At 39.1% G+C, this 72,089-nt stretch overlaps 1 protein-coding gene across 3 annotated transcripts; it reads left to right on the forward strand.

The window, feature by feature from the left end:
• The first annotated feature begins 378 nt into the window (after nt 1–378).
• On the forward strand, nt 379–50,120 carry AKAP11 (A-kinase anchoring protein 11). 3 transcript variants are annotated; one of them, XM_016205419.2, is made up of 12 exons: nt 379–394; nt 16,286–16,395; nt 20,406–20,522; nt 23,541–23,588; nt 25,122–25,256; nt 26,430–26,697; nt 27,238–31,738; nt 33,468–33,623; nt 39,164–39,247; nt 40,018–40,064; nt 43,484–43,644; nt 46,264–50,120. In XM_016205419.2, the coding sequence occupies exons 2-12, from the start codon at nt 16,336–16,338 to the stop codon at nt 46,402–46,404; spliced, it is 5,718 nt and encodes a 1,905-aa protein (XP_016060905.2). In that variant the 5' UTR covers nt 379–394; nt 16,286–16,335; the 3' UTR covers nt 46,405–50,120. The 3 variants fall into 3 exon arrangements, with proteins under 3 accessions (XP_016060905.2, XP_016060904.2, XP_016060906.2); XM_016205418.2 differs by lacking the exon at nt 379–394 and adding an exon at nt 881–964; XM_016205420.2 differs by lacking the exons at nt 379–394; nt 39,164–39,247 and adding an exon at nt 881–964.
• The last annotated feature ends 21,969 nt before the right edge of the window (nt 50,121–72,089 follow it).

Raw genomic sequence — 72,089 nt, forward strand, 5'->3', positions numbered from 1 at the left:
ACAGACGCCCTTGAGGAGACTGCAGCTAGGCTGGACCAGCCTCTCCGGCTCTAAGTGGACACAGTCACACCGCGGCTGTTCGTGCGGGGCTCGCTTCCCTCCGTGGCCGCGCCCGTGCTTCCCGATTCCGACACGGCGGTCAGATGTCGGGGTGCGCACTAGGGCCCGGAGACCGCTCGATGCTAACTTTTGCGGGCGGACTGGGCCGCAGGCCCGGAGCGCCGTGAGTGGTCCTCCGCGCGATGCTGAGGAGAAGGGGCGGAGCCACGCCGGGAGGATGAGCCGCGCCGGAGCGGCCAGACCTGCAGGGGCTGCGGCTGCGGAGAGGGCCCCGGGCATCCGAAGAAAGCAAAGCTCGCTTGTGACGAAGGCGGAGTCCAGCTGACCCCAGGCGGTAAGACTGAAGGGTCGAAGGAAAGGAAGCAGGGCCTGAAACCAAACCTACTGAGCGAGCAAAGGCTTGGGCATTTTTGCCAGAGGAAAGGGTTAAACGGTTTCCAAGGTAACGGGTCAGGAAGCGCGCAAGACCTTCGCGGCTGGTTCGTAGGTCGGCCTCAAATTTAAAGCTCCCACGACTGAGCGGAGTCTGGCCAATGAAGAGGCCGCCTCCATGTCACGTGACTGAAGGGCGCTTGCTGCCGCGGAGCACGTGGGAAGGCTTTTCCCTTTGCTTTTTCAAAAACCCACCCACTTTTGCGCGGGCTTGGTCACGGGGTTCTTCTCGCGAGAGGTGCGGCACCCTCTCGCGAGAGTGAGTGGGAGGTGTGGGGACTAGGTGGTGGTGCTGGCTGGCGCAGCGGCGACGGAAGCCGGGGTGGGCAGGACGGGGGCGGGCCGCGGGGCGGGGAGGGGCGGGAGGGCTGGGGGCCAGTGCGGGAGGGGCGCCCGCCTGCTCTGCGGCTCGCGCGCCTGGTCGTTGCGGGCTGGTGATATGCCTGTGAGCTGCGGAGGCTGCGGTCCTCAGGTGAGCCGAGCGCGGATCCGCTTGCGGCGTTAGCTGCCGGTGGGGTGTGGGGCCGCGATGGATGGAGTGGCCCAGTTCCGGCGCCCCAGCCCTCCGCCTGTCCGCAGTCCTCGCTCTGACTTCGGGGCTGCTCCGAGCTGCGCCTTCGCCTGGCGGTGGGAGGAGGGCGAGAGGAGCGGGCGGAGGGAGGAAGCCCAGGGCCGAGGGGGTGGGTGTACCGGGACTGGAGACGAGTCTCACTGGGGTCCGGAGTGTGGCGGCGGAGCCGCAGCGCTGTGAATGCCAAGTTCAGTTTCCGTCCGCAGGGTGGTCTTCGTAGCCGTTACCTTGGTGCGTGGCGGGGCGTGCGCTTAGTTTGTGTTAGTGGTGCACCTACAGGAGAGTGTGCAGGAGGGAGAGGACGTTGCAATTTGTCCCCGAACAGCCGCAGCATCCTTTACTGTCAGAACCCTTGAGCCCTGGAACCAGGCGCTGCCCAAGTCTGACAGAAATGGAAGCCGTCAAGCAGCTCCTCAGAGTGTTGAAATTGATATTTTCTGTCACATTTTTCTCTAAGGCTGTTAGTGGCCTAAATGCTGGGCATCCATATTCCAAATGGATTGAGTATATGTCTATTATTCCAGGCGTCTAAGCTGCTTCATAGAAAAACATAGCTATTGACCAAAGTATTAAAAACGTTGGCAAAATGACTATGGGGATAGAATCTAAACCGCCACCCTGTATGACTTTGTAACAGTTCTTTGCTTCTGCTTATTCTGTTTTCTAAAGCATTATTAAACTGAAGATGATGTAGCTTAAGATGGTAAGGAAATTTCAGGATGAGAAATACTGCTGAGACATCTAATGGCCTTATTGCAAACACGAGTTAAAAATTCCAGTTCTCTTTTCAGTCCCTTGCAAAACATGTAAGTTTTCCTTAGCTTCTTCCCACCTTGTTAGGGATGTTATAGTGATTGATACTGATTTCGTTATGTGTGGAAATACTCAGAAAATAAAGGGTACTTGATAGTGCAAAGATGGTTTTAATGTCTTATTTACCATTTTAGAGTAAGTGGAAGCACAGTTCCCACCATGATTAGTGACATTTAAAATAGTGCAACTTAATGACTCTTTAAACACGGTCACTTTTTTCAAGTAGTACCCTGCCTGGTTTTCATACTTTTTATGTTCCTTCTAGTAGCACTGCTGCAAGGGTTGACAGTGAATTTCACTGTTAGTTGCAGTTGTAGCAGAGCAGTTTATGAGGCATCAGAGAATGTAGGGCAGTTGGAACAAATGGGATACCAAGCTGGTTACCAAACTGGTAACTAGTGGTTAGTGTATGTACCCACATAACTGCTGTATTGATAAGGACTAGTGATATATCCCAGTTGTTGAGGATATGGTACTTGCCAAAGACCCTGAACCACACTGAGAAATTCTCTAGCTTCTGAGCTCCTGGGGTAAGTTTAGAAACTGAAGAAGTCTTTGCCTTTTAGAGGTAAAAGAGGAAGAAGGATAATGCATTTAATATGTATTTGTGTATATACATATAGAGGAAGAAGGATAATGCATTTAATATATATGTGTGTATATATTTACATATTTTAATTCTAGGAACTTGCCATCTGAAAAGGAAATCAAACCCAATCAGGTGATACATTATTGCTCATTTTTAGGGAAGTTTTCCCTTACAAATGGTCGGTGAAGTTCTGTCAATATTTGGAAAAAATGTGAAGAACTTAGGAAGTGTCTTTTTGAGAATGGTAAAAAGAGAGCCATCTACATTAAAGAAATTCTCTCCCATTACATATTGGCAATGGAATTTCCAATTTCAAGCTTTTAGGGCGTATGTATTAGTTGTTTTGTCTTGCCTTGGAAAAGTAATTGAAGTAACTGTGCTTCACGAAGTTATTGAAAATAATTATTTAAGTGAGCTGAATTTGTTCTTTTTCTGTCAAGTCACCTGCCTTTTAGTAATAAAATTAACCACTTGGAGGGAACAAAGGATAGGGGCAGGTCAGGAAAAGATACCAGTTTAGCCTGGGCTTGGGTTAAGGGTGTATAAACTGGTGAAATGGGGAAAGGAAAGAAAAATACTTTATCAGTAAAAAGCAGACCAAACTTTTACATATAAAAGTTCATTTTATTTTAAAATATTTACTAGAAGTTGAGGCATTTGAAATACAGGATGGGGCAAAAGTTGGTTTATAGTTGTTTGCATGAAAAATATTAATAAATAATAATACAAGCATAAGCTCTGGCCCTTGCCAGTTTTTCTCAGTGGTTAGAGCGTCAGCCCTTGGACTGAAGGGTGTCGGGTTTGATTCCTGGTCAAGGGCATGTACCTCAGTTGCAAACTTGATCCCTGGCCTCAGTCAGGGCTAGTGTGGGAGGCAACCAATCATTGTGTCTCTCTCACATCGATGTTTCTTTCTCTCTCTGTCTTTCCCTTCCTTCCTTCCAATCTCTCTAAAAAGTTAATAGAAAAAAATATCCTCAGGTGAGGATTAGCAAAAAAAAACAAAGCAAAAAAAGAATAAACTTCTTTGAGTACTCATAATTGTAGACCTACTTTTGCCCCACTCTGTATATAGATTAGAAATGTGACAGGATAAAAGGAGAAAAGTTAACATTTTTGGATTAATCCGAGAATGTTTCATGGGAAGAAACAAGAAATGATGTAGTGGCCTGAAACAGAGAGGATGTTTACTTGAGTGAAAATGAGGTATATTGTAAAGAGTTTGGGTTTTGGAATCTGGCTGGTCTGTTAATATTGCTGAGCCTCTTTCCTCATCCTGAAGAGAGTTAACATACCTCAAAAAGTTATTGTGAAGCACATAGTAGCCGCTTACTCAGTGTGTTTTTTTTTTTGACCCTTTTTCATGGCTTGAGGTTTACTTGGCTAGGAGGAACAGAAACCATTTGAATTAACTTACTAAAAACGGCGATTGTATGACAGCTGGAGGGCTGCCTCTGAAGTCTATTGCATGAAGTCCACTCCAGCTCAGTGTCCTGGGAACCAGAAAATCTTCAGGGGGTTAGTCTTCCAATTTTTCTCGGGGAATACATGGTTTTATATCTCTGTTCTTCTGTTCTCTGCTACTCTATACTCTATGTCTGTTCCATTTTTTTTTTTTTTTCAGATTGTCCCTCTTTAAAGTTCTTGGTTTCTGCTTCTGCATAACTTTGGTTTGCATAAAGCTTTAATTTGTCATGGTGCCAACAGCAGACTCACTTTGATATTACTGTATGGTTCTCAACACATACCTCTGTGTCTTAATTCTGAATTTCTGAAGAGAGAATCCGATTGGTTAGGTACCCACTTCCAGTCCCTTTGGCTGAGGTTGGGGGAAGATGGGGATGGGAAAATAGAGAGGAGACTTAGGTGTGTCTCACAGTTTGTACTGTTTTAGACTGGGTACAGAAAGTTCTCTAAGAAAGGAGTGTGGACAGGGAGAAAATGAAGGGTACCTCTGGTGTATTTAACATCCTACAGTTTTGAGATTTTCCCCTAGTACTTAATAGAACTTGCTTTCAGCAGTGTTCTCTTTCAGAACAGATTCTCCTAGGTGTACAATTTAGGGCAAATTATGTAACTATTTTGTGCCTCATTTTCCTTATATGTAAAATGGGTATGATAATAGCAACTTCTGTTGTAAGAAATATGAATTTTGTTTAACACCATTTAAACAGTGCCTGACAGGCACAGTGTAAGGATGTATATATTATTACTGAGTATATACTCTGGCAGGTACTGTGATAAGGGCTTCTACAGCATGCAGAGATGAAAGCATATCATTTCTGCCCTGGCTGGTATGGCTCAGTTTGAGCATAGTCTGGTGTACCAAAAGGTCGCCAGTTCGATCCCCGGTCGGGATCCTTGGTCAGGAGTTTAGAAGTCTATTGATGACCACTTTATACTTAAAACTATTTCTTGACTTTAATGACACTAAGTTCTTCTAAATCTACCTTGCTTGCCTTTTAGATTGCTACATATTTGTGGTTCTTTGTTTAGCTGCCCAGAAACTCTTTATTATGGTTGTGCCCTTCGATTCTTTCTTGATCCTCTGTTCTTTTCCAGTCTCTAGGGTCAGTTTTTAAGCTCTATATATGCAGGTGATTCCTAGAGTAACATCTCTAGCTCTGACCACTCCAACAAAATATGTATTATTGAAGTGCCTTTTGAATATTATATTGACATCAACCACTGTCTTTTAGTTACCCTATAAATGTCAAAGGTTCCACTTTTCTTCTAGCTCCCCAAGCTTGAAATGTTAAAATTATCTTTCACACTCTTCTTTTTTTATGCCTTTTATATCTTGTAAGTTAATAGGTTCTGCATGGGCTTGCAGGATGCCTCTTACGTGCAAGCACTGGACCATCTGCAAAGCAGATCCATGCATTCATTCCTGCTACTGGCAGCTTAAGGTAGAATGTTATTACTGTTTGCAAGAGCTGCCTAAATGGCCCGGCCGGGCGTGGCTTAGTGGTTGAGCATCGACCTAGGATCCAGGAGATCGAGGTTCGATTCCCAGTTAGGGCACATGCCGGGGTTGCCAGGCTCAATCCCCAATGACTCTCTCATCATTGATGTTTCTGTCTGTCTCTCTCTCCCTCTCCTTTCCTCTCTCTGAAATAAAGATATATATATATTTAAAAAAAAAAAAAAGCTGCTTAAATGCCTTTTCAGCAATATACTCTTTAAGTCATGGAGTCACAGATGTCACTGATAAAGAGAAATGTGTTCTTCAATTAAAATTCTGAACGTATTTTTTGGTTAATAATAAGCTTGTAGATGGGGGTTCTGTATAAGCTTAAGAACATGATTTCAACTTCTAGGCAGCATATTCACATTGAAAGCACAGCCTCAGGATTTAAGTTTTTGTTTTGTTTTTAAGTTGTGTTTATTGTTGGTGTACAGGGAGTTCTGGAGTCATAGCAGTTCACATTAATACTTTGTTAATTAGGCCCATGTTATTATTCTAAATGTCAGTTACTGGCAAGGTTCAAACATGCTTTAGAAGTGGATTCCAACCTGAAATACAGTTGGGAGATCAGTAACTTTTCTCCATTGAAGGCTTGAGAAAACAAAGGTGGCAGAACAAATATCCCTGGATTAATTTTTCAGCAAGTCATTAGGTAGGTGACCCCAACTATTTTCTATTTAAAGATACCACTCTTGCTCTGGCAGGTGTGGCTCAGTTGGTTGGAGCATTGTCCCATACACTGAAAGGTTTTGGGTTCGATTCCCAGTCAGGGCACATACCTAGGTTTCGGGTTAGATCTCTGGTTGGGATGCAGACAGGAAGGTGGCTGACCCCTCTCCCTCCCTGCCTCCCTCCCTGCCTCCCTCCCTCCCTCTTCCTCCTCCTCCTCTCCCTCCCTCTCTCTCTTTGTCTCCCTCCCCCTCCCTCTCCCCCTCTCTCTCTCCCTCTCTCTCCCCCCTCTCTTCCCCTCTTCCTCTCCCTCTCTCTCTTTTCCTCTCCTTCTCCTCCTCTCTCCCTCCCCCTTCCCCTCTTTCTAAAATCAATAAGCATGTCCTCCGGTGAGGATTAAAAAGATATCACTCTTCCTACCAAATGTGCCTCTGAAATTCACCCCCTCGATTAAGTTTTCCTTTACCTTATAGCTTGTTCAGCTCAGTAAATTCATGGTTTTATATTATGGTTCAGGCCTTTGGGGAATGCAGATATGAGTAAGGCATAGCCCTAGAATGTAAGCTCCATGAGAATAGGGACATTTCATTATTGTATCCCAATCACTGTTGCTTAGACACTGAGTTGAATGTTGTTAGTACTTACAATCCAATGCACAGCATCCAGTTGTATAAATTTAACATACTTGGGCACTGTAGTCTCAAGTGTTGAAATAGAGCAGTGACACTTTGTGGATATTTGGCAATGTTTGGAGACATTTTTAGTGCTACTGGAATCTAGTGGGTAGAGGCCAAGGATGCTGCTAAATGTCCAACAATGCACAGGACAGCCCCCACAACAAAAAGTTATCTGACCTAAAAAGTCAATAATGTTGAGATTGAGAATGTATGGAAAATATAGTTTTAACATCTTTTCATTCCATCATCTCTGTTATTTCTGGGTATACACTTACTGTGTTGACTTTATTTCTCTTGGTTATGGGTCAGATTTTTCTCCTCCTCTGCACTCCTGGTAATTTTTTTATTTCATGACAGCCAGTAAGTTTTATGCTATTGCTTACTTGATTTTGCTGTATTCCTAAGAGTGTTGGATTTAGTTGGGGTGCACAGTTAGGTTATTTGGAATCTGTTGGATTGTTTTGAGGCTTCTCTTTAAGCTTTGTTAGATGAGTCCTGAACAGCCTTTAGTGTACTGCTGACTTAGTCCCCCAAGTAACACAATTCTTTCTGAGGAATCTGTCCATTGCCCAATATATCACAGTGTTTTTCCACTCTGATTGGTGGGAGTGCAAAGTATTCTAAGCCCTATCTGACTCCAAGTATTGTTTAGCTTACTGATCTTTGGTAGTTATTTTCCCAACCTCAGATACCCAGCACACAGATTGGTATTGAGCCAGGGACTCTAGGGGAACTCATCTGCACATTTCTAATGCTCTCACTCTTTCTGAGCTCTCTCTCCAGTACTCTGTCCTACAAATTCTAGACACCTTGGCCTTCCCAAACTCTGATCTCTGTCTCTGCAGCTAGGGGAGACTGCCAGATTGCTTGGCTTTCCTCTCCCTGTGTTGTGACTTGGAAGTAGGCTCATCATAGCCTTGCATTGCCCTGTTCGAAAATCAATGTTTCATATATTTTGTCTTGTTTTCTTACAGTTATATTCAACAGTATATTAATTTTTAACACTTGGCCACTTGGGATTTGTCAGATTGTATATTTGGAGCCTTTATTCTAAATATTTCCCAGATATTATAAAATCAGAAATTATTGTAAAGTCTTAATTGTATTTTCTCAAATAATTCATTAAATTTACCCATTTAAACATTTAAAGGCATACTTTGCACTTATAAAAGGATTACTTTTTATTAATTGAGCAGATGTTTGAATGCTTACTGTGTTAGAATGCAGGTACAATAAAACACTTTTGTCTTCAAAGAATTCACAAAAGGTGATTGCTACTGTTTGGGCAAGGAGATGAGCCAAGCCTTCCTGAAGGAAGGGAGGCCCTTGAACTGACGCATGAAGAGTCATTAGCAGTTCATTTGATGCAAGAAAGGGTAGATTTGAGGGACATGTAGGAGGAGGATGGGTCAGGATTTGTTGATTTACTAGATGTGCTAGTCTGTAGGGATTGAGGGAAAGGTCAGTTTCTAGCTTGGCTTACTGGCTCAATCGTTTTACTGATTCTTCCTGATACAGAGAATGCAGGAGTTGATTGTTTAGAGAGTTTCATTCAATTTTTGAACATACTAATTTTGGAGTAATTGGGATATTTAGTCGGAAGTACCTAACAGAAAATTGAATATAGGGAACTGAAACTAAAGTGCACAAAGTATACTGAAGACATATACATATTAGGGAGTTATTTGCATAGTAAAAAGTTGTAGAGATAAAGTATCCATGGAAAACGAAATAGAATGAATACCAAAGAGGACAAGGTTAGAAAATATTAGTATTTGAATAACACATTATGAAAGAATTTAGGGAAGGTGACTAATGTAATGGCTGGGGAGATAGACAAGTGTTTCTCAATTAGAAACAACACTGGGTACTTGTTAAAAATAAAGATTTCTGTTTTCCATGTAGACCTGAATCTGGACCTTCAGAGGTGAGGGAAGATGTTAGAAGTAAGCTGGTCCTTATGTGTACTGCAGTTTGAGAACCAGTGCAGTAGGAAGAGAGTCAAGATAAGACAATATTGTTGATGGAAGACTAGGAAGGCATTTCAGAGACTCCTTGGCTTGTTTAAGTCAGGCTATAAAAAGGCCAAGAAATAGATGATGTTGTCTTGAATATTTCTTAGGCCAGAGGAGAGGAGGAAAGACTTGGGAAATATATATATTTTTTCTTATGATAAAAGAATGTTTGCATATCCAGCAAAATAAAACAATATTGTATCTACCCAGATAAAAACCAATGTTTATATGCATTTAGTATATGCTCTCTTTTATATTGTACATAAAAATACACACACGTAGTAATACAGATTTTACATAAAATGAGGATAATGTGAACATTCTGGAACCTGCTTTATTTTACTTAATAATCATCTTCCCATATTATATGACATTTTATAACATTAAAAAACAATTTAGTTGTCATGAGTGACCACTATCATGAATTTAGTCTGTATCTGTCATATTTCCTAGGTGTGTGTAAACACATACATAGGTGTGTCAGAGTTGCATTTGTAATTTTTCTTTTAATCACAAGTCGAGAGCACACTGTTCACACTGTTCTGTAACTTGCTTTTTCCATTAATATTTTGTGTACATGCTATCATATCAGTATGTATTGATTTAACGCCAACAGCTGGGTAATAGTCATATGAATATGTTATAATTTATTTTAAATGATGGACTTTTAGATTATTTTTAGTGTTTTATCTTATTTTGTTTTAATGAATGTTCTTTCACATATATCTTAGTGAATTTTGTAAGTATATATGTAGAATAAGACATGAAATCGCTGGGTCAAAGGATAGGTGTAACTTATTTAGAGTGTTGTATCTTTGTTGTCTGTACCTTTTTAGTTGTTTCTTTGCTTTCATTTGTTTCCTTTTGCATTTTGTGATGTTTCATTTGTTTTTGTTTTTTGTTTTTTTGCATTTTGTGATATTTCTTAAAACTTCCTTGATGTTCCAGTGTTTTTAACTATTTATTCTGCTTTTTTGCTGCTTCTAAGGGATTTCATAGTATTGGTTTTTTTAAAAAGTGATTTTAGAGAGAAAAAGGGAGAGGGATAGAAAGAAACATCGATGGGCTCCCTCCTGCATGCCTCCTACTGGGGATCAAGTGAGCAGTAACGGGCATGTGCTCTGGCTGGGAATCGAACTGGTGACCTCTTGATTTATGGGTTGACGCTCAAATACTGAGCCACACCAGCGGGGCCACAGTATTGTTTTTCTATCCTGTGTCTTTCCTGAGCTCTGGCAGCTCACTTTTGACTTGTTTGCCTTGTCCATCTATACTTTCTTGTCTGTGATCTGCTTTAAAAAAATGATTTAGGTTCACTTTCATTTATTTGACTACAGAGAAACACATTTAGTATTTTCCTGGTTAGCACTCTTGTTTATTTATTCAGAATAGGCCACAAATCAAAAAAGCATTAAATGAAAAGTTTATTATTATCACATAGAGATGTCCTAGGGGAAAATACTATATTTTTGCTCCTCTCATGAAATCTGTCTAAAACTGCATTTTCTCCAATTATATAAGATGGTGAGAAAACCCTCCTCTACTACTCTTTCTCTCCCATCTGTCTTTGCATGATTTCCAAAGTGATTTTGTTCCTTTACTTCACCAGAAGTACAAGTCATTTAATCTCATGTTGCATTCACTTTTATGGTCTCAACTCCACCCTTTTAGGAGTCAGAGAAAGTAAAGGTTGCTTTGTGTGCCTCTCCTGTCTGCCCTTCCGCATTCTTTTTAAATGGCTGTCATTGCCATCTCAGGAATGCACACTAGGCTATTCAGTCACTCTCCTTTTTCTAGCATCTTGAGTGCTGCTTATTTTTCTCTCTTATAAAGTGTGATGAACAGCTTTTCAAACCTTTATACCTGGGTGCTAGAGTTTGAAGATTTGGATTTGGGAAATCTACTGCTTGCTGTGTGGGCTTGGACAGATTGCTTAATTTCCCCTTGCCAGCTTTTCTCATTGTAAAATTGGATTACTACTCAGTCAGTCCTAAGGATTAAATGAGATGTTAACATAATACTCTCAGCAAAGCACTTGGTGCTTTATAAACTTTAGTTAGAACCCTAAATCATTGTTTCCAGAATCATTGTTTCCTTTGGTGATTCCCAGAAGTAGAATTTTTGCATCATAGGGTAGGAATATTTTTTAGGGTTTTGACATCGGTTTCAAAATTGCCCTCCAGAAAGGTGGTGTCAGTTTACTTGGGAGTTGAGAGTTTCGCTTTTCTGGAGCTCTTGTGTTGACCTCTATATTGCATGTCTTACGTGAAGTTTGAGGCCAGTCAGTTTGTTTCTAAGGGCTTCTGGCAGTTCAAGAGAACTCTGCGTGGGGGGAGCAAGAGTGAGTTGGCTTGGGACAAATAAAAGGATTATTTTCTTGCTTTGGCCACATAAATCTTTATATTTACACTGTTTTGATAATTTTGGTCCTCTTGTTCATTTTACTCAATAAGTAAATATTTTAATTTTTCTTTTACCTATGTTTTACAGTTTCCAAAGTGCCTCATGTAAATTATTTTCCATTTGATTTTCATAATACACTTGCTGGGTAAGTTGGGTAATATATCTATTGAGGAAACAGATCCAGAAATATTGCAATTTACCTAGGGGAAATAAAGCTAATGGGAGGTAGAACAGGAACACAACTGGTACTTTTCTGAATGCTGATGTATCACTCTTTATCTTGTGCTGTTGGGACCTCTGTTTCCTTTCTTGCAGTCCTGCTTTAGTTCTAGTCATTGATCAAATTTTATTGTTAGAGAGACCACTAGGATTTATCTTAGTTCAGGATAGTATACCATCATAATTCTTTGTCTGAAAATTAGAATCTAGTAATTTCTAAAGGATGGCGTATGTGCACGTGCACGCACACACACTTAGTTTTACCTCTGTAGTATAAGAATATAAAATTAGAACACTAAAATTTTGTGGTTTTTATGCAGTTCTGATGGGACTAGGTTGAAGTTTCCATATAAGTTTCTTTATAATAAAATTTATGTTGATAACAATGTCATTAAAATTTCAACTAGGTAATTCTTTCCTTTTTTTTTTTTTTAGTTTTCACCTTAGGATATGGTCACTGATATTTTTTAGAGAGAGGAAGGGAGAGAGAGAGAAACATCTATTGGTTGCCTCCCGTATACCCCCTAACTGGGGATTGAAACTGCAACATAGGTATGTGCCCTGACTGGAACTGAACCCACAGCCTTTTGGTGTGCAGAACAACTTGCCAACTAAGTGAACCACCTGGTCAGGACAATTAGATAATTCTTTATAAGATCAGTTTGATTGAAACTAATTAACCATTTCTTAAATCTTTTTTTTTTTTTAAATATATCTTTATTGATTTCAGAGAGAGGAATGGAGAGAGAGAGGGAGAGAGATAGAAACATCAATGATGAGAGAGATCAGCTGCCTCTTGCACACCCTGCACTTGGGATCAAGCCCACAACCCGGGAATGTGCCCTGATCAGGAATTGAACCTCGATCTCCTGAATCATAGGTTGATGCTCAACTGCTGAGTCATGCTGGCCGGACCATTTTTTAAATCTTTATTGATTCAAATTTTTTAGTTATTTAGTGATTTAGAATTCAGTTCCCATTCCCACTCTTTACTATAATAAAACGTTTTCCTGCCTTGTTTTCCCCATATCCATAGCATCTAACGCAAGTAAATTTTGAATGAATGAGCAAAGTACTGTCGTCAAATGTTGGTATTGAGTGGGTAATGCTGAGTTGATTTAAGATCTCAAAGATACTTTATTAAAACATTGATAAAAAGTTAATACTTAGTTTTAGAGTTTCTCCCAAGGGGGGTGTGTGTGTGTGTGCACATGTGTGCATGCACATGTTTTAAGTACTATTTATCATTGAATTTGGATGTTTTTTGAACTTTAGTCATTGGTATGCTGTTAAGATTACTGTACAAGCAATTAGTATTTGTTTATCTGATTTTAATTTGATATGTACAGATTTCACATTTTAATTTGTATATTATCAAATCTGTCTGCCCATGAAATATGAATGTGTAGAGCATTCACAGTTGCTGTAAGGATAGAGTGACTTTGGGGAGACAAAAGGGCTGTAATCTTTTATATTTTAAAAGGTTTTTTTAAATATTATTGAGGCTTTCAAGTATTTTCTTTTTTTAAAATTTATCTTTATTGTTGAAAGTATTTCAGGTGTCCCATTTTTTCCCCCTTTGGCCCCCTACACCTCACTCCTACCCCCTCCCCAGGCCTTTACCTCATTATTGTCTGTGTCCATGGGTTATGCATATATGCATATAACTTCTTTGGTTAATCTCTTCCCACCCTCCACCCCCTTCCCTCTTTCCTCTGAAATATGATTGTCAGTTGCCTGCGTCAATATCTCTGGATCTATTTAGTTTGTCAGATTCTTTTGTTCATTAGCTTCTTCTTAAAGAAGACCCTTCAACATTTCATGTAGTACCAGTCTGATGGTGATGAACTCCTTTAGCTTTTTCTTATCTGTGAAGCTCTTTATCTGACCTTCAGTTCTAAATAATTGCTTTGCTGGGTAATCTTGGTTGTAGGTTCTTTTCATCACTTTGAATATTTCTTGCCACTACCTTCTCGCCTGCAGAGTTTCTGTTAAGTCAGCTGACAGCCGTATGGGTGCTCCCTTGCAGGTAATTAATTGCTTTTCTCTTGCTGCTTTTAAGATTCTCTCTTTGTCTTTAATCTTTGGCATTTTAATGATGATGTGTCTTGCTGTGGGCCTCTTTCGGCTCCTCTTGTTTGGGACCCTCTGTGCTTCCTGGATTTGTAAGTCGATTTCTTTCCCCAGGTGGGGGAAGTTTTCTGTTATTTTTTTCAAATAGGCTTTCAATTTCTTGCTCTCTTTCTTCTCCTTCTGGCATCACCATAATACAAATGTTGGGCTGTTTGAAGTTGTCCCAGAGACTCCTTATACTATTTTCATATTTCTGGATTCTTTTTTCTTTTTGCTCTTCTGGTTGGGTGTTTTTTGTTTCCTCATGTTCCAAATTGCTGATTTGATTCTCAGCGTCCTATACTCTGCTGTTGATTCCCTGTAAATTATTCCTCATTTCAGTTCGTGTAGCCTTCCTTTCTGATTGGTACTTTATTATGTCATTGATGATCTCACTAGTTTCCTTAATAGTCTTACTAAGATCCTTGAGCATCCTTATAACCATTATTTTGAACTCTGTATCTAGTAGCTTGCTTGGCTCTATTTCATTTAGTTCTTTTTCTGGAGATTTCTTCTGTTCTTTCCTTTGTGACATGTTTCTTTGCCTCCAGATTTTGGCTGCTTCCAGGTGTTTGTTTCTATGTATTAGGAAGAGCTGCTATGTCTCCTGGAATTTGTAGAGTGGCTTTGTGTAGTAGGCGTCCTGTAGGGTCCAGTGGCTCAGCCTCCCCAGTCACCTGAGCTGGGCCTTCTAGGTGCTCCCCTGTGTGGGCAGTGTGCACTGTCCTGTTGTAGTTGAGCCTTGGTTGCTGTTGGCATCACTGGGAGGAATTCCCCCCCAGGCCAATCGATTGTGAGGACCAGCTGCAACTACAGCCAAAGAGCTGCTGTGCTGGAGACACCCCTATGGATCAGGATTTACTTCAGTGGAGCTTTGGTGTTCACCAAGTGTGCCCCTTGAGTGTGTCACTCGTGGATGTGGTGGGGTTGTAATCCAGCGTGGTGGAGTCTGACCACCAGGTGCACTGTCTCTGGGGCCTCCAGGGAGGTGCAAAGTCATCCTGTGCCTGTGCCTTGCCCAGGGCCACCCAGCATGAGCTACACAGCAACCCTTAGTTGGCTGCTACTTGTGCTGGGCTTGGAGGTGTCCAGGAGAAGCCAAGCTATGAACCAGTGCAGGCTGCCACTAGTGCCAGGTGTTGGGCCACTGATCAAGAGGTATGGGACACACTGAGGCCAGCTGCTCTTTGAGAGATTTTAGGAAGTCCTGAGCCTGAGGCTAGAGAGACCACTTGCACAGAAAAGCCACTAGTAATGGCTTGAATGAGCTTGCAAGTAGGGAGGGCCGGGGCCTCCAGGAATCACCAGGCAGGGCTAAAGGTGTGAGTAAGGTGCTGGAGATTCAGAGAAGGTGCCTGCCTGCCGGTTATGTGGGGGGAGGGCTCACCAAAGGAGCAATGACCTCTGCCAGCTCATTTGTCTGGGAGAAAGCTGCCCCTCCACCTCTTGCCCTGATTTCAGACAAGTTAGTTCCTCCCCGAATGTCCCAGTTTCCTTTCAAGCTGCTGCCCAGAGCTGGAGCTTGGAGGGAGCGAGTCTGAGTGAGTCCATGGGCTAGCCCTTTAAGAGGAGCTGCCTGGGACTCCCGCAGCCTCTGTGTCACTCAGTGACATTCCCCACTGGTTTTCACAGCTCGAGGTTGTGGGGACTTCTCTTCCCTGCCCTGGGACCCTGAGCTGGGGGCCAGTTGTGGGGCTGGGACCCCTCGCTCTTCCTGGATACCTTCACCACCGAGATGACCCTTCCGGGCTTAATCCGTGGCACCAGGTGTGGGCTCGCGGCCGAATCTTTGTGATTCAGCCCTGATCCCCCTGCGTCTCTGCCCCTCCAACCGATCTCCTTACTTTTTCAGTTCCCTGGTTGTAGGACTTCTGTTCAGCCAGATTTCAGGAGTTTTTGAGTGATGATTGTTCTGTATTTTACTTGTAATTTTGATGTGGTTGTGGGAGGCGGCGGGTACCGTGGGTACCTGTGCGTACCTGTGCCGCCATCTTTTTGTCTCTTCACATATTTTCTTATTTGCAAAAAAAAGGGCAGTGAGATTGAATGATAAGTGTAAACTACTTTATAATAATTTTGAACCTAAAAATAAGCATTTTGTAATAATTTGGTATCTTATTAAGGAACTAATTTTAATATATTTTTCAACTATTGTTGGAATTGCTAAGTAAATTTTTTTTTTCTATCTTTATTGATTTCAGAGAGGAAGGGAGAGGGAGAGAGAGAGAAATGTCAGTGATGATAGAGTCATCGATCGTCTGCCCCCCCCCCCATACACCCCCTCACTGGGGATCGACCCCGCAACCTGAGCATGTGTCCTGACCGGGAATCAATCCATGATCTCCTGAATCATAGGTCGACGCTCAACCACTGAGCCATGCTAGCTGGGTGCTAATTAAATTTTTGTGGTTCAGCATTTTTGTTCATTTTTTTTTATTAAAAAAAAAAGACTATATTTTAGTCCAACTGGTGTGGCTCAGTGGTTGAGTGTCGACCCATGAACCAGGAGGTAATGGTTTGATTCCCAGTCAGGGCACATGCCTGGGCTGCAGGCTTGATCCTTAGTAGGGGTCGTGCAGGAGGCAGCTGATCGCTCATCATTGATTTTTCTCTCTCTCTCCCCCTCTCCCTTCCTCTCTCTGAAATCACTAAAAACATGGGGGGGAAAATGACTATTTTAGGGTTATTTTAGGGCAAAATGCTTGCCTGAGTGACTAAAGTTAATAAATTGTTTTTCTATTAATATGTATTCTTTAGGTGTTTTATGGATTAACTCTTCATTCATCACATACAACAGCAATATAGTTATGGCGACCTTCCAGACTTTCAGAAACAGTCACATGAAGACTAGAGCATCTGTCAGAAAAGTAAGTTCTCTATATTAGATTACTTTTAGTGATAGTTGTAGTAAAAATGTTGTTTTCTCAGTGCTATTTAACTTATTTCTCTTTCTTCTATATTTCATATAGACTAGAAGTTAGGTATAAAGGATTAATTAGATTCAGGTTAAACATTTTTGGCAAGAATACATTATAGGGTGATTTGAAGGTAGAATTTCAGGTTTTCTTATGATCAGTGATGCAAAAATTGATCAACTCAGTAAGGTAGTAACTGTGCCAGAACTATTTTCTATGTTTTAGTTAGCAGATAATCTATGGGATGATACTTGGTTGTGTGCAAATGTCTTATTCCCCCCTCCCCCCCCCAACAACCTTTCATCTAATATTTTTGGCATTTCTTGATCCTTTCCTGAATTTGTTATTTCCTGGAAATGGCAAAACAGTGATTTTCCTAATTTTCTCTCTTTTTTTCTTCTTTTTACATTTATTAGCTGACAGTTTTCTTAAAGAAAACATTTCTGTCATCAATCTTAGATGAGCTTCGATATCTCCTATAAAGGCAGGGTAAATGCCCTTTAATTACCAATTTTCAGGTTATTGATTTAGTAGAATAGCCACCTCCAGTGGTGGCAAGTGAGTTTATTCCTCTCACTCATTTGTTTATTTGTATTGTTCTGGACTCATGGATTTAAAAAAAATTCTGTATTTTCCAATCCTTTATTTATTTATAGTCATTTATTCATTCACTCATTTATTTGTTTGAAGTTGCTTAAGTTATCCCAAACTTGGCCCCTGGGAACCCCTGCAAGCTGGTCCCTATGTCCTTTTGTCTCAGGCTCATAATTCTTTGATTGCTTCCTTGTTTCTACTACAACACATTGACCCCAGTTTCTCCTTCTACTTTTCCTTCCTCAGACCTGGAATTGGCTATTTCTTTCTCTAAAGAACTCTGAATAATAATCAGAAACCAACATCTGGGAACTGGGAGTAGGAATGCTCATTGCTTCTTCAGTGTTATGAGTTTATATTGATAGTTGAAGTTCAGATTTCACATTTTAATTATTTTTTTTTGAGTTCATGTTCATTTCTTAGCCTGAAAACTTCCACTCATTAATGAAAACAGAATCATTTAAAATTTTGAATATTTTCAAGCCCACAGAAAAGTTGAAGAAAAATACAATGAGCACCACATATACTTTTTCACTTAGATTCACCCTGTTAGTTAACGTTTTATCATAATTATTCTCTGTGTGTTTATGCACACACGCACACATACATGCACACATACGTACATACTCACTCCACTTTTGTTCCTACATGCAGACTTAGGGAAAAGCTCAGAGACTGAAAAATCTACATCTGTAAGCAGAGGGTAGGGAAAGACTGAAGAAAGAAGTAGGTCACTCCAGTCCAATAATTAACAGAGTTTATTAAGGGAAACATAGACTCATCTTGTGCTGTGTCAAGAGGAAGTAGATAATCTCTGTGGTGCTTGGCAGGCACTGAAGAATTATGTAGAACAGGGCAGGATGGATGAGGGTACTGGACAGGCCCCAGGTAAGGGAAAATGCCTTTCATGCTTGTCGGGACAGGGCAGTGGCCTGTACCAGGAATCAGCACAACGTGGGAAATAAGAGGAGTTAGATGTTTTTGAGGAGATTTATGGGAAGCAGTCTCTCTTCTGGATTTACAGGGAGCAATCTCTGTTCTGGCCTGGATCTAATATAACTCAAGGGTCCAGTAGTGGTCATATCAGGAAACAGTCTCTCCTCCACACCTTCTGAAACCATATGAGAGTAGGCTGCAGACATTATTTTACTTCTCTTCTGAATATATGTCAACAGGCATCTCTTAACATCAGCATCATTACATTCCCTCAGAAAGTCACTAATTCATCTAACATGCAGTCCATATACAAATTTCCCTAATTGTCTCAAATATCTTTGTTACTTTTCCCTTGCCTGTCTTCAAGGATCCAATCAAGGTTCACACTGTATATTTGGGTAATGTGTCTTGTTTTGATCTCCTGCAATCTAGCCCATTTCAGTGGTCTAGAAACTTTCCTTATGACAGCAGATCTTTGGAAGTCTGGACCATCTGTCTTGTAGAACATCTCCATATTCAGAATTCATCTGCTTTGCTCTGTGATTAGGTTTAGCAGGAACCTCCCAAAGGTGATATGGCCTTTCCGCTCTCTCAGATCGAGAGACGCCAGGCTTGACCAGGTGGTTAAGGTTGTAGTAATCTCCAATATAAAGATACATAATCCCTTTGTAATTAATAAGTAACCTGTAGGGTGATTCTACGAGACAGTGTGAGTATTCTGTTCCCCAGTAGCTTGTAATCAAGTGGATTAGGATACATTGATGTTCCTTTCCTAAATCAGTTATTACATGGGGAGTTACAAATGGGATTTTCTAATTTTGTTATTCTGTCCATGCTTAGTCAGCACTCTTCCCTTACTCCACTCTTTTTTATAGCTTTTTATCTCTCTCATATGTTTAAAAAAAAATTTAGTTGTTATAGTCTGTTATAATTTTTATTCTTTCAATGCCCAAATTGTCCCAAATTAGGCCAGTGGGAATTTCTTCAAGTTGGCTTCCGTGTTCTTTTGAAATGATGTAGTCAGTCTCTGGGCACTTCCTTGCATTCTGTCATAATAAGATGTTTTAGCCACACTTCATACTTTCTCTACCTCTGATCTGTAATGAACCATTCCCCAACGAGCTCTAGTTCTTTTTATTGGCACATGGTATTTAGAAACCAAAACCTGGGTGCTGGGAATGCTCATTGTTACTGAGGGTCATTGCTTCTATGATCTTTCAGTGGAAAAATATAGTACATATACTTAAAGAACCTTGAGTTCATATTGATAGTTCATATTAAAATATAACTACATTTTTTTCTTAACTGCTTTAATTTCATACTTGTATCTCTTAGATGGAAGATTTTCACTAATTTTCAGTTTATCAAAATTAACACACATTTATTGAGTTTATATACAGGGTGGGGCAAAAGGTTCACAGTTCATGTGGAAATAATACAGTAATTAATAAATAATAATACAAGAATAAACCTCTGTTTAGTATACTCACATCTGTGGTATGTAAGGTATTGAAGTGTAGGGAAACAAACTGAGTTAAATACAATTTTACAGTCTTTGGCCTCAGTAATTTGGTTTAATGGGTAGGAAAGACAAATACATAATGAAAACAGTAATTATAATATATTGTGATATAGATTAAGTGACCTTAATGTGGAATGAATACTGTAAGAACTTTGAGAGAGATTTATTATGACCAAGGGATGGGAAAATCTTCACAGTCTTGGGATGGGTAGGATTTCTACAGGGGAAGACTGGGGAATAAGGATAGTTCTGATAGAAGGAGCAGATCAACAAATTACCAGGAGAGTAAGTTAGAAGGAGATTAATGGTCTATTTATGTCTGATTATAATACTCATTATTTTCTTTATGTAGCTTTTCCCTCCCTTTGGTACTTAGTACTTGTCACATCCTCTCCTGCCAAATCTGGAATGCCTTCCCTCACATTCATCATATAGCTGCCTTAAGGTCCCTGAAAAGCCTTATTTGTGGTTATAAGTTTTTTCCCCCCTCATAACCAACTTTGTTATGAGAGTAATCACTGTTTTTAGCATTCCTTACTGTAGCTTCCACAGTGTCTCATTCCTTATATAAATTGTTGCTTCTGTTCTGCCAATGACTTAGAAATCAAGTATGCAGTCCGTTAGGTTTTAATGTAGGCAAGAGTAAGTGAACCGGTGTGAGGGCCCCATGCTCTTCCAGTAGGTTGAATGCCTGGGTTATGGTGTGTGTGTTTTGAGAATGTGGAACTCTATTTAAGCAATTTGTTCTTTCTTTCTCTTAGCTGAATTGAGTTCTGTATTTATGAAAAGCTATATAATATGCCAAATGAATATTAATTGGAGAGTTACTCTCCATTTAAAATTAGACTAACTCCTGGATCTTTTATCTTATCCTAGAATTAAATCAGTTAAGAATATCTTTTATTTTCAGAGCTTCAGTGAAGATGTGTTCCAGTCTGTAAAGTCTTTATTACAGAGTGAGAAGGAACTGTGCAGTATATCAGCAGAGGACTGTTTAAAGCAGGATGAACATGCCAGTTTGACTGAGGTTTGACGTGTTACTCTCTATACCCTTTCTTAATAAAGCACAATGTATGTTCATGCATTTCCGTAGAACTGCATTCCTGTTTTTAAAATGCCTAAAATGTTTACATATTAATACATGCATGAGAAGTACCTGTTTTGTGTGTGTGTGTGTTTAATCTTCACCTGAGGATGTTTTTTTCCATTGCTTTTCAGAGAGAGTGGAAGGGAGGGAGGGAAGGGAAAAGGGGGGGTGAAAGGGAGAGAGAAACATCGATATGAGAGAAACACACTGACTAGTTGCTACTGGCTGCCTCCTGCATGAGCCAGACGGTGCGGCGGGGTGGGTGGGACAAACCCAAAACCCTTTGGTGCTTGGCCTGACACTCTTAACCATTGAGCCACACTGACCAGGGCAAGAAGTACCGTTATTAAATATGCAGTAATGTAATTATCTTAGTGTATTATAATGAGCACATTTAATTCATTGCACAGGCCTTATTGAACATTAGACAGACAGTGCTGTATCAGATGATTCCTACAATATTCAGTAATTAGAACTTTAATACTGAAATTTTCTACTGTGAAACATGAAATACATACTTAGTTTTTATGATTGTTTTTTGGGTTATTGTTAGTTTTCTTGATTGTTTAAATTCAGTACTTTGATTCAGAATGAAAAAGTGCTAAATTTATTTTGAAATTAAGATATTTACTACTTGAAGGAAAGATATATCACTTGCTCACCTGTTTTGCTGCTATGTCAGTATTTCCTATCTTTAAATTTTTAACTGTAAAAAGGAATATTTTATTCTGCAATATAACCATAGTCCATTAACACATTTATGACATAAAATAAGAGAAATAGAATATTAGGTCATTGAATCTGAAAAATAAGGTATTAGGTTGTTAATTAAATTTTTTTTTGAAATTAGTGTTCTAATAAAATCTTTAGTATTATTATGTTTGGGAATGATTTTCTTTCCTATTCCTTGAGAAACTATTTGAAGTTGTTCCATAGGATAATGAGCACACCTTTGAGGCCTACAGTGTTCTCTCACTGGAGCCTCTTCTTTTTGTATCAGCTCATTTCTATGGCTCTTGACCATTATTTTTTTTCCCCTTTTTTACTTTATTTTCATAAAGCAGAGTCAGTTGTTGCCAAGGTGACAAGTCTCCTGTGTCCTTTCGCCCTCAAACAGTTTTCCAGCCTGTATCTCTCCAGCTGCTTACATTCCTTGGTGAGGCCTTCCTCCATCAATGGAATCTGTAAGACTCTACAGGCATCTTCAAAACACCAAGTCAGCTTATTTTCTCTTCAGTATTCAGTAAAAGGAAATTTGAAAGTATAGAAGGAATTTCTGTCTCACTTTAGGGTGTACATATCCCAAAGTATCTTTTCGAAGAAAGGAAGGAAATTTGTTAATTGTCTCTGTTATTGAATGTCTGTGATATACTAGGCACTTTCCTCTACATTATCTGATTAACCCTCCCAACTGTGGAGAAGTTGTATTGCCTTAAGTTTTATAGATGAAGAGACAAGCTACTAGAGATTAACAACCTACCTAGACCTGTAGAAATTAACTGTAACAATTCTGTGAATTAAATAACCCTAATAAATCAGAATAAAGATCCTGAGGTAATTTAAGATTCTGACTTGCTTCCTAATGATCAGAAAGAGATCAGAAGTATATTGCATTGCTTTATATTTTAACTATGATATTTTCCATTAATTCCTAGAATTGATTATTCATATTGCTATTAATTTAAATATTTCATGTTTTTAGTCAAAGTACTTGCCTTAGTAGACAGTTTACTATTCTGTCTTGAAATGGAAAATATTTCTTCCAATGATGTCAAAGACAAAGGGAATATAAACTTTAAAATAATACTATTTTCAGGTTATAAAAGCAGTACATATTCCTTATAGAAAAAGAAGAAATAGCAAAAGCATAAAAAAAGAAAATGACTATCATTAATCTTATGAATGAGGAAAAAGCCCCATGGTGATAAAAGTGGAAAAAAATCTAATCACTTGTAATTCATCATCTTGAGTTAATCACTATAGTTTGATGTATCACTTTCCAGTGTTATTTCCCATGCATATGTTTTTAAAAATAAGGTTGAAATTGTGGGCATACTTTATTATTTTTCTGTAACTTGTCCTTTTTACTTAGTAATGTGACATTTCCTCATATCATTAGATATTCTTTAGAAATTTAATTTGTATAATCTTCTGCAGAGAAATCTCTGTATAAGGGCATTTATGGAAGTAAGTGATAATATCACAGGGAGTCAATAAGGAGGTAACCTTGAGGGCCTCTCCAGGGATGGCCTTTCTGAGGAAGTGACATATAAGTTGGATCTTGAAGAATGAGGTGGTGCTAGGCATGGAAACATCCAAGGAACAGAGATCCAGGTTGAGGGGGCGCTACTGTGAGGACCTTAGGCAAGTACATACTGGGCATATTCTAGACTCAGAAAGGGAGCCTATGTGTATAAATGAAAGTGAGAGAAGATTGAAGGCATCTAACCCAGAGCCTTGGGGCCTCAGTTCGAACCAAACTGGGAAGCTTGGAAGGCTTTTGACAGGCAGGTGACATGGTGATTACTGGAATCAGGTGCAAGAGAACTGTAGTAGTGCAGATGGGAAGTGTTGGCAGCCAGAATGGAGAGAAGTGGATGTGCGTGAGATATGTTTTGGGAGTAGAATCGATTGAGCATGCTAATGAAGTAGATGTGGGGTAGGTTGAAGAGCTGCGTTATGGAGCCAAACCTTTGGTGGAATAGCCTTTGTCATCATTTTTGAAAAAATTAATTGTTCTGTCCAAGACAGTCAGCATTTTTATTTAGTTACTTTAATTGAGGTCTAATTGACATAAAACATCATATTAGTTTCAGGTGTACCATATAATGATTTGATACTTGTATGCGACAGTATTTTAATGCTTTATATACTTTTTTTCTGTTTCTCAGCTGTTAGTAATCTAATTGAGATAAAATGTTAAAACTCAAATTAATAGAGCTTTATTTTTTTATTCAGGTCACATTTCTAGGTTTTAATGAAGAAACAGATGCTGCTCATATACAGGTATAGTCGATTTACTGAACTAAAAAAGACCATGAGAGATTATTTGGAACAAATTTTGAGATACGGAAAATTTGCCTTATTAACCAAAAACTTACACTAAACTCTTCTGCTTATCATCATTCCTGTTTAAAGTTAAAAGATGACATTTTGAGATCACCTTTTGAGTATGCGTTGGCAATTTTCACTTTTAGCATTTTCACTGAGTATTCTTGTTATGAAAAGCAGTTTTAGGTTAGGAGACCACAAAAGTCATTTATCTGAGAAGGTTGCAAATTGGAGGCTACCTTTTTTTCCATTCTGTGCCTAAGATAGAATGTAAGCCTTGTTTTTTAATTTCGATGGTTTTTATAATATGACCTCAACAGTCAGGCTCTTATATTTTCAATGAGAATTTAAATGGTAAAATAAATGAGATAAATTTAAATGATAAAATTTGTAAAAAGTAATATTAACCAATGCAAAAATTTTAGCCTATTTGATTTATGCAGGAATTTACAGAGGGGCTGATAGTTGAGATTAGGATCAGCAAAGGAAAGCTTCAGTCACATAAAGAGTGGTTGAAGCTCTGGTAGATTCGGAAAATAGACTTGTATTTTATAAATATAAAACTTAAACTTCAATTTCCGTATCTCAAAGAGCTCTGGTAAGCATTCTGTGTTTTGCCTCATGCAGTTTCTTAAGGTTTGTGATTGCCAAATGTTTCCTTTTGTGGCAGAAGAAGAAATAACACTATTTTTTTAGAAGAAGAAATAACACTATTTAGTTCTTTGTGAACAATGCATAGTAGGTGATAATGAATGAAAACTCTGTTGTGTGTCTTGATTTTACCCTTGGCTAAAGGAAATAGTTTAGGCAGAAGGCACAAGAGAGGACATATTCCTGAGAATGTAAGGCAGAGAGAAGAGGTATTCCAAAGTATTTCTCTCTGGTTCTACTTCTTCTTTAAGAATTACTGATAAAACCATAATTATAAAGGAAAGTACTCTGTGAAGGGTCAAGGACATTAGTAATTCCTTAACTGGGTAAAATATTTATATAGAAAGGCCAAATGAGGGGAAAAAAGCTATTTTCTTTTTCTTTACACCATTAAATTATCAGTTAAAGTCTAATATAATACTTCAGAGAGAAAAGGCAGAAAAATAGAGTTGTATTTTATAAATATAAAACTTAAACTTCAATTAAGTACAGTCTGTAAGAATCCTGTATGAAAAATTTCACAGTTTAACCAGAGGACTGCAGGTTGACATTTGCAGCTAAAAACTGTTAAGCCTAATTGTCATGGATGTGTGAGGTACCATGTAAAAAATGTTTGTAGCTTCATATTAATACGATCAAAAGGGTACAGAAATAGCAGGTATATTAAAATATTTTAGTACACTTTATTTTTGAATTTTTAAAAAAGTGGTTGTGTTTGATAGACTGCACGTGTTAACTGTTATGAACTGAAAAATTTATTAACCAGTAGACCTTATGATTTTTGGATGGGTCCCACATTATAGAAATCTTAACAAAAGTCTTATTGTTTTAAATTAGGATTTAGCTGCAGTTTCTTTGGAACTTCCAGATCTTCTGAATTCACTACATTTCTGTAGTCTAAATGAAAATGAAATTATTTGTATGAAGGATATAAATAAGTCACCAGATATAAACAGTGGTCCTCTAAATCAGGTAACTTTTATACCATTTCTAATGAGTTTTTCAGGGCAAATTTTGCAATGACATTTGATTGAGGGTATTAAACTTTTAAATGCTTGAAGTTTCTTTTTTTTAAAAAAAATATTTGAGGAAGTATGATTCATGAGGAATCTAACTCATGAAGCTTTGAAATCACTGAGGGTTAGAATAATTTTGGTTATAGCTTTAAATTAGAGTTTTCATGTGCAAAGTTTCATAAGTGGCATGCAAATAATTATTAATTTTTTTCTGAAAATTTATTTCTGGATTTCTTGAACTTCTAGCTTTTATAAGCAATAAGAATTTTTCCCCCTTTATGGCCAATTTCAAATTTATATAAATATTGTGCTATATGTTTTAGAGAACATACTTTAACTCATTTTCTGATTTAAAAAATTCAGTGTAAATTGGAAATCTGAAGATGTGTTCTTTAATTTTATAAACAAAAATGTTACCATTCCACACAGTTCCTTTTATAACATTCAGCTTTTAGTTCTTTACTATTGTTTTATTGAAAATTCATTAAAGAAAAATGTTTTGAATGTTTTACCTCCTAAAAATTGAATTCTAGGAGGTTTAAAATTTGAATTACTTATTCCATGTGTAAAAGACTACTGTGTAATTATGAGGTCTACACATAAAAGTAGAACTGCTTGCCTCATTTCCTTAATTATAATCTTCATTTATACTTACTTTGTTTTGTTTGCTAGACTATAAGAGGTGAGTAGCTCTTATATTTAGGCTCTAGTTTTTTGAACAAATCATTTGTAATATTTACATTTTCCATACAATTTACATTTGTATGGAAAAAATCTGATGACTTGTATTAAAGCTGTAAACATTATTGTAAATTGTAATACTAGGGAAATTTACGTAAAAGAGGGGATTCTTCTCTTATGATGGGAGAGAAGGTGATAACTGTGCTGTGCACTAAGGAAAATGGGATACAAAAATAGAATAGTATCTGGTTCCTGCCTTCAAGCAGTTTATAGGGTAGTTGGTAAGTTAGGTGAATGATTAAGAAAAATCATTCAGGATGCATGTATTTCTTTCTTTTTTATCCCTCCCCCCCCGAGATTGTGTTATTTCTAGGCTTTATTTACAGGTAGTATGTTTTGTATGTATAATATGTTTTGAAATTAAAATATTTTTATCATCTTTCCCAAGAGTCATCATTCTGGAATGCTTTGTGTCATGAGAGTGTCACCACCTACATTACCAAGACTCAGAATTGATTTTATCTTTAGTCTCTTAAGTAAATATGCTACTGGTATAAGATACACCCTGGATACATACTTGCATCAGAAGCGCCAACTTGAGACCGCTAATGAAGATGATGACGAAACTAACCAGTCAGTGTCATCCATAGAGGATGACTTTGTCACTGCGTTTGAGCACTTAGAGGAAGAAGAGACCTCAAAACCATATAATGATGGTTTGTTCTTTACTAGATTACTTCTTTATATAGGGGATTCAAGTTTAAAGTTCAGTTTTTAAAGTTTTAAGGCCAACTTACTCTATTGATGTTTATTCTTTTTCACCTTTTTCCTAATTGTCCAAGGAATTACTTTTCTTGAGATTTTTAAGTTCATTGCTATCTGGTTTTTAGTTTTGCCATTTCTGTTCTTATTTTGGTAGTACAGTTTACCTTATTATCGTAAGTGTTTGGAACATAGCTACGTTCAAACTTGACAGGAGTTAGCTGGCAGAGTCACCTTGTTAGTGTTTCTAGCACATGTGACAGTATGCTAAGCGTTCCATGGACCAGGTACTCCCAAGTATGTGGTAAAATGAAATTATTTTAGTAAAGGGTATATTTGCTTTCGAGAATGACTTGGGATGAATGTTAAACAACATAGTTTAGAAGAGACATGTTACAAATATTTTATGCTGAAATCTATTACTCCCATTGATTTAAATTTTTAAAAAAATTCTGTTCCAAGAGTAATTTGATCATGTTATTTTTTTTCTATAGGAGTAAACATTACTGCACTGAAGAGCCAGTGTGATGCTGCTTCACAGACTACTTCTGGTCACCAGTTAGAAACCCATGATTTAAGGATTCTGGTTAGCTCTGGGCTGCAGAAGTCATTGGCTAAACCTTCAACTTCCTTAATAAACGTTCTGGGACATAAAGAACAACCTGTGAAAAGTTCAGTCACAACATCAATTTCTGAGCCTTGGATCCAAAGGAGTTTCTATAGGTCATCTAATGCTTCAGATAAAGGTAGTGATACACAGAAAACGTTTTTTTCTTCTTCTCCTGCCTATTCATCTGAATCGGAGTGCTCAAGTCCAAGTCCGGTTATTTTCTTAGATGAAGAAGGATATCAGAAAAGTTTAAAAGCAAAACTTGAGTTACCTAAAATTCCTGTGATGAAAGATGATATAGAGGATTCAGACTCAGAAGTAAGTGAATTTTTTGATAGTTTTGATCAGTTTGATGAACTAGAACAAACTTTAGAGACTTCTTGTCCATTTCTGAAAGATCCTGTCATAGGGAAGCCATCGAAAAAGAAAGGGCACAAACATGTCAAATCTTGTTCTGTAACCACTACTATGAATCCTCAAAAATTCAAGTTTGATCGTCCAGCTCTCCCAGCTAATGTTAGAAAGCCAACGCCTCGTAAACCAGAATCCCCTTACAGCAACCTGTGTGATGCTCCAGATTCTCCTCGCCCAGTGAAGGCATCTGGGGAAGACAGTGGCTTGTTTAGCCCCATTCGATCCTCTGCTTTTAGTCCTCTTGGAGGCTGTACACCTGCTGAATGTTTTTGCCAAACAGATATTGGTGGAGATAGGATTCATGAAAATCATGATTCTATTTATTACACCTATGAAGATTATGCGAATAGCATTTCATGTGAAGTACTGAGCTCAGTTCTCCATACCCAAAATACTAATGTAACGTCAAACATTAATAGCATTAAAAAGGGAGAAAATAAAACCATAGCTCTTAAGAGTGGAAGCCTTGATCAAAAAAGTAAATCTAAGAATAAACCCTTAATGATTAGAGATAGCATTCAAAAATTTGCAGCAGATCTTGTGGAAAAAAGTTTTGGCAGTGCATTTAAAGACTTGCAGAAAGGAGTCTCTTCCTGTACCAATGCATTGTGCCACTTAGCCATCAAATTGACATCGTCTGTTTTTCAGATGGCTTTTAATGAACTGAGAAGGCAGCGTGCATTTTCACTGAAAGAACGTGCCATTAGTGGTCTTGCTAATTTTTTGGTGAGTGAAGCTTTATCAAATGCTTTAAAAGATTTACAGTATGTAAAGAAGCAGATATTTACAAACGTAGTTGCTGGGTTTGCTGCAGATCTTGCTGAAGAGCTTGTTTTTGAAGGTATTATGGAAGTGTGTCAATTTTCATATCCCTCAACACCTGCATCTCCACAGTGTTCATTTGACTATGAAGACAAAGTAGTGAAGTCATATGCAAAAGATTTGTCTGAGTCTGTAATACAGGAAGCATTCATTGAGCTATCACAAGTTGATGTGACCTTTACAACAAAGGCAGCAGTTAGTGTTTCTACAGATAACATAAAGTATGTGAGTGCTGAAAAAATTGTGCCATGGACACAGACCTCCACATACACCCCTGCTTTTAACAGTCAAGCAATTATGGTGACAAAACCAATGCAGGCATATAAAAAAGAATATACTGTACAGCAGGCCTTGTTTTGTACTTCTGGAATTGTTACTTCTATACCAGTGCCTCTGGCAGGAAGTGCCCTTCTCCCATATCACTTTTCAACTAATACATATCAGACAAAGTCTCATCTGTCATCTGGTGATAGTAATTTGAATGGTGATTCTACCGAAGCAGATGTTTCCACAAAAAACGAAGAAGAAGTAGCTTGTCTCAGAAATATTTGTTTACCTTCAGAACACAGTCCGAGTAACCAGAATGATTTTAAACTAACTAATGATGATGTTGAAACGCAAAACTCTTCAAAATTAACAAGTGAGCCTGTGATTATTAGCAACTTTTCTGCAGCAATGGTGCGTTCGATAGTAAATGAAACTTTAGAGTCAGTGACATCATTCAAAGTTACAAAAGCAGTTGATAAACACACAGATTGTTTAACTAAAACAGTAAAGGAAAGAAATCCTCCTTTCCACTATGATCAAGTGACACTACAACAGAATGAAGCTAGCAATAAGGACATGTTTGTTGATCGATTATCTAAATCTGTTATTAAACATTCCATAGATAAAAGTAAATCAATGATCCTAAACGTGGATAAAAATGCAGTAAACAGGGAAGACTTGCCTATTCCTGGAGAAGAGTCACAGCTAACCTTGGAGAAGTTTCCCGGATGTCTTGATGCTCAAGATCACTTAACTCACTGCTCACTTTTAGTTGGAAAGGATTGTGTTCCAGAATGTAAAGATTCTGTAGCTCATGGATTTTCTTTAGAAACACTACCATGTTCAACTGTGGCAGGTCAGAAACCTGATTTGAAGGAATCTGCTAAGGACAAATCAATGAAAAAGTATAATTTGAATAATACAGTACCTGTGCCCTTGTCTTTTGGGCAAGAAAGTCCTTTTGCCCATTCACAGACTTTCTCATCTGCAGTGCTTACGTGCGTAGATGGTTTGCATGCGGAAGATAAACAGAAAATTAGAGATGGAAATGTAATACCTGATACTCCCCCATCAACTCCTCTAGTACCATCCCAGGCTAGTTCTGAATGGGATATCAAGAAGTTAACCAAAAAGCTCAAGGGGGAATTAGCAAAAGAATTTGCACCTGCTACACCACCTTCTACACCTCACTACTCATCTGTTGGTAGTTTGTCTGAAAATGAACAAAATGCTATTGAAAAAGAAGAGTTCATGTTGAAACTCATGCGATCTCTTTCAGAAGAAGTTGAAAGTAGTGAAGGTGAAGAGCGTCCAGAAGTGGATGTGAAGTCAGAGCACTCGGAGAAAAAAGTTCAGTTTGCTGAAGCATTAACTACACACATCATTTCTCTTGCAACTGAAACGGCAGCTTCCCATTTAGATAATAAAATAATTCAAGAACCCAAGATTAAAATCCCTTGCTTAAATGTGCAGAGTCAAAGAAGTGTATCATCTATGTCGTTGCATCACTCAGATGAAAATTTACAAACATTATGCAATTTTGCAGGTGATATGGCAGCAGAAGTCATTACTGAAGCTGAGAAAATAGCCAAAGGTAGAAGTTATGTGCTTTTCAGTGAAAAGAACAACAGTTGTTACAGTGATGGTGACCAAGATTATAGATCAGAAGAGAAGTTGAATATAGAGACTGTAGCACACCCAAGAGAAGTTGATCCGTTTATTCTTTCATTACCACCAAGCTCTTATATGTCAGGTCTGACATACAAGTATCCCAGCTGTGAAAGTGTGACAGACGAATATGCAGGTCACATTATCCAAATACTAAAACAGGAAGGTGGTAATAGTGAGTTAATAATGGATCAGTATGCCAATAGACTTGCTTATCGATCGGTCAAATCAGGATTGCAAGAAGCAGCTAAGACAGCCAAAATGAAGTGCAACTCAAAAATGTTCCTTGTGCAGAGCTCACAGGTGAAAGCCAACAATGAACTCTTAATGTTCTTAAATAAAAAACACCACCAAGAAGTAGATAAAAAAAGACAAAGTAAAAGAAATGGAGGTTACCTCTGTAAAAATCAAACTTGTGAGTGGACACAGGATACATATGGAAATGAATGCTCTAAACTGTATAGTTTTTCAACCTCTCTCGCTCATAGCATAACCAGAGATGTTCAAAAAGAGCTGACAATGTCTGCAGTTAGCTTGCCAAAATCCTCAACAGATTCTTGCCTTTATGAAAAATCTGGATGTGATGAAGATACCGAGTCTCACATTGAGCCAGATTTTCCTAAGTCTCTTCAGCCTTCCCCACAAAATCACAGATTTTACCACAGTACAGGCAGTTTAAATGGGTATGGTTATGGAGAGAATGTTGTTCAAGCTATAGAACAGTATGCTAAAAAAGTAGTGAATGACACTATGGAACTCAGCTTAGGATCTGCAGTTTTCCAAGTGTCTGAGACCACAAAAGCAGCAGATAGGATCACTTATGCAGAAAAGTTGTCACCTCTTGTAAGTCAAACTTGCAGATATTGTGACCATAAAGAACTCCATGACTGCAGTGGAAATTCACCTCAACCCTCTTTCAGACAGGATTCACTTGCTCACAGTAAGCCAGGTTCTAATTCAAAATTTAGCAACATTTATCAGAAGTCTAGAATTTTTCACCTTGATGTTCCTCAAATTCATGTTGATCTTGATAAGAAGACAGTGCTTGCTGAGAAGATAGTTGCTGAAGCTATTGAAAAGGCAGAGAGAGAGCTGAGCAATACCAGTTTGGCAGCTGATAGTGGAATTGGACAAGATGGTGTTAGCTTTGCTGAAAGCCTTACCACAGACATAATGACATCAGCGATCATGAATGTTGAACATGCTGTTAACAGGTAAGTTTCAAGTTTCTTTTGGGTCTTATAACAAAATGAAAAGTTAAACTTGATCAGCTCTGGCTGTGTGGCTTGGTTGTCACATTGTCCTATACACCAAAAGGTTGCTGGTTTGATTCCCTGTCAGGGCACCCAGGTTGCAGGTTTGATCTGCAGTTGGGGCCCATACCAGAGGCAATTGGTTGATGTTTCTCTCTCACATTGATGTTTCTCTCTCTAAATTTAAAAAAAATAAATAAAATAAAAACATATTGGGTGAGGATTAAAAAAAGTTAAGCTTGATCATATATGTCTTACTTAGGTTCTGTTTAGAAAGGTAGGATTATTTTTAACCCTAAATTAACAATTCTTCTCTATTACATTTATGTGTTGTTTCATATTCTACATATTCCTTTCATATACATTGTTCATTACCCTACAAGAGCCCTTTGAGGGAAGGTATTAACCATTTTCTCAGCTAGAAGATGAAGCTGTTATGGTTCAAAACTATAGTGTGATTGCTGGAATGCCCAATATAATTCTGGTTAGTATATTTTAAATACAAAATGACAATAGCCCCAAAGTGAGGACAGTTTAGGACCTATTCTAGGCGCTGGGGATACAGAAGTAAGTAAAACAGGCAAAAATATGTGTTCACTTGCACCTCATGTTGTATAATAGTATAATAAATAAGTAGAATGTGTAGTACTGTATGTCCCGTGGTGATACGTGCTTTGGAGGGAAACTAAAGCAAGGAAGGGAGTTAGTGCTGGTGATGGTGGCGTGCATGGCAGCGGGTGGGCTGGTTTGCAGTTTTGAACAGGTAGCAGGGGAAGCAACTCTGACAAAGTAACATTTGAGCAAAGAGCCAAAGACTAAGAGAGAATAAGTCACATGAAAATCGGGGGGAAGAGGGTTCCAGGGAAACGGGTGGGACTGCATGTTGGGGAAACAGCGAAGAGGCTTGAGTGACTTACGAGAGTGAGCCAGGGTGGGAGTAGTAGGAGATAATGTAGAGATTGTGAGAGATTGTCACATTAGGTAGTATGTTATAAGGCTTTGGCTTGTTCTGATTGGTGAAAAGCTACTAGAGGGTTTTGATCAGAAGACTAACATTTTCCCTATTCATGTTTAAAAATATCACTTTAAACTGCTATGCTGAGAATAAAATGTAGTTTGGGCAGTTACAGTAATTTAACAGTGAATAGCCTTTCTTGTGAAGATAGAATAAAAATATAAATGTTTCTTCATTGAAAGCAAGAGAGAAGGGTTAGGGTTATGATCCATACTCGGAATCTTAAAAAGAGTTGGCTAGTTTGACTGTAGGCTTGATTGACAGTACTAGAATTCCTTGAACTACTTTTTTGTTTGTTTCTAAAGCCAGAAAAGGGGTTTTGTTTTATTTTGTTATACAAATAAAAGTACTGCCTTACAAAGCAGGTGGAAAACTTAGGAACTTGTGCTCCTTCATAGTGGTTTCAGTTGAAAATAAGAACTGATTTAAAGAGAATTTAAATAAATGTTGCATTTGGGATGGATGGGTGTTGGTGGGTACCTCAGTTAACTCTGAAATTAATAAACTGTCCTACAAAGTTTCTTTGTTAGCAGACACAAAGAAAGGGGATTAGGTGGACCACTGATCTGACTTTGAAAATCATTTCTTGTTTTTGTTATCTTTATTATCTGTAAGAATTATAGTCTTATAACTCAGAACCTCATGCTTTTGGATTGAATTTATCTTTTTTTTTAGTCTAAAAGAAATAGAAGATTTTCAGTCAACTGAATCTTTTGGTAGCCAGCAGATGAATCTCAGTATTGGTGATGACAGCACTGGTAGCTGGTCCAATTTAAGTTTTGAAGATGAACACCAGGATGAAAGCAGCAGTTTTCATCATCTAAGTGAAAGGTAACTAAAATTTTACATGTAATTGCATAGTTTAGGTCCTCAGATCTCAGAAATGAGGTATTAATTTATATTGAGTATTATTTAAAATTCTGAATTTGAAAATCTATCATTGTTTTCAAAATGTATTTTATTACTTTATATATATTTCTAATGATTTTTGACATTTATTAAATGTAGTAATTAGCCTTGCTAATTTTCTCTGAATGTGCCAATAGTTGATTTGAAAAATGTTAACATACATTTAATTTTATACCTTTTACGCTTTACCTGGACTTTAAATGAAATTTTCAGGAAAAACTTTTTTTTTCTTACTTTAAAGAGAGCACTTTTTTTTCTTTAGAGCAGCAATTTTCAACCTTTTTCATCTCATAGCACATATACACTAATTACTAAAATTCTGTAGCATACCAAAAATATATTTTTTGCCAGCATGACAGAAAAATAGGTATAATTTTGATTCATTCACATTGGACAGCTATTGTTGTGTTGGCTGTTGTAAATTTTTTTTTTTTTTAATATATCTTTATTGATTTCAGAGAGAGGAAGGGAGAGGGAGAGAGAGAGATAGAAGCACCAATGATGAGAGAGTCATTGATCGAGCCCACAACCCGGGCATGTGCCCTGACCAGGAATCGAACCCCGATCGCCTGGATCCTAGGTCGATGCTCAACCGCTGAGCCACTCCTGGCCGGGCTGTTGTAAATTTTTAATTTGACAATCTAAGGGAGAAGAGGTCAGTGCCCCTGACTAAATAGTCAGGTATTGCATTTTTAAAAAATTCTTGCTGCACACTGATTGAAAATTGCTGCTTTAGAGGGTAAGAAAAGGACAGTTATCTGTAAGAGGCATCAAAATGGCCTATAATTTTCCTGATATTAGTTTAAGGTAGTATCTTTTTTGGGAGAAGGGTTCTTTACTTGTCCTGCTACTCAGGAAAAAAAATGATCCAGAGCATTTATACTTGAATGACTGAAAATACATAAACTCATTATAAAAAATATGGTTTGGTTTAACAGAAGGCACTTACCTCATATATAACTTTTCTTACTTAACTTTATTCTGAGTAAAGTTATGGAATATTTTATTAATTGTGATACAATTTTTTCTTATATCCGTAACTCTATACATGCATTTTCTAACCAATAAAATTTCATAAAATCTTTATCCACATTAATTGAAAATTGGAAATAATAAATACCATTCCTAGCTGAGTCAAGGGAGAGGAGAGATTTTGAGCATATGTGGAAAGGACCCTGTAAGGCTCCAGGTGAACAGAGCCTTGGAATTAACCCTTGGAGAGGGAGGTAAGCAGACTATTAGAGGAGGGGATGAGGGAGCCTAAGGAAGGAGATGACTCCTCACCTGCTAGAACATACCATCTCAGAGTATTTTGTTTGATACTTGGATTAGTAATATTTTTATGAAGTATCTATTTCATCATAGTTTCTTAAAATGTAGTTGTAAACCATCAATATTTCTTAAAATCTAGATCCAAAACTGGCAGTCTTTAAAACTGGTAGTAGGAAGTAGAGGCAATCACAAGTCATTTGTCTCTTTTCCATAACATTATCTGGACTAGAATATGAACAGTTAAATTGTTTTCTTATCTTTGAGAAGCACAGGCTCCTAGAGTTTCAGTGAGGGTTGACATTGTTTAGGAAATCCCAGTGTTAAAATGGGAAAACTAGGGTTAGAGAGGCTAGTGGCATTAAGAGGACTGTAGCCAGTTGAACGGCTCTATGTGGCATGTTACCTAGTTTGATAAAAAGAGGGAGACACCGACCAGGCTCTGCACTTGGCTCTGTCCTATACAGCATTATTTTCCTAGAGATAAGAAATATTCACTTGTGAATGACTGAAAAATGAAGATGAAAACAGTAAATCAACAAGTGCTTTTGAGGGTGTGGAGAAAAGGGACCCCTCATGCACTGCTGGTGGGAATGCAGACTGGTACAGCCACTGTGGAAAGCAGTATGGAGTCTCCTCAAAAAGTTAAAAATGGAACTGCCTTATGACCCATCATTCCACTTCTGGGAATATATCTGAAAAAACACTAATTCGAAAGAATATACGCACCCCTCTGTTTATTGAAGCATTATTTATAATAGCTAAGATATGGAAGCAGCCCAAGTGCCCATCCATAGATGACTGTATAAAAAATTGATGGTACATTTACACAATGGAAAACCACTTGGCCATAAAAAAAGAAGGAAATCTCACCTTTTGCAACTGCATGAATGGACCTAGAGAGTATTATGCTAAGTGAAATAAGGCATTCAGAGAGACAAATACTGTATGATTTCATTTATATGTGGAATCCAATGAATAAAGTAAACTAACAAACAGACTCATAGATACAGAGAACAGACTGACAGCTGTCAGAGGGGAGGGTGTTGCTGGACTGGGTCAAAAAGGTGAAGGGAGCCTGGCCAGTATATCTCAGTGATTGAGTGTCAACCCATTAACCAAGAGGTCACTCGTTTGATTCCCAGTCAACACACGTGCCTGGGTTGCCAGCTCAATCCTCAGTAGGAGACATGTAGGAGGCAGCTGACTGATGTTTCTCATCATCAATGTTTATATCTCTCTATCCCTCTCTCTTCTTCTCTCTCTAAAAAAGTCAATAGAAAATATTTTTTTAAAAAGGTAAAGGGATTAAGTAAGAAAAGAAAAATACCTCATAGACATGGACAACCGTGTGGTGATCACCAGCGGGAAGGGGTTGGGTGTTGGGGGAGGTAGAAGAGGGTAAAGGGATGAATGGTGACAGAAGGAGACTTGACTTGGGTTGGTAAACATACAATACAATATACAGATGATGTATTATAGAATTTTACACTTGAAACCGATATAATTTTATTAACCAATGTCACCCCAGTAAAGTCAGTAAAAAATAAAAACTGAAGATGAAAAGATAATGACATTAACAGAACCAACGCTCAAAACAACCAAATTGGGCTGAGGCTAAAATAATTATGTTTAACATGGAAAATGGATGTAGGTTCAGAAAAATAATTATTTGAATTTAGGATGGGGAAAACTTGGCTTGATAGCATTTTGTCAGAAAAACTTCTGTGGTTTTAATCTACCACAGTCCAAAGAACTATTACGCTTTGTGGTATTAAGGTTCAGGAACAAAGAAAAAGTTAGTGGGACTCATCCAGGCTTGTTGGACATACAATTTCCAGGGCCTCACATCCCAGAGATTGATTCACTAGGTCACTAGAGGGTCCCAAGAATCTGCGTGCTTGATAAGCACCTCAGATGATTTTAATGCAGGAGGTTCAGAGAACACATAAGGTATATGGCTTTACATGTTTCTTCTTTTGATGACATCTGCTATAGGAACTGTTATTTTCTGGTACAGAGATCAAGGTAGGAGATTAAAGGCTTCAGAGGTTTGGAACACACTTGCATTTTCCTGCTAAGTAGGAAGTTCCATAGAGAGCACCAGTTAAAAAAGAAACAATAATCTCAAAATTTCACAAGTGTTTAGGAAGAGTGTATAATTGTTTGATCAGAAAGAGAGCTGGTCTGTGTAAGTGAATCTCAAGTATTTCAGCAGTTTGTGAATTTCTTAACAATTATATAGTAGATTTAGGTAAGAGATAGGGATGAACTTGCTGAATTTTTGAGATAATTTTTGAGATGTGTCAGAATTGATAGTACTCTTCATATGGCTGAAAGCCACAATAAAGAATTTTAGACCCTGACTACCAGTGGTTTGCGATGTCCCTGTCCTTCACATAGGAAACATGAAAGACATAAAAGAAAATGATGGAAGCAGGACCATGTTCAGGGATGAACTAGAAAGACTTCTAAGTGAAGAAATGAAGTTGTTTTATGTTGGGTTAATGTAGGATGATCATACCTCCCAGTCTGCTCAGGAGACAGTCCTGGTTTACTTCTCTATAGGTGTAATTATTGATGGTGACACCTTTTATTTTCAGAAGTGCCCTGATTAGGTGAAAAATACATGGCCATCCTAGTTACAAGTGGCATTTTGTAAATAACTGACTTCAAATCTCACCCATTTCAAGGGGCAACCTCGGAGGGGGAATGCTGTTAGATAGAGGGAGTTTGACCATTTTTTAACTGTTTATTTTCATGTTCATCTAATACTTAGATGATTCATTTTTATTAAATGGGGGAATCTTCAGTGTATGGGTAAGAATTTTATAACTTTTTTGTTGTTTAGATAATCATTCTGTTAATAGAAGTAAGTACAGTGTTTGAGATCATTAATTTTCTCTGGCTAGTAGCTCTCTGTTCACTCTCTCTTTCTGTATTTTCTCAGTTTTGGTTTGTCTGACAACAGACTACATGGGCAAGATTCTGGTTGTTTTCAGTTTTATGATAGAGCTATGTTTATTTGAATATATGTGAAAAGATACTGCTCAGTTTTAACTTTTATTCTCTAATACATTGTAGTTTGGCACAATTTGATAGTGGTAGAGTAAACATGGATATGTAAATTATTCAAGATTGCTTGGAAACGCCTTAGAACTTTTAAATAATCGTCCCTTTTTTAGTAACTTTGTCAACATTTACTGATGCCTATAAAATTATTTTATGTTAATTCATTTTTTAGAACCAAAATTTTGGTGTGTGTAAATATTAATTTTTATAATTGTCTAATATGGGGAATTATAGCTGCTTTCACTGCAAACTAATGTGCTTACTAATTATTTTAATGATTAGAATTTTTAAAAATTGCATGTTTAGGTGTTAATCTGAAAGATTGAATTTAGTTTTGTTTCTGAACACAATTGCTTTTTGTTTTTTATTGCTTTGCTGCAGTTTTAGAATATAGTTGCTTTCTTCTTTTGATTGGCATAGTAAAGAAGTTATCTGTGTGGCATTAGTGACTGGCCAACCAGACAAGTGTAATGCTTGAATAAGCTGTGGTTAGTCAATATTCTGAAGAAAATGTATATTATTTGCCACCTACTGAATTATATCTAATATATGAAATGAAGGTAATTGACATAATAAGAGTATTTTAAAATCAGAAAACTTTTTTCTCCAAGTAGTTCGAAAAGGTCTCTTTGGGACTATATTTTGGTGCCTACCTCCCCCACCCCCCAAGTCCATCACTGTTTGCACTGTCTGAAGACCTGAGAGAATGTTAACCTGTGGTTTTTTATTTTTAAACTTATTCCAAACTGAAGAGTATTGGCTTTTTACAAAGTATATCCTGAAACTTGACATAGAAATGAATTTAATTGTAAAACCTCTTCATGCATTTGCTTGCTGTCTTAAAAGACACTTTGTTGTCTTAATCTGTAAAATAAATATACATTTGGAGTAATTTTTATGATCTCTTGAGGACAAGTAAGAAAACACCCAGATCTCTGCAGCTGTCAGGTACCTTTTACAGTAGCAGTATGGGCTCTCTTGACCCCTGTGGATGCTGCACTCCATTGTGGCCGCTTCAGAACAGCCACAGTTATTACTGACAGAAGCTGTTTCAAGGAAAACCAAGGTCGTCTTTGCTATTCATTTTCTAGTTCAGCTCTGTTCTTTTCTTCCTCTGGCAGTAATGGTAACAGCAGTAGCTGGAGCAGTCTTGGTTTAGAAGGAGATTTGTATGAGGACAATTTATCCTTTCCAACATCAGACAGGTTGGTCCAGTCCAGAAACTTAAAAACTGATGAGTCTTTCACCGCTAATGCATGATGTCATATTCTTAAAACAATGTGGGTTACAATGCCAATATGTATCAAGCTGCTTTTCTCCTATTTTTTGACATAATTCTGCTTGCTAAATTACATCTAATGAAAAAATTCTATGCTAAGAAGATATGATTGACATCTAATTACAAAATGTGTTACTTTTATGCATGTGTTGCTCCGCTTGCTATTTTTCATCTACCAATTATTATTTCATTAAGAAGAGCTTGCTTCCTACAGGATTTCTGTTTTTTTTTTTTGGTCTTTTGTTTGTTTTTGTATGTGGTTTTATTTCATATATAAGAAAAATGTGTTTTTACTATATTAAAAATATATAAATGGCATCAGCAGAAGTATTAATAAATAATTATTTGTGGCATTCTATGATATTCAAATGCTGTGTTATCTAACACCAAATTAGAATATTTTGGCTTCAAATTATTTTAAATTAAATTTTATTATTAAATTACTTGGTGCTCTATATATCATGGTCCAGTAGAACTTCTTGGTTACCAATAACTTATCTAGGCATCATTTATAATTCAGATTTTAACATGAAATGGTGTGAGAAGCAACGCTTCCTTTTTTATTGTCATTTCTCCCCCTTTTAAATGTCATACATCACATTGTAACATTCATTATTTACCATATTTGAAGAATTGGTTTTAATACCATTATTAAAGCTTTTTAGTTTAACTGCTTCTGTTCTTTTATTCAAAAAGTGATGGGCCAGATGATAAAGACGAAGAGCATGAGGATGATGTAGAAGGTAAATGACAATTTGTTTTTCAAAGTGTTTGCATGCTTTTTGTATAAGTTTTCCTATAGGAGTCTTTAATTTTTGTATTTGTGCATTTCATCAGTTATGCTCTGGGTTATTACAAATAATGGTATTTACATTATAAATCAGGGTATTCTTAAACCAATTTGTACAGTGTCAGGTCTTTTTTTGAGCAGTTTGTATTATTTTGTTGCTAAACTAATGAAATACTCACTGATACAAAGACTGAACCGCTTTGCCTGCCCCTTGCGGCTCAGTGGTTGAGTGTCCACCGGTGAACCAAGAATTCATCGGTTCAGTTTCTGGTCAGGGCACATACCTGGGTTTTGGGCTTGATCCCTGTTGGGGGGCCTGTAGAAGGCAGCCTAGCGATGTCTCTTTCATTGATGTTTCTCTCTCTCTCTCTCTCTCTCTCTCTAAAATCAATAAAAAAACAATTAAAAAATAAAGACTGAGCTGCTTTAATTATTTGAGAGGAAAATTTATGATCAACTCTATAATTATGATTTTCAAAATATAAAATTCTTACTCCTAAGATACAATTTATTTTATATGTCATAGTTTTTTTCTTCCAAACAGGTAACTTCTAGAATTAGTGTTTAATGATAATCTCACATAAGTCATATTCCTTCTTCATATTTCTTCCAGAATTCCAGTCTTACACTCACATACACATATTTGAAGAAAATACTCAATTCTTTCTTTAACGAACATAATTCTGAATGTGTAAATACTAGATACGTTGGTCACAGAGTTCAGGATCGTGATTTGTGATCCCTAATTCAAATAAATATATTAGACCGTCTGAGTGACTCTAAAAACTGTTCATGATGAAGCTGAGTTTTTATTGTATTTAGATGGTTGTTGAATTTCCCCCCCCCAAAATCTTATTTTCCCATAATTATAGAAATACCAGTTATATCTTTGGTAGAGTGGAACATAAAAATATTCATACTGTTTGAGATACTTGTTTTTTATTTTTATTTTTTAATTATTTCTTTAGAAGTGGTTAAACTGAGAAAATTGCCAAAATGAATTTCTTGAAATATACTTTATAACACCTAAATTTCCACTCAGTTTTATTACGAACTGTGCTTTTCTTGTTTAGGAAAGTCATGTACCAGTTTTTTAGCTAAAATCCTCAGACCCAGGATGATGATTATATTTGAGTTCTAATGCCTCTGCTAAGTAGTCATTCTCTTCATATAGGGCTTCTAGAAGTAAGTTTTTTCTCACCAGATATAAAGTAGAAGTAGGGCTGATACTTTTTGAGTTATGGATAGGGTAGGTAATATTTGCTTTATTTTTGTTAAAGTGTTGATTTTTTTATATAGAAAAGTTATGTACTTTCTCCCAAGTAATACCTATGAGCAGGTTATTCCAAAGGCTGTATACTTGGTATAAATGCATGTGGTGAATATTTTCTGTAATGAATACTAACGTGACTGAGGAATGATTAAGAGAGAACATATAAGTTAATATCAATATAAAATTCATTTAGAAATTTTCACTTTTGGCACTAGCCAGGCTGTTATGGATTTCTTTTGTGAGTAGGTAGTAATCAGGAGATTATTTGTAAATAATATTACCCAGTTTATGAGATTATAGTCATCTCTCATGATATAGAACATTGTAGCCAACTTTAAAACTTTTTAAATTAGAATTTAGGAAATAGATTGATGTAGATTTATAGAAAGATTCAAAATTAGGAAATTCTAAGGAAACAACCCTCATTTTTGTTTGTAGTTTTAGGATTTCAGTCCCTTCTCTTTTCACTAGTGTTTAGTAACCTCTCTAAAGAGAGAGGTCACTCGTAGGTCAGACAACCAGGAACCCTGAACTGAGAAAGCCAGTGGTACAGAGAAGCTTTGGGGTGAAAGCTCCTCCCAACCCCATGACCAGTGCAGGAGTTACAAAATGGCCCAGAGACCATATTTAGTACCATAGTGCACCAAACCCCTTTTTGATTGAGAGCCAGTGGGGAGAGAGGAGGGAAAAAACAGTACATTTATTTTAAGAGAATAATGTAGACCAGCTGTTTGAATGAAAAATTAGGGGCCTACACATATCCTAAAAATAATTAGTGATCTAGAATGCTCTGCAAACTATAAAAATGAATCAGGGACTAAACAGTTTCCATTACTGGTATAGTTTGGCACCACATCTGCCAACAGACCCTGCTGTTCACTTCTTGTGTGGGATGGCCTGTGTCTTAGCACTGCTTATTGTTCAGCCATCATTAAGCAGGGGTGTTAAGTCATTACTTTTACAGTCAACAGAGATTCATCCTACTTTATGGTGAAAACGTAATTTTCTTCCTTTTTTAATCACCTGACGATATGGTTTTTTAAAAAAATTTATTTTATTTTACTTTTTTAATACTCACCCAAGGATATAATTTGCATTGATTCTAGAGAGAAACAAAGGAGAAGGAGGGAAGGGAGGAGGGAGAGACAGAGAGAGAGAGAGAGAGAGAGAGGAAACATCAATCAGTTGCCTCTCTTACGCACTCTGACCGGGGATTGAACCTGCAACCTAGGTGTGTGTCCTGACTGGGAATCAAACCCATCACCTTATTGCCTTATTGGTGCACAGGACGATGCTCCAACCAACTGAACCACCTGGTTGGGGTGAAAACATAACTTTCAGTAAAAAAAAAAAAAGAAACATGAGAGCAGTATCTTACTTATAATAGTGATATACTAGAAAATTCCCTGGTCTTGCTTTTGGGATTATAAGTGGTTGCATGTAACATTTTTCCCAAAGACTGAAGTGATTAAGAGCATGGAGCCAGACTGTCCGTGTTCATGTTCTGGCTCAGCCACTTCCTTATTCTAAGATTCTGGATCTCTCTGCCTCAGAAACCTCACCTGTAAAATAGAGATGATAATAGTTTCTATGTTGTAGGGTGGTTTTGGATTACAGGACTTTGTGTATTTAAACAGCTTAGAACAATACTTACTTTAGTGTGTGCTATACAAGTATTTGCTGCTATTTCTCTTAGTTCATAAAGCTTTCTTAAAGTCCATTTAGGTTTTTATTTGTGTGTTTCATTTGTATTTTGATTGTAATCTTGGCTTTATAGTTTTATTTTCTCTCCCTTTACCTGTGGATCATAATTTTGACACAACTGATGGCATATATGGTACTTCAACTCCATGCCTCAAAATAGTTTTGCATTTGTGCTAGCAGTGGATGATCAGAGATATCCCTTTGTTTTACATTATTTTGCCCTTTCAAAGAAGTCTTTTAATTGATGTTCTGGTGTGGTTAAGAAAGGATGGATTTTTTCCAAACATTCATTGGAATCTTAAGATGTGGAAAATATCTACATATCCTTGGAAAACCAGAGTATTGAGGGTTGAATCAATGAGTTTCACTTCATATTGTTTAAATTTAAATATTAGGTTTGGGGCAAGATGGAAAGACTCTGCTAATAACGAATATTGACATGGAGCCATGTGCAGTAGATCCCCAACTAAGGATTATTCTTCAGTGGCTCGTGGCCTCTGAGGCTGAAGTTGCAGAACTTTCTTTTCATGACTCTGCAAAGAAGGAGTTTATACGAGTAAGTACCTGCCTTATAGGGCGGTTGTGATAATACGTTTCGTACATGATGTTCTGTGTCAAGTGGTTGATCTAATAAGATACCTGTTGAAAGTAGAGTGGGTAAATGCTTAGGCAATAGAGTCTGATAGTTGGGCTCATATATCAGCTCTGTCCCTCTCTAGTGGTGTAGCCTTGGGCAAGTTCACCAATCTCCTTATCTGCACTATGGAAGTGAGTATAGAATTTACAGAAGTTTGTGAGGATCAAATATAATACTACAAAAAAATGCTTCATCTAGTGCCTGCAATATTCTAAATCTCAGAGTTAGGTGCCATTAGAAGTTAGGTGTTTCTATGAAAAGATTGAGTTTTTATTTGTATTTAATTGATTCATAATTGTGCCTAGTACTTTGTATGTCTCTTTCTCTGTTAATCCAGTTTCATTTGTATGAGAAGCTAGCAAAACCAAAAGCCAATAGAACTTTAAACTAATAAGGGACAGTGGACCACTTGAGTATTAAGTAAGGTTCTAATAAAACACTCAGATTTGATGCACTAATAGGAAATTTTTTTTGAGAACTTACTATATATGCCAAGTACCTTGTTAATGAAGATTTTCAGTTTAGATTCTTAAGGTTTTTGCCCCAGAACTTTTCTTATCAGAACTTTAGTGTAACCCTAATGTAGGCTATAGAATAGCCTAATGAATAACCAGTGTAAATTGATCTATAAAACAGAAATGGAGCAGCCTGGCTATTCTCGACTCCTGGTTCAGAATTTACAACAGTATCGTTGGAAGAAGTATGTGAAAAAGATATTATGTAAAAATAGTTGTTGTTTTTAGTATTTTGTTGTTTTTATTTAGATATTTTGGATTTTTTCAGTTTAGGTCTCTGTTTTTGGGCAAAGGGAGAAATAAGACAGAATCATCTTTCTCTGTCAAGGAGAAAGAATGGGTAGGAAAAGTGTTAGAGATGACCTTAGGGGGCATTTTCAAGTCATTTAGTCTTAGATAAACTGAGGGCTAAGGAAGGCCATAGGCAGAGCTGAGTGTGACAGCGCTTGAGTACGGGGACCTTGTCCCTATGTAACCTCAGAAAACATTTTGCCAGTTCCTTAAAAAGTTAAACGTAGGATTATTATGTAACCCAGCAATTCCACTCCTAAGTATATGAAAGCATATGTCCATGGCAACATTATTCATAATAGATCAACAGTAGAAACATCCTAAGTGTCTATTAACTGATGAATGGATAAATAAAATATGGTATATCCAAGCAGTGGAATATAATCCATCAATAAAAAGGAATAAAGTAGAACATACTATAGCATGGAGGAACCTAAGCGAAAGAAAGAAGCTGCTCATACTAGATCATGTGATATAAATAGATCATTTCATACAAATGACTTCATTTTGGATGAAATAGCCAAAACAGACAAATCTATGGAGATAGAAAGTAGGTTAGTGATTCCCTAGAGTTGAGGGTGCTGGGAAAAATGGGAAGCGATTACTAATGTGCAGGGCTTTCCTTGTGGTGTGATAGAGTATTCTGATATTGGTTGTGGTGGTGGTTGCATTCAACTCAGTGAATAATGTTAAAAACCATTGACAGGTGCACTTTAAATGGGTGAGTTGTATGGTATGTGAATTATATTTTTATTAAGCTATAATTCAAAAGCTATTTTTAAAATCTAAGCATATTTCTATTATAAAAAAATTTAAAAAATGAGTGAAGATGTTCTGATTTGGTGATGATAGATTTTTATTTAAACCAGTATTTATTTACTGTTTTCTTTTAATCCTCACTTGAGGATATGTTTATTAATTTGAGAGAGAGAGCAAGGGGCAGAGAGAGAGAGAGAGAGAGAGAGAGAGAAACATCCATTGGTTGCCTCCAGTACTCACCCTGACCAGGAATCAAACCACAACCTAGGTATGTGCCTTGATGGGAAATCAAACCGAAACCTTTTGTTTTATGGGATGATGCTCCAACCAACTGAGCCACCTGGCCAGGGGTATTTACTTTTTTAATTGAGGTATATTTGATATATAATATTATATTAGTTTCAGGTATACAACATGATTCGATATTTGTGTATTACTGTATTGTAAAATGATGACCACAGTATTTTACTTTTTTGGGGTTTTTTTGTTGTTGAAGCGTTAACATTTCTTAACTTAGAAAGCCATATTCCTGTTGAGGCTGGAGTGTGTATTCCAAAAACACACACCACACTAAATGTTGTGGAAGGAAAATTCACACCCTTTTATTAAGCTTGACGTAATCTTTATTATTTTGTTTCTAATTGAGGGTGTGGGAGATGTATTTAGTTAGGTTAAGAATTCCCTGTAGGAAGGTAGCACTGTACTCCCACACAGAATGTCCGCTTGGTGAGATTTACGAGTTCCGTCTCCACAATCATTCTGTGGAGGAGACGTATTTGTAAAGGGCAGGAAAGGAAAATGTTTAATTTGTGTAAAGTGGTGGTTTAGGGAGAAGATTTTGTTATAACTGGGAGACAATATTTTATTACAAGCAGCAGGATTCTTAGTTTTAGCTGATGTTAATAGAAATGAAAACTTTATTGTTATAAAATTGTTTTTGGTTAATGTTTGACGTGTCTTTCTGTCTTACTAGCTTTCAAAACAATTACAAGAAAAAGGATGGAAAGTGGGCGACGTCCTGCAGGCGGTGCTTCACTACTATGAAGTGATGGAAAAGACCTCCGGGGAGGGGACATGCAAGGCACTGTTTGACTGGCTCTTGGAAAACGCATAGAACAAACTCCAGACCAGTATATGTTTATTATTTGTTTTAGGAGAGGAAGAAACAGATAAAGATGCATAGGGTAAAATTTGAATAGTGAATATTAACTTTTAAAGTGAATTGGGGGAAAGTAAGTATAGCTTTTTAAGCTCCTGTGTCATCACATGCTGTATATAGTTCATACTTTTATAATCTCTGTCAAATATTATTTTCACTTATTCTTCTATACACATGTGTAATATGTTAAGACCCTAAGAACATGTATTTGAAGGAAGGTCTAACCATGAGGTTTTCAGGGACGTTGATTGATGTCATTCTTTTTACATCCAAATTGTGCTGCTAGAAACCGCACTGAGGTGGCTAAGGATAGGTTCCAGGGATAAAGAGTTAGAATTTTGCTCCTTTGCAAACAAGTGGTATCCTATTAATAACTATTGACATAAAAAACAGCATCGAGGCTGATTTTTTTCTGGTAGTTTTGGACTCATTTTTAAATGTCAGTTTTATTTTCATAGCTCAGCCATTGGTAGCTTTTTGAATCCCTCAAACAATTTAATTCCTTAGAAACATTAATATTTTAGGTTTCTGTTAAACAGTAGTTTTCTCAGCCTTTCATCAAAGTATATTATTTGCTAATGTTGCCAATTGTTCTGGCAAGATGGTGAATATGTGTGTGTGTGAGTTTGTGTGTGTGTGTGTGTGGTGTGTGTGTGTGTGTGTATGTAAAGGATTACTGTAACCTTGCTAGTGGTTTGTGCCCTCTTCTATTTTAATGTTTTCTTGGTTAGACTTTCACTGTTAACATTGAAAAGGTGCTTTAAAATAAAATGTCTAAGATTGTGCAGTAAAAATTTTTATTTCTTTTTTTGACTCTTTGGGGTCCCCAGCTTACCCTATAAATGAAAATAAAGTTGCAAAACATGTTGAAATTTTAAAAATTAATGTTAATACAGAAATGCATTTAGAGAAGTCCAGTAATGATTTTCACTCTTGAATTTTTGAAAACCTCTCCACATTAGCAAAGATAAGCTTTTTCTAGGGGAAAAAAAAAAGGATCCTCCCCAGATAAAATCTACCTGCACTATTTTGTAACGACCTCTGACGTGACCCTTCTGGGCTCTACATTTCCTACTGCTTAGGCTTTAGAAACTGCAAGTTGACTTGAATAGAGGACCGAGATTGTGTCTTGGTTTTGTATTCAAGGGTATGCGTGTGTGAATTTTTTGTTTCTTTCATTAGCGGATTTTGTAATGTAGAGTAAATCACTTTTTGTTGGGGGCTTTGGTTTTGCTTCAGTCCATTTTCTTTTTCCCTGAGCACTGACTTTTTTGGAAGCTGCACAAAGTGTAGAAGGCATAGCACCTGCCATGGGGCAAGGAATAGGGGCACTTATGTTAATTTGAATTAATAATTAGGGTAGAGAAATGTATTTTATAATGAAAGAGTCAACTTTGCTTTTTAAGAAAATGCCAGGACCTTAAATATTTTGAGGTCATATTGCAAGCTTTGGCTTTTCTCAGTTGAAGATAAAGAAGTAGAGCAGGCCTTAAAAATAAGTGTTCCTCAAGTTTCTTCAAGTGTTTTAAAGTGGAGAAATGCAGGAAATGTATATAACCAGGATCATTTGTCTTTAGTTTCTCAGAACTTGAGATGCAGCAGCACTGGGCTAGATTTTTAAACGTTAGGAGTTGTGTTGTTAATTTTAACACGGGTTAGTTGATTATTAAGTTTAGTTGATTATTGAATTTTTACAAATATATAACTGTCATTGTGTTTAGAATCTTCAGTGTATGTACGGGTTTGATTAACAGCAAACTGAGTTGTGAATTTCTTTTAACCTAATGTGACCATATATTACTTTTGTAAAACTTTGTGCTTGAAAATGTTTATGTTTCTCTTGTGGTAATAATCATTTTGAGGTAAGATTTTCCTCATATCCTTTTTTCCTTTGCATTTTTATGAAGCTGTGCTGTATTCAGAGTTTCCTTACATAGCCTCCACATATGTCAGACTGCTCATTAGGTATTAGCATGCCTTGTAATAATCATAGTGGAAGTCCACACTTGTATCAGTTCAGTGCAGGGGGTAGAGAAAAATGTTAAGTATTGGCAGATGTGAAAAGAAGAGTGAATTAAACTTTCTTAACTTAAAAAGAAAACATTTGTCTTTAGAGCAGTCTCTTTTAACCAAGTACAGTTTAAATTTACTTTATTTAAAGGCACTTTGTGATTTTTCCAAAGACATGCTAGATCCTTTTGCTCAGTCTTCAGAACAGCTCTGTTTGTTGAAGACAGCTCTGTCTTATTTTAATACAAATCTACTTGACATATTTATATTATAATGTTGTATTATTGCCATTCTGTAGATTTTGGCCTTTATGAAATATCTATCTTATTCAGAACTGTTAAAATTGTGATGTGCATTGAATTGAATTTTCTTTTATCACTTTTAGAACCATTGAAGGATCTGTGGAAAGAAAGTGAATGAGGCCTCTGATCAGGGGTTTTTAGAACATTATTTTAGACTGAAATGTGGCAAGTTTTTCCATAGCTGCCTTTTTTCAAGCTAAGTTCAAATTTTTAGGTATTATTAATGTTGATTTTGAACCTATATTCTGATTTATACAAAAGAAATAATTCATTTATAATTCACAGAAGAAAATTACAGTGTCTCTTGGATGGCTTGATACAATTTAATGGAATAAAACCTTTGAGAGTGTTCACCCAGTGAATATATGTGGTGATATCTTTATACTTTGAGAAATGTTTCACCCTTACAGATATTTGATGTGAATTAATTCAGTTCATTAATACTTTCATTATGCTTAAATAAGGGTTTTGTGTTGTTGGTAGGAGAATTTAATTACTTACTAAATGCACCCTATATGAAGTGAAAGGTAGTTTACACAATGACTTTGACATCAGTGCACATTCCCCAGATGCAAAGTTTAACTTTGACTTATTGTCAGAGTTCACATCCAGATGTTTTCTTAGTTATTTAGCTAATATTTTTCCATAATTAGTATCATCAGTTTCTCATCAGTATATTGCTTAAATTTTATATTTTTCAAAGGAAACTTTCCAGCAAATTTTAAAAAAATGATGCATCCATACTCAAGCTGTAGGGAAAATACTTTCATTTAAAACCCTGTCTACCTGTCAGCAGCACAAAAGAATTAGAGCTACAGTGGAAATTATAAAATTGTACTAAAGTGAAGTGCTCTTTTTCTCAGTTTTAGCAAAAGACCCTGTATGCATTTACTCACCTGTATTTCTGCTCTGAAGATGCAGATACATACAGTGTTAGTCACTCTTGTCACTTTATTTATTTATTTTTTTTTACCATCTGTGTACATTCCTTTCACAAGGGTTGAATTGTAGTTGTAGAAGTTCATTGTTTTGTTTTTGTTGTAATGTTTGAATACTATTTAATATCAGGTTTAATATTGCTGGATTTGCTACCTTTGGTTACTTGTGCAGTGTTAAAAGTAATTACCTTCTTGTTTAGTATACCAGATATATAGCAAAAGCAGCTTTAAATAATTGTAGCTGTTTATTTGACTGTGCTGAATGACTATATTAAGATCTTGTATTGTATAACAGTAACTTCTTTTCTGCTTTTCAGTAATTTAATATGTTCATTTACCAAAATATGAACTTCAGGATGCACTAAAATTTTGTTTTAGCAGTGGTTCAAAATAAACATTTCAGAAATTACTTTTGTAATAATTTGCAGTTGTTCTTTTATCTTCTATCAGTTGTTTAAGTCTTTGATCTTTCCCCTTCCAACTAAGACTTCTCCAATAAACTTAAGAAATGCCTGGCCTCGGTTTTTGTTTTATAATATCTTGTTCACTGCTATGTACTGAACTAAAACAAACGCATACAAGTGGAACTGCTGTAATAGAACACACACCAAACAATATAGGTACTTTTGATGTGGTTTTCTAGAATAAGAGAAGTTAGGAATATAGTATTTATGTATTTTTAATCCTCACCTGAGGATATGTTCCATGATTTTAGGGAGAGGAAGGGAGAGAGAGAGAAACATTGATCAGTTTGCCTCCCATACGCGCCCCGGCCAGGGATTGAACCCACAACCCTTCGGTGTACGGGATGACACTCCACCAACTGAGCCACCAGCCAGGCAGGAATATTTTTAATTGGACACTGGATTCTAACTACTTATATTCAGGTGCCTCTGGATGCTGACACACTGACTTGAAAGGCTGTCTAATCTGTTTTGAATTTTAGTACAAAGTAGAGTATTTTGGTTGCCTTCATTATGAGTGTGTGATGAAATTCTGGCATGGATTGAGCACTCCTTCCATAGAACACAGAGATCATTCCTCTATCATGCCTTGTAGCATCAGGCACTTAAAAGTTAGGTGCTGTTCATTTATTACTAGTGGAATTTGACTGTCTTAAGTATTTTAAGCCCCAGAAATTAGGGAATGATTTTTCTGGTTTTTCAGGAATGTTTCAAAGTGCTATGTTTCAAAATAATAAGCAAAGGCTTGGGAGTGAGTGCATCCTAGTCAGCAAGAAAACAATTTTAAACTCCTGAGAAAAAGCAAGATTCCTTTGACTGCAATTCCAAAATTTGAATAATTTTGCACATTGGTATCATTTGTGATCTATGTCTTAGCTGGGATGGAGAGGAGGCACATGTCCAAGATGAACATACCCTTGGGGCTCCGCTGCAAAAGGGTAAGGAGAATCAGCTTGTTGCAGCACGATATTGATGACAGGAACAATGAAGAATGCAAGGCCATTCCTTGGGAGTGACTTGCATTTTCCCCCTCCATCCTTTGTAGTTTTGTAATCACCCCTCTTATTTTTGTGCTTTAGGGCAAGGAGGGTAATATTTTAGATTGGAGAGAATTAAAAAACATTTTCAAGAGAGGATTGAAGACCCTAAAGTTGATGTTTTAGATCATCACTTCCTCCCCCGATACCTTTTCTTTTAAACAGACACCTAAATAGATTTCTTAGCTTAGACTAAGGGATTAAAACGACTCCTGTGTGCCGAATTGGCCCAATGGGAGAGCTTTTTTTTTTAATCCTCACCTGAGGACATTCTTTCCATTGCTTTTCAGAGATAGTGGAAGGGAGAGAGAGAGAGAGACATGATTGGTTGCCCTGCATGCCCCGACCGGCAAGCCTGCAACCGAGGTACGTGTACTTGGCTAGAATCAAACCCAGGACCCTTCAGTCCGTGGGCTGATGCTCTAACCACTGAGCCAAACCAGCCAGGGTGGGAGACGTTTTTAAAGTAATATCAAAACTTATAAAAATTAGGAGGTTTCACATTGGAATGTTTTGTGTTTCAGATTCTCCTGAAAAGTTGGAAGCTCTGGAACACTGCTTGGACTCCTGTGGAGCAGCAGTTTGGTGGGAACTGACTATAATGATTGCCCCTTTAGTCTGGGCTTACGTTTCTTTTTGCCTCTGGCGTGACCTGCTCCACTTCACCCATTTCTGTTGCCTGCTGGGGCCCTTGTTGGTGTTTGAGATGCAACCTCTCACTTAAAGCAAATGAGATAATTAATGTGCTTAGAAAATCTGAATGATGTTAAAGCAATGTTTCCATTCTCTAGAATTGTTCAAAGCAGGGAGGAAGATTCTAGAAATTTCAGATTTGGTAAGTTTATTTCTCCTAAGAAAACAAACCATAATTATTAGAAGCATAATTTTTTAAGTATGTAGAGAAGAAAGACGGGAGAGGTTGCATAGGTTCATCAAGAGCAGATTCTATCAGATTTACATTTCCCTTTTCAATAGAATTATTGTACGGAGACATAGTATCTGTGTCTTAATGAGGCATTTTATATGGAGAAAAGGAATGCACATTTGTAGCTTCCCAGAGACTTGTAGTTAACAGATCGGTGCCCACCTGGAAGGTCAGCACTGGGATGTGCCACAGGCCAGTTCATGAACGGCCTTTTTATACTGCCTTGGGTGAAGATTGTGTTGGAAGTCTGTTGGTCAGGTGTGTGGAAGAGCATTGCTGATCATCACTTGGTAACCATATCAAGGAATAATAGTGAAATAGGATTGAAGTAAACTAGGGAAGCAGACAAGGGACTTTGGAGTCTCTTTTCCTTTTGTCTTTGTGACTGAACCAGGATTTGACATTTTCCTCCAAAGGTGGGAAGGTTTTATGTTTACACATTGCCCGTTTACAACTATGGGCATAAATATTTTACTTCAAATGTTATATTTTTATGGCTTTCTTGATATACAGTTATTTTTCGCCGTTACAGAAATTCTGTGAACCCAGAAGTTGATGCTTAGAGATCCTGTAAGGGCTAAAATGCTGTGGACTCCTTAAGGGTTACAACAAGGCTGTCAGGAAGAGTGAGAAGCTGCCAGAATTACAACTGAAATCAGCCTCATTTCTGTTTGTAACTGTGTTTTTGTGGGGCAGGAGGGCATGGATTCCAGGGAGACTGAAATGTTACAATAGCTTTTCCAACCTATAAATCTGTTATTGAGTCAACCTTAGACACTTGTAGCAAACGTTGGGAGGTCACTTCAGTTGCCTGATTTTGGGAAAACCAGTTGACCTCTTCACTGACCCTGAACCCAAAGAAGCCATGGCTTCCAGAAGGAGAGTCCCTGGTTCAGTGACAGAGTCTGCCTTTGACACAGCTAGTGAGAGACAGTCAGTGTTGAGTTACAGTCAGATCCCATTAGACCTCAGTAGGCCCAAATGGGTAAGTGCTCTAATAATGTGGGAGGTAAATCGTGGTTCTGCCTAAATACAGGGTAGTGGGAGGTGGGAAACCCTGAAGGCCTGTCTCAGGGTCCTGAGGCTGCAGAGAGAAAGGATGCCAGTGCCAGTGCCCTGTTGGGAGTGGGAATATGTTTGAGTGAAAAAAAAAGCTCAATATTTATTGACAGCCCCCCATTGGCCTCTGCCTTTATGGAGCTTACTCTTTGTGAAGAGTCTTTAAATGAGTAACAGCTATTTAATTTCTGTTGTAAGGGTGGTGGGAGCCTAAAACAGGAACCTAAAGGGCTTCCCTGACCATGTGAGGCTGAGGCTTAAGCTAGGTTTGAGCTCAGTGGCACCCAATCAGGCAAAGGAAGTTAGGGGTGGTCGGGAAGTGGGGAGAGCTGTTCCAGCACAGCAGGCAAACACCTTGAGGAGAGACTTATTTGAAGAACCAAAGACCAGCGAGCTACAGCATGAGGAGTTGTGACACATCTTGAAAACACATCTTAGCTCTCAGATGCTTGCAGTCTTCCGCACTGCAGTAGAGTGCAGTTTTTGTGCTGCAGTAGTCGGTTTTAAGTCCAGGGCAGGGTAGGTGACAGTCTTGCTTGACCCTGTGCTTTTCAGACCGTGCCTGGAGTATTGTGTTTAGTCCAGATACCGTTTTACAAAGAATGGAGATAAAGTGAACCCTCTGTGACAGGCCAGTATGAGGGAGCTAAAAATGTATCAGTTGAGTTTTGGCTGAAGGACAAAAGGCTGTTTGGCCTGGAGAAGGAAAGGCATGGGGCTTTCGGTGGAGACATTGAAACTTGTCACCCTAGAGGACCAGGTAAGGACCAGGGGGTAGAAATTAGTGGCAGATTTCAGCTAGCTCTTCAAAAAATGGACTAGATCCCCTTCATGAAAAAGGTGTGCTTGCCCTTGGAGATGTGTCTGGGGTGCTGGCTGATCACCTCTGCAGATTTTAAAAAGAACTCCAAACAGTTCATAACTTTAGATTAAGTGACATCCAGTCCCGTACACTGTTTTTTCAATGGCAGTTTAGTAAAGTTAAGAACTTCTCTAAGTGCTGGGGTCAAAAGAACTTGATTTAAACTTGTAGCTCTGCCACTTGGGACCTTTCTGTATGATGCGGAGCAAAGGACTAGGATGATGGCACTTTTCCTGAGGAAGGGGCATCATTTTCTACTGACAGGTGCCTGGGGCATAACGGGTCTCGGAGCGCCTGCCTTCACATCCGGGTGCTGAGGTGGCCGGATTGTGCTGCGCATGCAGGCCAGGGCCTGCCTATGAACAGTGTAGTCCCCGGGAAGTCCAGCTGGAAGAAGGGGTGGTTCATGAGAATCCCATAGTTGGCGGCGCAGAGAGAATGACGTTTGCCCTTGACGTTTGCCCTGTCTAGCCCTGTGAGGCTGCTAGAATACTACTCTGTTTTTTTGTGAGGTATGGCAGATATTTTAAGGACAAAAAAGTGGAGTTGGTGCTGGGTTTGGTTCTTTGCTATTGCTAGATTTTGACCCATTGATTCCTCAATATCTTACTAGCTTTCAAAACATTTTAATATTTTTTATTCCCCTTCCCCTCCCAGGCAACCACTCATAATATTTTAATTTATGTGTAGTACTTAAATATTTTTTCTCCATATGCTTTATTATGTTTACCCCTTTTATTTCTGTCTGTATTTTATCGTTTGAAAGGATGATAAATGCATGTTACTAAATTCTAAGAGGTATAAGAATGTGCAGTGAGAAGTTCTTTCTCACTCTTTAGCCACGGAGGCAAGTATGTTCCCTGTTTCTGGTACGTAAAACTTGTGCTGTACAGGACATTTCAAAGCTTTGCTTTGCTGTTGTCAGTAATTGTTGGGTATTAATTTGAAAGTCAAAAAACAGGAACTGACTGCTATAAAATTCAGGTTTGTGTTTACTTCTGTGGCAGAGGGATATCCAGGAGGCTAATGTATCGACAGTATTCTGTTTCTTGGTTGGATGGTGGTTAAACTGTCCACATAGATTGTGTGCAATTCTGTGTAAACATTTCATGTGATGTGTACATGTGCACATGTGTGTGCATGCACACAGTGTTGAAAAAACAACTGCAAAACTGATCATCTTTAAAACAACCAGAGGGAACAGATGGATTACCTACGAAGCAACAGTTTGGTTCATAGCAACCTGCTGAACAGTTACGACAGAAGCCAAAAGATGATAGAACATCTTCCAAGGTCTGGTTAAAAAAATCAAATCCAGAAATTCATATTCTGCTAAACTATTTTTCAAAAGTGAACATAAAATTTCTAGTAGATTGGAAGAGTTTACATTTCCTTACCTGTGCTGAGAAGAAAAACTGCTGAAGTGTAAAAACACTTTCATAAGAAGGAAATTGAACTCTAAGGAAACAGTGAAGAAACAATGTTTAAAATAATAATTAAAATGGAAAATGAAAGAAAGATGGAGCTAGCATCCAAATGCAATACATGTTCACATAATTCCTGTTTACTATCATGGCAGGGGTTTCACATCATTGAATCTATATATCAACCTTGTCATTATTCCTAGTTTTCATGTGAAAAAAAACTCAGGCTCAGAAAGGTGAGATTTCTTACATACCAGGCACAGGGGTAATGCCCAGGTTGTCAGGCTACAAAGCCCAAGCTGCCCATTATACCCATTATACTGTGTCACCGTATTTACATACCAAAATACAAAAAGATGACAACCTGTAATGACATAGAGACTATTTACATGTTAGCATATTTCCTTCAAGTTTTCCCCCATATATATAATTTATATAATTAGGATTTCCTTTATTTCATAAATATTTGTCAAAAACATTTTTTAAAACTGGGTTTTTCAGGTTTGGTGGTCACTAAATCTTGCCACTCTCTTGGCTGGAAATAACTTAGCCAGAGGTCTTTGGTCTGACTGACTGATCTGTGGTTGTATTTTTATATTCCTATTATGTGATATTGCTTTGTGCCTAAGTTGGTACAGCTGACAATCTTTACAATGTAAGCATTTTAAGTAGGTCTTTTGAGAAAGACAGTATGTAAAAGGGATCTCTGGTCAGTTTCTAGAAACCAGGCAAAAGTAATTGTTATCTCAGATTGACTTTGATTTTTCTCTTTCCTTGTTGTCTTGTCTTATCTGCCCATCAATGCTTGCAGCAATAGAGGCTCTTCCATGCATGAAACAGAGCTCATCTTGCACCAGCAAACATGTACCTCCTCCTATGTACCGTACTACACATGTTCTAGCTTTTGAGATGAACACCTTGGAGTAATCAGTTATCTTTGACCTCTTCCTCTCCATCCTGAGTCCGGTCCTCTCTAAGAAGAAGGCGAGATGGCAGGTGTCAGGGGGAACAAATAGTCCTCCATTTAGGGGAATGGGGAAACGGAAATGTTAAAAGATGTTTAAGAAAGTTTGTAGTGTGGGTGATGCAAACTCATACTCCATAGCCATTGTAGGCATTCAGTAAAGATCTACCTTGCTCCTCAGTGATTTTGAATCAGATATGTATAGTTACAGTCATTACTATTATTACTTATTGGATACAAATACTGAGTCTTGCAAAAAGTAGGTGGCTCAGTAATACCAGATGATAGGAGTCACCCAAGAGACGAGCCACATTTCATGGTTAAATAGTCTGTAAGGTAAAGAAAAGCACAGTAGCCATGTCCGAGTGCACCGAAGGGTTGAAGGTTTGATCCCCAGTTGGAGGAGGAAGGGGGGCAACTGATCAGTGTCTCTCTCCCTCCTCCCTTTCCCTCTCTCTAAAAATAAATAAAAACATATCTTCTGGCGAGGATTAAAAAAAGAAAAGAAAAGCACAATAAATCAGCTTGTTTACTACTGACTTCCATTTTTTGCTAGCATGGCAGATGACTAACCCATTGAAAGCAAACATTTGGGATAAAATACTACAATTTTCCCTAAATGCATTGATAGGCAGCATGAAGGCAAGGAACATATAGGCCAGTATAAAAGTGAAGTTGAAGGGGGGGCCCCAACTCTCCCACTCTAAGGATCAAAAGAAAGCTTTTCTATCCAAAACATTGGCAGTGAATTGAGGGGGAAAACATCTTCCCTGAGAACTGGTAAGCTAACTCTCATGTGAGCTTCAGTCTAAATTCACCAACCTGGGTGGTCTAAAGAAACCTGAAGTGAAGAATTTAACATTTTTCTGTTAATGCTTCTAAGAACCTGTGGGAGGCAACCAAATCCCATGTTCATCCTAGGCTTTTATTCCCAAAGATAAAGTTCCAAGAAAAATTAGAAACTTAGATTTAGAAAATTTACAAAACCATGAACATGAACCAGCAGAGTGGATACCAGCCCAAAGACTTCATATGCTGGTATTGTCAGATGCACAATGTAAAGTGGCTGTATTAGATATTTTTGTAAAATATGTAACATATATATAAATATGTAACATATAAAAAGGGAAACAAATATGAACAGAGAACCTCTTCACATGCACTAGGATGGCTAAAATAAAAAAGATGGACAAGTGTTTAAAAAAGAATGTGAAGAACCTGAGACCCTCACATTGCTGGTGGGAATTTAAATTGATGCAGTGACTTTGAAAACAGTTTGCAGTTCCTCAAAAAATAAAACAGAATTACCATGATCCAGCAATTCCACTCCTAAGGATATACTCAGGAGAACTGTAAACATGTCTCCACAAAAACTTGTATGTGAGTGTTCAGAGCATTATTCACAAGAGTCCCAAGTGAAAACAACCCAAATGTCAATCGACTGATGAAAAGGTAAACAAAATGTGATTTATCCATACAATGAAATATTGTTTAACCTTTAAAAGGAATGAAGTAGTGATGCTACAACATGAACGAACCTTGGAAACATGCTAAGTGAAAGAAGGCAAACACGAGGCCACATATTGTATGATGCACTTTATGTATAGTGTCCGAAATAAGCAAATCCATAGCGACAGAAAGGAGGTTAGTGGTTTCCAGGGGCTGGAGGAAGACAGGAATGGAGAGTGACTGTTAGTGTATACAGGGGTTTTTGGGGGTGATGAAAATTTCCTGGAATTATATAGGGGTAGTCGTTGCACAGCTCTGTGAATATACTAAAACCCACTGAATTGTACATTTTATAAGAATGAATTTTGTGCTATGAAAATTATATCTCAATCTTATATGAATATGAGCGGAGACCAATAACATTTTAAAAAAACAAGTAGAGACTTCTAAAAATGAAAAACATAATTGAAATTCTCAGTGGTTGAGTTTAACAGCAGATTAGAAATAGCTGAGAGAAAAGTTATCCAGAATGCAGACAAAGATGGGGTATTTGAGAGGAAAGTTAAGTGACATTGGGGGAAAGGAGAACTAATACATGTCTAATAATTACAGAAGGAGAAGAGAAAGAGCAGAATTAATATTTAAAAGGATAATTGCTGGAATTTTCCAGAAGTGATGGAAGAATCATCCATGGATTCAAGAAACCCAACAACTCTTAAGTAAAAACAGAATACATATTAAATTTTCTAGGAAAAGCTATACATATATTTGTCTACTTATCTGGATTATTGAAAAGTAAACTAAAATAAACTTCTAGGGTGGTCAGTAAGACTATATATATGTACATAGACTCATAATACTCCATATATACTTATATATTCTCTATATATTCACATATATTCTATATATAGAAGTCAAGGAAGTATAAAAAAAGAAACAGACCGGGGTAAAAAAACAATAGAAAAAACAGGACAATGGCACATGCGTCAACATGGATGCGCCACAAAAATATACAGCAAAAGAGGCACAGAACACACACAAAAAGTAAGTCCATTTAGATAAAGTTCAAAAAGTCACATACACATTTACATATATGTCCCTCTATAGTCTATACATATATATGAATACGTATATGACTATTAAAAATACAAGGGAATGATTATTATGAAATTCAGGATAGTAAGTTACCCGTGGAGACGGGGGCTGGAAGAAGATGCAGCCGAGGCTTCTAAGGCACCAGTGGCAGTCTTTTTATGGGGGGGGGGTTCCCTGAATGTTCAATTTATTATTTTTCTTCAAATTACACACAGTCTTCATATAATATTTTAAATGTATGCTATACTTCACAATGGAAAAAAAAAAGCACTTAAAATAGACCCAGTGGTCCCCCCCTTACCCACGGTTTCACTTTCCAAGGTTTCAGTTACCCACGGTCAACCATGGTCCGAAGATACTGAATGGAATATTCCAGAAATAAACAACTCATAAGTCTTAAATCGTGTGTCGCTCTGAGTAGCATGAAGAAATCTCACGATGTCTCCTTCTGACCAGAACCTGACTCATGCCTTTGCCCAGTTATCCAGGCTCCTTACTTAGACGTCTTGGTGACCAGACTGACTGTTGCCGTCGCAGTGCTTGCGTTCAAGTAACCCTTATTCTACTTAATAGTGGCCCCGAAATGCCAGAGTAGTGATGACGGCAATTCAGACATGCCAAAGAGAATTCATAAAGTGCCTTATTTAAGTGGGAAAGTGAAAGTTTCTTGACTGAATAAGGCATTTTATTTCACATCAATCCAGTACGATACTTTGTGAGGTCACATTCACATAACTTTTATTACAGTGTAGTATAATTCTATTTTATTGTTAATTATTGTTGTTAATCTTTATTATAGGTATGTAAGTATAGGAAAAAACATGGTATATATAGTGTCTGGTACTATCTGTGGTTTTAGGCATCTGCTGGGGGTCGGTATCCCCTGCAGATAAGGGGGGACTACTGGACTCAACAAAATTTGTTGAAAGAGGGTGTGTGGGGGGTACTGAGTGGTTTTTGAAATGTTTGCAAAACCAACTGAAGAAAAATGATGTTTAAGCACAGGAAGATTAAGGAAAAAAACGGTCAGAAAACTTTTGTCTCCTAAACTGTTCCCTGGAAAAAGCAAACATTACCTGGGGTTTCCGCTTGTCAGCCTCTAAAGGTTGGGATGGGTGGGGTGGGGGGCAGTGATGTCCATGGAAGCGGCCAAGGAGAAGCTAGCGTCCTGGTCCGTCTTCTAGGCCTTGTCTGGAATCTCCGGGTCCTGATACCCGGACTCCCGCCCCAGGCCCTGGCAGAAGCTGGTGACCCGCTCATGACCCAGAGGCTGTAACCAGACGTGCCTGTGTCCCGGATGGGACATGATCAGAGGAAGAAGGCGGAGGGAGGTGGAGCCCGGGAGGGCAGGAGGTGGAGGAGGCTTTAAGCCAGAATCTTTGGCAGGAGTGAATGCCAGGAGGGGCAAGGACACCGCTTGGCCAGGGCGCGTGGGAGAAGGGCAACGCTGTCGCATGGCCCTGGCCCTCAGCCAGGAGTGGGAAATGCTGATCTCCCGGGAAGCCGCCTCGTGAATCCGCGTGCGGAGCCAGGAGCCGAGATGCTTGAGCCTGGAGGGCCGAGGCGGCCCCCTGGCAGCCGGCTCTCCGCAGCGGGGCCCACGCACCCAGCCAGGCCGGGCGGGCCAGCCAGCCACCGGCCCGGGCGCTGCCCTTCGCAGGTCCTCCCGCAGCCTCCCCCTCGGGGCTCAGGGCAGGGCAGTGCTCGGGATCGCCCCAGGGGCACGCGGGGTTTTATTGCCACAGCAGGAGTCTCGGGAAGGCCCCACCCGAGCCCAGCTTCTGTGGGGAGCCCGGCCGAGGCGCCCCGCTGCCGCGGCTGCAGCGTTCCGCGGAGCCTCCAGGAGGAACAGCAGCACGGCCCACGCCGCGGCCCGCCGCCAGCTGCTGCCCCGGCCGGGCCCCCCGCCTCCCGCGCGCCGCCCCGTCCCAGAGGCTGGCTCCCCGCCCAGCCTGGCGTTTACGGTCCGCGCCTTCATCCCCGGTCAGGGTCTGGATCACTTTCTCAGTTCTTTGTTCCCTTCTGTCCAGGCTCACCCCTGGGTTTCAGGTTAGAGCTGCTGCCCTGTGCTCCCGGGGCCGGACCTCGCGGGCGCCCCGGGGGCAGTGCCAGGCACACGGGAGGGGTAAATCCCGGGGGCTCCGCCGGCTGGCGCCACCACACCCCTCCTCCTGCGTTCAAACCCCTCCTTTTAATTTTGTTCATTCCCACCTGCTTCCGCTCCACACATCCTCAGTCAATTCTCAGCTTTTTTTTGTTTTTATTTTTTAAAATATGTTTTGTGGCCCGGCCGGGCGTGGCTCAGCGGTTGAGCGTCGACCTGGGATCCAGGCGATCGGGGTTCGATTCCCGGTCCGGGCACATGCCCGGGTTGCGGGCTCCATCAATGACTCTCTCATCATTGATGTTTCTGTCTCTCTCTCCCTCTCCTTTCCTCTCTCTGAAATCAATAAAGATATATTTAAAAAAAAATGTTTTATTGATTTTAGAGAGGGCAGAAGGGAGACGGAGAGGGAGAAACATCGATGGGCTGCCTCCTGCACGCCCCCTGCTGGGGGTCGAGCCGCAGCCTGGGCATGTGCCCTGACCGGGAATCAAACCGTTGACCCCTTGGTTCATGGGTCGATGCTCAACCGCTGAGCCACACCAGCCAGGGCTACTCCTCAGTAGCGTTTTTGGGATTTTTCTATTAGCTTTTTGTCATGTCCATGCCATTTATAATTAGCTTTTATTCAAAGTGTACCCTAAATTTTACTCCTAATTTAGTCTCTGGTCAAAATGTCCACTTACCAGGATGGTCTTCCCTAAGCATGCGTGTGAAATAGCTCCACCTTTCAGCACTCTATCCCCTCACATTGCTTTCTTGTCCTCCTTAGCCCCCTTTCCACATGAGATAAGCATGTATTTATTATCTCTTCACCCCCTAGGTGTCAGCTCCCTGAGAGCTGGGACCATGCCAGTTTTGTTCCCCTATGTTCTTAGCCTTAGAACTGTGTCTGGCATGTAGGGGGCACTTGGCAAATGTTGAATGACTGGGCGGGTGGGTGGAGAGATAGATGTATGAATGAATGGCTGGGAGGGTGGGTGCTCTGCAGCTGCGATAAAGTTAAGGCCCCTGCGATGCGGAGGTTATTTTGTATTATCTAGGTGGGCCCAATCGAATCTTCTTAAACTGGGAGAATCTTTCCCAGCCGTAGTCAAAGGAAGATGTAATTAGAGAGGAAGAGTCAAAGAGATGGAATGTTGATGGTTTTGACAATCGAGAAAGGGTCAAGAGCCTCTAGAAGCTGGAAAAGACAAGGAAATGGACTCTCCCTCAGAGCGTCCAAAAGAAATGCAGTCCTGATGTCACTGCGATTATAGCCCCGTGAGACTCAGAACCATAAGATAATAACAGACTTACAGAACCATAAGCTATTAACATTTGGGTTGTGTTAAGCTAATAAATTTGTGGTAATTTGTTACAGCAGCAATAGAAAACTAATATATCACCTTCTGTTTGAACAAATGCTTTGTGTTCCCCAGAGTGACAGAAGAGAGGCCAGGCTAGGCATATAGAGCTGTGTTGTCCAACATGATAGCCACTAGCCACGTGTGGGGACTTGAGATGTGGCCGGTCCAAACTGAGATGTGTTTGAAATGTAGAACACACGTAGATTTCAGATTTAGTGTGGACAAAACTTCATTAATGATTTATTCGTATCAGTTACATGAGAAAATGATACTATCTTGGATATATTCATTTAAATAAAATATATTATTAAAATTTATTTCACCATTTTTTAACTAAAAAAGTGACTTTTAGAAAATTTAAACTACATCCATAGCTTGCATTTGTGGCCCACATGAGCTACGACATTCAGGTCCAAAAAATCAGGCTTTTTATTTTGTGTCTTTCTGTACTGGACTGTGAGAGAAGGTGTCGTGTGGGTCACTATATCCTTAGCAGCTAGCAGAGTGGCTGTTGCACGCTTAGTGATTTCTTGCAGAGCATGCATTTGATGTTGCTGACCCTAGAAGATGCTTTGACAAGGCACAACGAGACAGTAAATTTGTCCTGAACAATTGTTTTGAAGGACCTAGAAACTGTTCTAACTGAAAACAGGATGCAAAAACTGGGTCTCTTGCTGTTTGGCCAGTGGTCGTTGCCATACCTCACCCCTCCTGGACAGGGTTAGTTAGGGTTTTCAAAAAATAAACATGTCAAAAAGAATTATAAACCTGAAGGCAGCTTCAGATGTCGAGCCCAAATACCAGCAAGTATTTGTGCAGTGATTTCTGTTTGGCCTATTTCTCATCTCTGTGGCAATTTCTCCATAATGCAGAGAAAAATGCCTTGAGCTTAGAGATGAGGAGATAAACGCTTCATTTGAAATTTTGGTTCTCCTCTGACTTGCTCCATGATCAATTTTAGCTTCCTTGTAGTTCCCTTCAATGTTTATCAGTACCAAGCAGTGAGGATTAATTAGTGACTCTAATTAGAAGTATTTTTAAATATCAGGAATAATTTGCCTCAGGAACAAATTTGCCTGGCACAGGATTTTGAATTCTGATCAGTTGCTTCGCTGCGACCCGGACATTGACATTTGCAAAATCTACTGTAGTTTAGCAGCTCTCACAGGGCCCAGAATAGCACAGTGAAAGGGTCCATCGTGGATATAGGCAGTGAAATGTTGCTATCCCTCCCCCGCCATATGATGTCATTTGCTTAACTCAAATGAACTTTGTGACATTAAAAATGGGGAAATACAATTGATTTCAATGCCATTTGAGCCTGTCTTGAGGTATTGTGGACGGAAATATCCTGGTTACTTGGTTGGGATGATTCATGTAGTAGAGCAGTCTGGGAATAAACTTTATCTTGTCTTCGTCTTTAGTTTTGTTTTCTATATGGAAACTAATCATTTGAGGTTGGCAACGTGGATTTGGGCTAAATTTCTTCAATGAATTTTTTTCCATGGTTCTGTATTTCAGACCAAAAATCTCCAACTCCAGGCTGTTCTCCAAAAGCAGATCTCCTCACGGGCTCTCCGAGAGACTGCTGGCCTGTCAGATATTGCAGCCAGCCCTCCTCTGAGGGTGGTTAGGCTCAGGATTCATTGCATTTTAGTAAAAAACACAGAGTGTTGCAATTTATTTCCAGGAGCAAGAGAGCAAATTAGTAACGAAAACGCTGTCAGTGGAGCCCGCTGCCTGGTATACGGGCCGAGCTCATTAGCCTGGCCCCGGTGCTGGGGCACGGTCTGGGTGACCAGTGAGAAGGTGCCGATGGCCTGGTGACTGAAGGCAGCAAGTGGTCACACTCATCGCTCCTGCTGGCAGCACTGTCTTCAGCAGACAGTACGGCTGGTTTGTTGGGTAAGTGCTTGGACACACACACACACACACACACACACACACACACACACACACACACACGAGTTATGTTTTTCCTGATGCTTCAAGGAAACCCGTAAGCTAAGAAAGGTAATACAACCTGGGAGTAACTGACTATCCTGTCCCTGTGAAAATGTCCTATTCACAGGAAACGATTAACATGCCCACCAAAAATCAGGCTTTCTAAACGAAAAAATCAAGGCATTAACTACCCATGGAGAAAACAATAGAAACCCAATCCAGCTGTTGCGTAATGGTCCGCAGCAACCCATTCGAATGATATGGGGGCGATTTATAACAGCCATATATGCTTAATCCCTTACTAAATTATTTTAATACCTCAAGGCTCTTATTTAAAAAATTGAAGACCACTCACTAGTTAAAATTATGTTTCTTTTAATTGATGAAGTTTAGGGTAAATACCTTAGGGTTTTGGAGATACCATTAGACCATGTACAACTGAGCACAGCTGGCCCAAGCCTGGAAGTGGTGCATGTCGCATGCTCTCCCCTGCTCTCAGTGAATGAATAGCTTTTGTCCATGTAACATTATGTTCCATCTGCGGGCTGCTGGAAGCAATGTCTTTTATTCCCCTTTTATTTTCTTTATTGTGGGAGTTCGCAGAGCTGGAGGCCACAGGACAGTCTGTTACCATCTTCACTGTTTAAAGCTCATCTTTGTGAATGTGATTGTACTTGGAGGCTGTCAAACCTGAAGAAATGTGACCTTTGGTGAATGGCCATGGAATAATATGACAACATTTTCAGACTAGCCCAGCACCGGGATGCTGCTCATGGTCCCAGCAGACGTGTAAGGCAGTCATTGTTCTCAGAGCCACTGGCACTCAAGTACAGAGGGCCGTAGACATTTTGCTGGCCATTTGTTTTTCTGCTTAAACAAATATATCTGGATGGTAGCCTTTTATTTATTTTTATTTTTATTTTAAACTCTATCTTTATTGTCAAAAGCATTAGAGATGCCCCCTTTTCCTCCTTCATTGATCCCCTCCACCCTGCCCCCCAGGCCTTCACTACACTATTTATTGTCTGTGCCCATGGTTGTGCATATAAATCCTTTGGTTAATCTCTTTCTGCCCCACCATCCCCCTTCCCTCTGCGATTCACTGCCTGTTCCATGCTTCTATGGACTGTAGCCTTTTAAAAGACTGCACAAGCGCCTGCTATGGACTCACCTGGTGAGGCTTCTACCCGCAGGTTGATGAGTCTCACCCCAGACCTGCTGAATCTCTGCCTCTGGGTATGGGGCACCTCAGAATCCCAGTTTCTTGAAATACATTTTTAAATTTAGAATAGTTATAGATTTACAGAAAAGTTGCAAAAATAGTAGAGACTTCCCATTTATGCCACACCTAGTTTTCTTTATTAATATATTAGGATGGTACTTTTGTTGCAATTAATGAACGAATATAGATAACATTATTATTAACTAAAGTCCATACTTCAGTCACTTTATGTCCCTTTTTCTATTACAGGATCCTATCCAGGGCACCCCGGGACATTTACTTGTTATGTAAATGTCTCCTTAGGCTTCTCTGGGCTGGGACAGTTTCTCAGATTTTCCTAGTTGTTGGTGACCTTTGAGAGTTTAGAGGAGTACTAGAGAGTGTTTTGTAGCAGGTCTCTCAACTGGGATTTGTGTGATGTTTTTCTCATATTTAGTCTGGGATTAATGGGTTTTGGAGGTAAAGTGCTCTTCTCATCACATCACATCAGAGTACCTACTATCAACATGACTCACTGCTGAATGTTAACCTTGATCACTTGGCTGAGATGGTTTTGACAGGTTTCTCCATTGTAACGTTATTTATTTTCTCCCACCTTTTCATATTCTACTCTTTGCAAAAATTCATTAAGGGTAGCCCACACTTCAAGAGTGGGTAGTTATAGCCTTCCTCCTTGAGAAGGGAGTAGCTACATAAATTATTTGGAATTCTTCTGCATGAGAGATTTGTCTATTTATTTATTTAATCATTTCTTTATATCAGCATGGACTCTTGGTTATTGGATTATAATCCAATACTATTTGTTAATCAAATTATTGCAGCTTTGTCCATTGGGAACTCTTCTAATTGGCTCCTATATCCCCTACATATATCCCCATTGTTGCATTTTCGGGGTGCACTTCTGGGACTTTCTGCCACTAAAAGATGCTCTAAGAATCTACATTTTTAGAAGACCCCCCAACATACTCTAAAATTCAAGATTTAACATTTTCAGCCATCAAGCCCAGAAATTTCCAAATGTCTTATTTATTTGTGGATGTGGGACAAAGTAGTTAAAAATTCATAGAATAATTTCTTTCCTCTATCTCTCTCTCAATTTATTCTGTAGCATCTATAGCCGAGGCATGCACAGAGAGGCGGTTATTCAAACCCAGCCAAGAGACTGGGACTCATCTGAGGAGAGTCATCAGTGAAGCGCTTTCCCTCATGGCTGGGTGAGGGCCGCCTGTTGTGCGTTAGCCTGGTCTCTTATCAGAGGGGATCTTGAGCCATATCAGCGGCCTCCTGGGGACTCTCTGGTGACTGCCCTGAGAGGGAGGGTCAGAAAAGGCCCGTGGACAGCAAACCCGAGGGCTGCCGGTGGCGTGGGGCTGCAGAGGCGGGAGCAGTGGCTCCGTCCCCTCACGCCTGTGTCTGTGTGTCCACACAACCTTGCTCACGGGCAGACACCTCTTCCATCCTGCACCTGGATTAGACGGAGAGCCCTCGAACCCACGGCGGCACCCGTTTCAGACCCTCGCTGACCACTCCAGGGACGAGGCCAGTGTGGCCGCCGCGCCCAGGGCCACCAGCTGGGAGGCAGCCGGCTCTTGCTTTCCTGGGCCCTTCCTGGGTCTCCACATTTGCTTTCACTCCTCTGCCTTAGCTGGACATCTGTTTACCTTTTCAGAATGCATCTGGTAGTGTTTCTAATTGGTGATGGCAACAAATTACGGGCAAGCCTTCACATCACGGCTTTGCAAACTGCCGGATGCCTCTCTTGGCCAGGAACCACTCGCCGGGCATTAGCATGCAGGCCCCAGACTACCCACTGTGCCTGCTCTGCCCCCTGCCTGCCACTCCCCCGTCCCCATCCTCTCTCCCCTCAGCGCGACCTCTCCCCACGCAGCTCTGCAGAGGACTTGGAAGAGCTGCCTGGGGTCCCCTTCCCCTGGCAGGCGACATTGCCAGCCGCAGCTGTCCCCCAGGTATGGTTCTTGGCACACTTCATTGCATTCTGGAAGCGCTGTGGTTTCTGTGCTTTCGTTGTTATTGATTATTTTTATTGGGGATTGGGTGTGCTGTGTTTTGTCTCACAGGGATTTTTTTTTTCCATCTCTTGCTGGGCTTGAGTTTATGGCAGAGATTCATTTGAAATGGGATTGCTGTTGGTATTTTTCCCCCATCCGAGGCAAGAGTGTAGACGGGCTGTACTCTTAATTCTCTTTCTGCCACCTGAGAGGAATTTGCCATTTCATTCCCAAAGTAAAGAGGAAGAAGAACCGCATCTGAAATAACCTAATGCAAGTGTGTGCCAGCAACTCCGCCGGCTCCACCAACCCTAGGACAGCGATTTCAAAAACGTGTGTGATTATCTGTGTTAAAGTCACCCTTTTGAGTTTCCACTCCAGGTCTGTATTAATGATGAACAACAGCATGTGAACAACATGCAATAAAGTAGCCTACTCTTTTGAATACTCTCTAGTTGATAAAAATCCCTCCCCAGAGTTTAGTTTGCACCATAACTATACCCATTTTACGGTTGAGGAAACCGATGTGGAAGATTTTTTTTTTCTCCCTTCAAACTCATGAAGGTGCACAATGATCATTTGACCGGAGAAGCTCAGTAAATAAACCAAGCAACTGAAATACAGGAGGGCCAGAAGTGAATGAAGCTCTCCTTGCGTCTTTGTGGACTTGAACAAAGCGCTAGGAGGAGCTAGGGGCCTTGCCTCTGGGATGGTGACCCAGGATTCCTGCCCAGGATCTGCTCCGGGCCTCTTCTCCTGGCCCCCCTTCTGGCCTCGGGCTGCTCTGTGCTTCCCCTTGCCAGCTCCTCTCCAGGCCTGCCCCCCACTGAGGAGGTACTTTCCTGTCTGTTCCCTAAGGGTGTTCCTCTGGGCTCCCAGCCACTGAGCACTGACCTTGCTGTCACCTCCCGCCATTCCCTTCCTTCAGGAGGTCTCAGTTGGATTCTGCGCTAACCCCTTACCCATTTCTTCTTCCCAAACTGTCAGAGAGCATCTAGAATGCTTCTCGGCTAGTAAGGCGAATTATAGTCTTCAGGGACGCCTGGCTTTTTATGCATTAAAATGCTGAGACTGGGGGTCCTCCCCTGCAATGGATGTCAAGGCTCATGGGCTGGTTTGGTCCATCATCGGGAGGGTCCCTTCTTCATGGCCAATTATGGGCACGCCCAGAGGCAGCGGGTGTTCTGGGCATTTTGGGAGGCCTCCTCTCAGGTTTCCTTTGGGCAAGGGAAGCCAACCTAGCACAGGCTCCCAGAAGTCCCCTTTCCTCTTGGTCTTTTGCCCACTTTCCCTTTCCACCTCTCCTTCAGGGTTCTGTTCCTTTGAGCAGTGAGGACAGCTTCTCTTTTGTTCAGGTGTGGACAAGCTCTGTTACCTCTGGATCCTTAATGTTCTTTAGAGCCAGGTACCTGCAAGATAAAACAACAATAACAACACACTCATCCTGCTAACATCCAAGTGGATATGTTCATGCCAAGACCTTCCCACCCTGAACACACACAGCACAAGCCAGGGTGTGTTTGGGAAGGTGAGGGTGAACAGAAACTCATCTTATGCCATTAGCAATTCTTCTCCAGTAGCCCTGAGGATTCCCAGGTCTTACCAGGTTTTGGAGCCAGCATCATATAGGTCCCCCTAAAGTGGGAGGCATGTGCCCATCACCTCTTGTTTCTTTTAAAACCTGCACTTTCTTTGGTAGCAAGTTCTGCTTCTCATGGAAGGGACCCCTTCATCTCTCGCCTTGGAGCAGAGCAAAGATGACTAACATTCCATGGCCCAGTGGTGACTGCTCAGACTTCCTGCGTTTCCATCTGCCCCAGGTTTTCTTGATGACTGTGGCATTCCCTGTGTTCCAGTTTTTGCAAACCTTCATTGAACAGTTACTCAAATATTGTGCCAGACAGTGTGAGGGAGGTGGTACAAATAATGAAGGATTTTGTTCTCGCCCTCCCGAGTCCTGTGGTGTAAGGGAGAAGTAGCTGGTAGATGCACAATTCCATAACCTGCATTTCCTTTGCATTATTTATTAGTGTTTGCAGTTCTAGTGAGTGGAGTGTTAAGAAAGCTCCAGAGGAAGGCGAGGTGGGTTTTGATGTAGATGGTCAGGAGAGTTTTCTTGCGAGAGATGAAATTTGGTCATGACCCTGAAGGATGTCTAGACTGTGACTGGCAGGAATATACAGCTGAAAGAGTGGTTCAAGCACAGCAGAGCACGGGGTGGGACTCGTTGGGGCTTGTCCTCAGGGACCCTCGTATGACTAGTCTGGCACTGTGGAGAGATGTGGGAAGAAGGAATGGGAAGGGATTTAGGAGTGACGCTGTTGAGGGCTCCTATAGTAGAGGAGTGTTTTTCCACTTATTCCAGTGATAACAATATGAAAAAGGACTTTCTATACATTAAAAATATTCAGCCTAATTCTCCACAGGAGGAAGGCAGCTATCACTGACCACTATACTGTCACTCCCAGTATTGAGCTTTTTGGGGGAAAATGTGCACCAGTGTCCTTCCTTGTTCCTGTGTGGAACTATTTTCCAAAAATGAATAATTAATTTTATTTGTTCGTTTGACTCTGTAAATGGCTTTATGCCTTTAATTTTTGTTTTGTGATTGCAGTCTGTTTGCTTGGGGTTTGAGAATGCAGGCCCGGGGCCAACCCCAGCTCTGCTGCTCCCCAAAGGCGCGATGACGGGCGAGGTGCCGAAGGCTCCTGTTCCTTCGGTTCTTCGTCTGCAGAAAGGAGATAATGCCGGTATGAACATTCCCGGGGTATTGTGAGGACTGAATGAAATCGTACATGTAAACACTCTCTTTCCTGGCACAGAGTTAGACAATAAATATTCACTATTGTTATTACGCTTTTAAAATTAAATGAATTATTTATATCGGTGTTGAAAAAACCGAAAGACTAATACATACACATGGTAAAGCAACAGCCACAGCCATAAGCCTGGATTAGCACCGGACGGTGAGAAGTAAATGAAACTCCCACCCTGCGCCTCCCAGTGCCTCCCAGCCTGAGGCTGTCACTGCTCGTCTCTCGTATCCTTCCAGAATCAGCTTGAGATTCCAGAGCATATATATGTGTGCCCCCCTCCCTCTGAATCTGAAATACGTGTGTGTGTGTATGTGCATGTATACATAGACACTTAAAGAAAAGACGTATATATCATTTGCACCTTATATTTTCACAGAATAACATATCTTAGTGATCATTTTATATCTGCAATATGGACCTATGTAATTCTTTAGAAGGATTACATAATATTTTATTTCATATGTAAACCCAGTCTCTTGTAAATGGAATAGTAAGATTGTTTCCAATCTTTGTGTTACAAACAATGATCACTTAAATACATTTTCATTTGATGGGTATTATCAAATTGCAAATTATGAAGTGAATTCTTCCCTGTCTTTCCACAAACGCTTCAGCGCAGTCTACAGTTTTCATGCACTCTTTGTGAGGTGGATTTACGTTGGGGGATGTGGGTGAAGTGCTGTATTCAGCTTCAAGGTGCTATAGAAAAACCAGGGGTTACCCACATGTGAGACACAGGAGAATTTTTTTAGTGAAGGAAATCTCCCTGATGAAACATTACTACCCTTAAAAATGTTTCTTTTGAAAAAATTTTGCTATATCAAGCACAGAAAGCAGATTACACATTTTTATTTATTACTAGTGAATCTATTGCTGTCGTAATATACTTAAAAACAAATCCATGAATTAAAAAAAAAAAAAAGACAAGGAAGAAACATCTGTGTATGAATAGGCGAATATTTAAAAATATTCCATTAATTTAAATTAAAAAAAAATTTTTTTTCAAGTATTTTGGAATGCGCAAGCAGTGTTTCATAATGGAAAATAGGAAATAAGGACATGCTTTTTAAAGGATAAAATTAAAAGGGGAAAAAAGACTGCTGGAGGAAGGCACACAGACAATTGTAAGAAACAGGCACAGCAGAGAAGGAGACGTAATGAAGAAAGCACAGCAGCTGGGCCTGCAGGTGAATCCTAGGAACACCAGTCAACCCTGGACAAATCGTGCTGCTCCTGCCGCAGTGAACAGTAATCTTTGGGGATCTTGAGCCATTGAAGAAGAAAGGCTTAGTAGAGCCATACTAGATTGGCTCAAGTGAGCTAGTGAGGAAGTGAGTGGTACACGTTAAAATAATCTTCATCAAGGTAATTTTGAAGCACTGTCACTTAAAGGGGAAATCAGCTGCTATCTGAAAAATGCACTTTAATAGACAAACGCATTGCTTAACAGCGCTGGATAAATGAGGCCTTACTGTATTTAGTCTTCTCGAATGTATACTGTTAACTTTTTAAAATGTTATCTTCAGAGGGATCTGTTTGTTTATTACTTGATTAACTGTCTTTGATTATACTGTCTGCTCCTCCTTGAAGTTGTTTAAGAAAGTGTCACTATAAAATATTGATAGTGGCCATGGCGCGACTCAGAAAAATGACCTGCAGGCCTAATT

The sequence above is a fragment of the Miniopterus natalensis genome, chromosome 2 (assembly GCF_054644295.1).
Source record: "Miniopterus natalensis isolate mMinNat1 chromosome 2, mMinNat1.hap1, whole genome shotgun sequence".
NCBI lineage: Eukaryota > Metazoa > Chordata > Mammalia > Chiroptera > Miniopteridae > Miniopterus > Miniopterus natalensis.

Coding starts and splice junctions, on each gene's coding strand:
- AKAP11 (XM_016205419.2), top strand. CDS start 16,336: ATGGCGACCTTCCAGACTTTCAGAAACAGTCACATGAAGACTAGAGCA. Junction 20,523..23,540: donor AACATGCCAGTTTGACTGAG/GTTTGACGTGTT, acceptor TTTTTTATTCAG/GTCACATTTCTAGGTTTTAA. Junction 43,645..46,263: donor CAAAGAAGGAGTTTATACGA/GTAAGTACCTGC, acceptor CTGTCTTACTAG/CTTTCAAAACAATTACAAGA.